At 40.4% G+C, this 72,089-nt stretch overlaps 1 pseudogene; it reads right to left on the minus strand.

The window, feature by feature from the left end:
* Positions 1-9,584: 9,584 nt before the first annotated feature.
* Positions 9,585-44,309, minus strand: LOC140599241 (uncharacterized; annotated as a pseudogene).
* Between the last annotated feature and the right edge of the window lie 27,780 nt (positions 44,310-72,089).

Consider the following 72,089-nt stretch of genomic DNA (forward strand, 5'->3'; position numbering starts at 1 on the left):
GAGCCTGCTTCTCCCTCTGCCTGTGTCTCTGCCTCTTTTTCTCTCTGTGTCTCTCATGAATAAATAAAATCTTTAAAGAACAACAACAAAAAAAAAAGAGTGGGGACGCCTGGGTGGCTTAGTGGCTAAGCATCTGCCTTCAGCCCAGGGTGTAAGGCTGGAGTCCCAGGATCAAGTCCCATGTCGGGCTCCCTGCATGGAATCTGCTTCTCTCTCTGCCTCTCTCTCCCTGTGTCTCTCATGAATAAATAAATAAAATACTAAAAACAAAACAAAACAAAAGAGTGAATTCATACCTGCTTCTCACAGAATACACAAAAGTTAACTCAAAAGAGATCATGGGGAAAGATGTAAGAAGTAAAACCATAAAGCAGAATAAAACACAGGAATAAATCCTAAGCAAGTCTTCTTTAAAATTACACCAACCTCACAAGTAACAAAAGAAAATGGAGATGAATTAATCTCATCAAAATTAAAACCTTTTTGGTTCAAAGAATACTATCCTGAAAGTGAAAAGACAACCTACAGAATGAGAGATACTACTTGCAAATTGTATATCTGATAAGAAACTTGTATCTTGATATACAGCTTTTCACTAATAACAAGACAACTCATTTTAAAAAGTGGGCAACAAACCCTGAATAGACATTTCTCTATAAAAGATAATACAAATGATTTTTTTTAAAAGGTGTTATTTGTTTATTCCTGAGAGACATATAGAGAGGCAGAGACATAAACAGGGAGAAGCAGGCTCCTCACAGGGAGCCTGATACAGGACTCAATCCCTGGGCTGGGATCACAGCCTGAGCCGAAGGCAGACGTTCAACCACTGAGCCACCCAGGTGTCCTGATAATGCAAATGACTGATAAATACATGAAAATATGGTCAATATTAGTAATTAGGGAAAAGCAAATCAAAACCACTCTAGGATACCATTTCCTATCCTCAACTGTTGGTCTGCAAACAAATGTATTCCTTTACAGAGAGGACAAGAAGAGACCAGAGGGAGAATCGGACCACTCTAGATTGGCAGGTGGCAGATTTAACAAGCAAGGGAACTTACACGGCTTATTTTGAGCAGCTGCAAAATAAGTAGGTCTCTGTACCTGCCCACCAGAATCAGCAAAGTGTATATAGACGCCTTGCTGGGGTCCAGTCGCATATTCAATATAAACAGTCTCAACGGCACCTTACTCTCTCAAAGCTGCATCTTCGAAACAGCTCCCACTATGCAACAGAAGGAAATGGGGGAGAGTTGCTTATGGGACTAGGAATAAAAACATTCTAAAATTGGTTGTGGTAATGGTGGCACACTATTGGTAAATATACAGAAAAGACATTGAACTGTACACTTACAATGGATGAATTGTATGGAATGTGGATCATATCTCTATAAGGGTATTTTACACACACACACACACACACACACACACACACACACACCAAGAGCAAAATCACTCTTCCAAACTCTGTTAAGCAGTTTCTTAATTTCTATTTCTAGGTGTGAGTTCTTTTGATGATCTCACCTGTAATATAAGGATGTCTGGACCTGAAATCCTCTGAGGGTCTCTAGCTCTAAAATTCTATGCATTTTCCAGCGAACCACTGGATATCCACTTTCATTGACAGAATGCCACCTTCCTATTCAGCATGTCTCCTAGTTTTCCCTATTTAATACTAAACTATTGGAAGCCTTTTTCCTAAACAGATATAGGTGTGATCTTGCTTCTAAATCAGGACAAACAGCGATCTGTTACTGGAATGCCCACTGCAGTTGTTTGCTACCTGCCGATTTTCTTGGAACGGAAGTCTAGTTAGAAGAAAAACACAGAGGTGATGAATAGTCCAGAGGGCTTCATTTGACAGCCACAGAGGTGTTAATTTTGGATTTAGCGATGTTTTTGAGAAATCAGTCCCCATGCTCACGATATTTGCTCAGATGTTAGAGCATCTGAATACCAGTTGGCCAGCAATACAGATATTTATTATTCACACTCTTCTTGACACATAATACATTTCCAAACATAAAATAGCAACTTCCAACCATGCAGAATAAAGCGGTTTCTATGCATTACCAAGAAATTGAATACTGTGTCGGCAGAGTAGAGAATGGACTTCAGATGGAGGATATGTTAAATTGTGCGTAGTTGTCCATAATACTGAGTCTGAGGAAGGGACAGGGGCAAACTGTTTAAATTCTTCTCAGTCTGGCAAAGGTCAGTGCCTCCATAAAGTGGGAGAAGATGTACTTCAAACAGTTTATTACTAATAGTTGAGTCCATTATTATGTAAGTTATTGATGCTTATGGTGGAAAGGCTGGAAATTGAATTCCTGAATTGAGTTTCATGTGAAACCACAGAAACTTACAGCAGACATTCTTGCATATTGGTTTAAAGGTTCTTTTAGAATCATGCCTATCCTCTTTACATTTCTTTTATTTTCCAATTACTGAATAACAACAGAAAGAGCTTGTATTTTGCTTAAGCATATCTCTTTGCCCAGATATGAGTTTCACAGTGACTACGTTTGTTTTATCTGCAAAGCACGTATTACTTCTGAAGCTCGGTTCATATCTTCAGCGTCTGGTTCTGTGACCTGCAAGAGGGAGGTCAGGCTGCCATAAACCCTTAGGGGGAGAAGTACTCTGAAGTTCTAGAGGAGGTGACGATATAGAAATCCTTAGTTGGGAATGGAGTCTCCTTAGGGAGCATGGGGAACTTGAAGGCATAACTCCGCCAGTTCTTCCTCCCTTGTTCCCCACTCTGAATAATTATACATAAATAAAACCAAGCCACAACATGCACTCACAGAGGGCTTGAGTGAGAGAAATGTTATAAAAGGAAGCCTATCAAAGTAAGAAAGAAGTCGGGCCCACACTTTTCTTTAGATGACGTTTATGAGCTGATTGTCTATGTAGAGACTATAAATTAATCTATTCTCATTAAATGACAACCAAGCCCATTCTAGTAATTTTTGGACTCTAGTAAATTTTGGACTTTGTTGGGGAGAAGGATGTTGCTAAATGTATAGCTCCCACCAGTCATTTCGGCTGAAATATCCATGACTGATATGAAGCACTGCAAGGCAACTAACTGGGTGGCTTAGTGGTTGAACATCTGCCTTTGGTTCAGGTTGTGATCCTGGTATCTTGGAATCAAGTCCTGCACCAGGCTCCCTGCATGGAGCCTGCTTCTCCCTCTGCCTGTGTCCTGTGTCTCTGCCTGTGTCTCTGTCCCTCTCTTTCTTTCTCTCATAAAATCTTAAAAAAAAAAAAGAATATTTTGAAATGCAGATAGACAACATTATTAAGACCTCTCCAGAATTTTCACACTATTTTTGGCATGTGTCCTCAACATGTTACTAGGCCTTTATGCAATCGGGGTGGTTGCACACACAGCCAGCTAAGAAGACATTGTAGAGGCCGTGTGGTAGTAGGACAGGTCCCTGACCCTGCATGACTGGTGTCCTTACAGAAAGAGCCCCAGTTACTGAAGGATACTGATGTGAAAACAGAGAAAGCAAAATCTCTCTAGAGAAGTCCAACCTCTGGCACCAGACCAGGAGTGGCTGCTTGGGGAGGTGCATGGAATGGCGTCCCCTCAGAGCTCTCAGAAGGCACCAACCCTACCCACACCTTAATCTCAGCCCTTTGGCCTCTGGACTGGGAGACAATAAAGGTCTGCTGGGTAAGCCACCCCATCTGTGGAAATTAATACAATACCCATTGTAAATCTGTCTACTAAGAATGGAGATTAGTGGGAATACACCTGATATTTGACTGCCTCTTGATCTTGGCAGCATTTCAAAATCACTTTCTAAGTCAGATGAAATTGAACTCTCAAAGGTCACCAATGATAACTAATTTCCAAATATAGGCCCTTTCTTCATCCTGCATTCTTTTACAGCACTCCTGACCTTCCCTTGACTCTTGAAACTTCAATAAAGATCCATTCACTCTTTCACTCTGTGCTTCCTTTTCTTATTCAGCAAAATGATTTTACAGTCATTTTTAAAAGTATTGTTATTTTAATTTTATGAATCTAACATCTCCATGTGATGAAATGACTCAAAATGCTTCACTCTCAAACCTTAAATCTACCATTAGATATTGCAGGATCTTTGTCTTGCAGCTGCCATAATTATTACCAACCTCGATTAAAGACCTCTTCTGAGTATCTGCTAGATGTAGCCTATACAGCACAGTTCACTGAGCTTTTTTAGATTACTTGGCCTCTGTGATTAATTACTATGTGTGTAATTTTAGGTGTCAACTTGACTGTCCTATGGGATGCCCAGATATGTGTCTAATATTATTCTAGGTATGTCTGTGTATTTCTAGACATGTTTCTAGATGGGATTTACATTTGAATCACTAGTCTGAGTGAGGCAGTTTGCTCTCCCCGGAGTGAGTGGGCCTCATCCAATCAGTTGAAGACTGAATTGAACAAAAAGCCTCATCTTCCCCAGCTAAAAATGAATTTCCCCCTGCCTGACTGTTTTAGGCTGGAACATTGTGGGGGTTTTTGTTTTTTCCCTGCCTAGATTTGAGCTGAGAAGTTGATTCTTGGATCTTCAGCTTGAAGACTTATGGATCAGAACTTACATCATATGCCCTCTTGATTCTTGAGCCTTTGAACTCAGATATAACTATATATCGACTCTGTTGGGTCCCCAGCTTAATACTGCAGATTTGGGGCTTGTCAGCCTCAATAATCACATGAACCAATTCACTATAATAAATCTCCCTCATTCTCTATCCCACAGTGTTATGTAATAGATGATAGATAGATAGATAGATAGATAGATAGATAGATAGATAGACTCTATTGATTATGTTTTTCTGGAGAACTCTAATACAACCTCACAGCTCTATAGGAGACATATTCCTGTACTTCCATTCTACAGATGAAAAAACTACATTGATCTAGTCACATGTCAAAGAGGACTGTTAGAACAAGGCTGAACCAAGATTCAAATCAAATTCTAACATTATGTCTCAACTCTTCTTTCTTTTACCTGAACATATCTAAAACCCAACTGCTCTTTCCCCTAGGGGCATCATGGGTTTTCCATGCAAGTCAACTCCAATCCTCAGAAAGAATTTTGTCTCCTTATCTAACACTAATGCATCTTCCAAATCTATTCACATATCTCCCTTCATTTATATTCCAGCTGCTATAATTCTAATTGAGTCTCGGAACACATTATGGTTGCAAAAATCAGGCAAACTGGAGTGCATGCCTTTTTCATTTCCATCTTTTCACTGTGGTTTATCAGTTTTTTCTAAGAAGCATACTGATTGCCTCATTCTGTAGTTCAAAAGACCTAAGTGCACTCCCACTGCCTTATCAAAGGCTGAGACAGAACTAACATTCCTCTTATTTGCCCCTGCTCTGATGGGTCAAGCCTATGCTGTACCAACGGGAAGATATTTTCAATATCACTAGAGCATCCATCCTGGGGAGCTTTCTCCATTCCTACATCTCAACATACATGCCCCCTGAAACTTTTAGGTCATAATAAGCATCTATCTTCTGATATATTTTCTCTATTGTAATTTACTGAGGGAGGGATAGATTTCAAGCTTGCTCCACTGTCACCATCTCAGCTCTGATCTACTTTTCCAACTTTTTGACCCACTGTTTTGCTACATAACCTCTCTACACCAAATTCTGAGCACATTCTTTGATTTCCATTCTCTATATATTTCTATATGCCAAACACATCACTGGAGGGGCCTCTGACTCCTTACCGAAATCCAACCCATTCTCAATGTCTATCTCAAATCCTGCTTCCTAGGTGTATCTCTCTAGACCATCAACACTGAAAGCTAGCCTTTCAAACTACCTGACTCTAATTGCTTTGCTGCTTACAGGGTGGTCCTGTGGTGCCAAGAGAGAATGTAACATGATGCTGCCAGGGTTAAAAGGCAGGTAAAAGCCGCACAGACAAGAGACCAGGATTTGAGGTCGCTGAGAACAGACATCTGTACCAAGTTCATTCAGGTGAGCCAGCATTTACTTAGAGCAGAAGAGAGAGAGCACACAGAGCCAGCACCTTGCATTGTGTTACTCCCCTGGGGCCAGTGGATCCACTCCCTCGCTGAGGACACTTCCCACAGCCTGCTGCTGTAGAAAGACCCCTCCCCTCTCCCTGTGGGGTCTGAAACACTCCAAGGTGGGGACATGCTTGAGGGCCACTGATGCAGAGGCTTACGCAGAACAAAAGAGCATAGAACAGAGAAACGTACTCCCTTACAAGGCCATAAGCTCACCCAGACAGTGAGGGCTTTTTATCTCATGGTAGAGAAGTGTTCCAGGCACATTGCTACATAAGCTGGAGTTTCTTCCCCAACATTAATGGTACTTCCTGTTCTAATGAATTGAACAAGTGCATGCCATATTGTTTTAGAGTTATTATTCACGTAAATAGGTCTTTTCCCCTCAACTAACTGTACCCACCTGAGTAATCTAATATGGCCTAGTTCCCTTTATGTTTCCCAAAGGACTTTGTGCGTGGAGATATCCAATACATCTTTATCAATCAGAATGCTGAGGACAATTGTCCAAGTTAAGAAAGTCAGTACTTGCCATAAGTGCTCTATCAGGCCTCCGGGTGAGAGGGAGACCAGCTGCTGACATTTGAACAACTTGGTGCAACTGTTGTGCCCAAGATTGGGAATCCGAGAAACCACCAAGGAGCCGACACTGATGCAAGCACATGAGGGTTTATTAGCAAGCTCGAGCTTGGGTCCAAGTATACCTGACACAGTGGAGCAGGGACTTGGCCCCCGAGGTGGGTTACAGCTGGATTTTTATGGGCTGGTCTAGGGGATTTTCAGAAGGGGTGGAGGAATTTCTTCATTCTGATATGGAGGAAAGGGTGGGGGAGTTTCTGAAGCTTTTAGTCCCTCATCCCAATAAGGGCATGCTCTGCAGTTTTTCTTATTGCTTATCTGGCCAGGGGTGGGGGACATTTTCTGAATTTCTTGGGTCCCACATTCCCCCTTTCTCAGAGGAACCTAATGCAGGACCCAATCATGGGTCCTGAAAGTTCAGTGGTTGGTATTGTTGCCTTAGCACCATGAGTTGAATGGTGGTAACCTGGTCCCTGACAAAACCCATTAGTCTATTAATGAGGCAGGGTCCAAAGGTCAGAAGGAGGAGGAGGAGGAGGGAGCTGGCTAGGGAAGACAAGGTAGTTAGCCAGGCAGAATGATTGAACCAGGATTCGAACCACCCCTGTTGCTGCTCTCGCTCTCTTTTTCACCTGGCCAGTCCTTCCCTGACCTTTGCCACTATCCCTGAGTGGTCAGTGTAGGAACAGCACTCTTTGTTCAGGGCAGCACAGAGTCCCCCTTGCTGTAGAAAAATTAGGTCTAACCCCCTCCTGTTTTGGAGCACCACTTCAGATAAGGATGTTAGGGATTCTTGGAGGTGGGAAATGGAGGTTCCTATGTGCTCTATGTCTACATCAATGGCAGCCCTAAGGCTACTGTAGTGGGAAGCCTGGGTGGCCACTGAGGCAATACCTGTTCCTACGCCAGCCAAACCAATTCCTAGTAGGGTGGCGATGGTGACAGCAGAGATGGGATCTCGTTTATTTCACCCGTGGGTACCCGGGTCCATCCATTGAAGTACCTGCTCATCTGAATGGTAGATGATTCTAGGGAGTAGTTAAGCCAGCACACAGAAGCCCCCAGTTCTGTTTATAACCTGTCCATGAGCAGGGAGTTAATCCCTGGGAACAGGCCCACCAACTGTCTTGGGGCGGTAGATGATATCCAGTACTGTTTATAGGCTGTGTAACATTGCACAGAATCTGATAGTGGAGGAGTGCCTATGCAGAGCCCCTGGCCTGACACAGATTGTAAGGTGAGGCCTTTACTACCAGGCTCTTGGTTCCATCTGCAAGCATGAGGGTCCATGGCTGTGTTATATTGACCCATTATTGCAATTCCTTCATAGAAGGGGGGCCAGATGTCATAGCACAGCCAGCACGATCGGGTATGATTGGGTTTAGTTGTGTTGAAGAATTTGTAAGCCTGGGACATCAAGGCCCAAAGAGGGTGTTGAGAAGGGTCAAGGGGGAGGCGAGTCGGGACTGGTGTGCCCCAACTGGAGGAGTTGTGGGAAAAATTCAAAGGGGGTGTTGTAGATGTTGCCTGAGATTGAGGAGGCACTAGCACAGGGGTGGGGCCTATTCCTTGGATTTGTCCTTGCGGCCTCTCAAGTTGTCTGATCATGAATAGGACTTCCCAATCATACCCACTTTGGTAAAGTCGGAGCCCCCACAGAAGTCCTACCCCCTAGTTTGTATCCTGTTTTCCGGCCTCTGTAAAGGAAATGGTGACTGGGTTACAGAGATAGGGGTCCGAATTCCCAGTGCCTGAGCATGTGGGGCCGGTGGTGTTTTGTTGGATTTTCATAAGGCCAGCTGGATTCTGTAACAGCCAATGGCATGTTCCAGTTTGTTCGCAACCCCATGTTTTACAGAAGCAATCCGTCCAGCCACAACATTCAGAGACCTTATTATGGTCAGACAGAGAGTGGGTTGGGCACGTGTAAAAGCAGGTAGCATGGAGGGAGCTTAAGCTCCACTTACCGACACACTCAGGTACCTGGCCATGGAGAGCCAAGGGGCCTTGAGGGCCCCAAAGAGTTTGGGGTCACATATGTCAAAGGTCAGATTAGACCACCAGGTCCCCCTAGGGTGTATCCCTCACAGCTGGGTTATTATCTCCATAGAACTTGGGGTGAGGATTTGCCAAGTTAGATTAAGTGGTTGGTAGGGGTTGATTTCAGCTGTGAGGGAATACAGCACAAGTAATATTAGCGAGGCAAATGGGAATGACACAGTCTTAGCTTTAGGGGATTGTCCTTGTCGTGTTGACTCTTCCATTCTGGAACAAAGTCCTTGAGAACGGCGTGTAGATCAGCTGGCCGGACGTGGGTGTAGTGGACTCAGGAAGTTATTCTGTCGACCTTGAGAGTGGTGGGAGTAGTCAGGATCACAATGTAGGGTCCTTTCCAGGGAGATTGGAGTGTCTGCTGTTGATGTCTCCGCATGTACACCCAATCGCCTGGTCGATATCAATGGGGTTCAGGGGGTGGCCCAGTCTTGTAGAAGGCCCTCAGCTTAGGCCATACCTGCTCAAGGGCTCTTAGAGACGAATCCTGGTACCATTGTCTGATCCAATCTTAACAGGAAAGCCATACCTCGGTAAATGTCTTCCAGCAGTTTCTTGGTCATGGTCTGTGCCGTTTCATGTTTGGTGGGAAATGCCTCTGCCCATCTTGAAAAAGTATCTACAAACACTAGTAAATACCTATATCCTTATTTTCCAGGTTTTACCTCAGTGAAGTCCACTTCCCAGTAAGCTCCTGGGTGGTCCCCTTAGAGCCGGGTGCCCGGGTTAGATCCATGGGTGGTGGTATTAGTTAACTGGCATGTGTGGCAGCTTGCCACAATCTGCTCGATCTTTGCTCGAGAGTCTTTAATAGTGATCTTTGCATGTCATATGAGGTTTTCCATCTTCCTTGTTCCCTTATGAGTACTCCGATGCATTTTGGATAGGACTCATCATCCTAGTTCCTCTGGCAGGATGATGCTAGAGTCTGTGTCCCTCCACCAGCCATGCAAGAATTGGGTCATAGTCAAGCGTTTGATCCAGTGTAAGTCAGCATCAGTATAGTTGGGGGTGTCCGGCAGGGTCGGTGCCCCCAGATCAGGTAGCGTGGTTGTTAAGACTTGGGTCACTGAAAGGGCCACCTCCTTTGCTTTTGAATCGGCTAGCCATTTTCCCCTAACTACTGGTGTATCTGCCTTTTGGTGTCCCGGACAATGGATGATGGCTAGGGCCTTGGGCAGCCAGAGGGCCCTCAGGAGTTCAAGGATCTCTGTTCTGTTTTTAATGGTCTTTCCTTCTGCTGTCAGAAGCCCTCTCTCTCTGTAAAGGGCTCTGTGGATATGAGCGGTGGCAAAGGCTTACCTGCTGTCGGTGTAAATGTTTATTCGTTTACCTTCTCCCATGGTTAGCGCCTGGCCAGTGCAATCAGTTCTGCCCATTGAGCCAATGTTCCGGCTGCCAATGGCTCTGCTCAGATGGTCTCCATTTCTGTGGTTATGGCTGCCCCCGCATATCTGATTCCTTCTCGGACAAAACTGCTGCCTTCCATCTACCAGGTGGCATCTGCTTTCAGCAATAGCTGGTCCTGGAGATCAGCTCTGATCCCATGCACCTGTGCCAAAATTTCTTGACAGTCATGCAGAGGGGGGTCCCAGACTGGGTTAGGGAGTAGCGTTGCCAGATTCAGGGTTGTCGGTGGCTTGAATAAAATTCTGGTGGGGTTTAGCAGTAGGCTCTGATAATGGGTCAGACAGGTATTGCTGACCCAGTGGTCTGGGGGCTGTTTGAGTACCCCTTCAATAGCATGTGGGGTGGTAACATGCAGTTCTTGCCCCATGGCCAGCTTGTCCATGTCCTTGACCATAGGGGCCACCACAGCAATCATTTTTAAGCATGGAGGTCATCCGGCGGCCACCGTGTCCAGCTTTTTGGAGAGATAGGCTATAGGTCTCTTCCAGGGACCTATATACTGGACAAGGACCCCTGCCACCCTGTCTTTCTCGTCCACATACAGGTAGAAGGGCTTGGCTAGGTCAGGCAGCCCAAGAGCCAGGGAAGACAGCAAGGCCTGTTTAAGATCATAAAAGGCTCTGTTCGTGGCCTCTGTCCATTCAAAATTTTGCTGGTACCTGGTGGCCTCATAGAGGGGTCTGGCCATCTCGGCAAAACCCGGAATCCATAATCGACAGAACCCTACTGACCCCAGGAATTCACGTACCTGGCGGACTATTTGCAGCTGTGGGATGCTTAGGATGGTTTCCTTCCGTGCATCCATCAACCACCTTTGTCCATCCTTTAATTTGTGCCCAAGGTAGCTCACCTCTGCTCTGCATATCTGGGCTTTTTTAGCTGAGGCCCAGTATCCTAGAGCCACTATTGTCTGGAGCAAGTCCCTAGTGCCTCACAGGTATGTGTCCTGGTCCTCTGCTGCCAACAGGATATCATCTACATGTTGCAATAAGGTCAAATGAGGGTGCTCAGAACAGAACTCACCCAAGTCTTCGTGTAAGGCCTCATCGAAGATGGTTGGTGAATTTTTGAATCCTTGTGGTAGTCGAGTCCAGGTGAGCTGGCCATTGATGCCTTTCTTGGAGGTCCGTCCATTCAAAGGTGAAAAGGTCTTGGCTCTTGGGTGCTAAAGGCAGGCTGAAAAAAGGTGTCTTTTAAATCTAATACCATATACCAAGTTTTGTCTGGAGGCAGGGTGGAGAGGAGGGTGTATGGGTTTGGGACTGTAGGGTGCATATCCTCTACTCGCCGGTTGACTTTCCTTAAGTCCTGGACTGGCCTGTAATCGTTTAGAGTATGGTTTCTGCACTGGCAGCAAGGGAATGTTCCATGCCAATTGGCAAGACCTCAATATGCCCGAGTCCCGTAGTTGCCGTATGTGTGGTGTGATTCCTCTATGCGCTACGAGAGGCATGGGGTATTGGCGGACCCTGACTGGGTCTGCCCCAGCTTTAGTTCTATGTATATGGCTGGTCGGTGCCGGGCCAGCCCAATTCCCCCAGTTTCTGCCCATGCTTGGGGAAATTCCTGCAGCCAACGGTCAATGTCAGTCATTGGGGCTGAGGGCGTTTGGTGGAGACGATATTCGTCTTCTAAACTCAGGACAAGCACCTGAATCAGGTGCCCCTCCTTATTTAGGATTTTTGCCCCTTCGGGGTGGAAGTGAATTTATGCCCCTATCTTGGTGAGCAAGTCCCGACCTAGCAACAGGTAGGGACACTCAGAGATGACCATGAAGGAGTGGGATACCCAGCCCATGCCGAGATCCACAGTTCTTTGGGTAGTCCATGAGTACTGTTTGGTGCCCGTGGCCCCTTGCACCCATGAAGTCTTGCTTGCCAATTTCCCTTAGGGTTGTAATAAAACCGAGTGTTGTGTTCCAGTATCCTCAGGAATTCACTGGGTTGCCCCTCCAGACTGAGAGTTACCCTGGGCTCAGGGAGGGGTGCTGAACTGACTCCGCTAGTCGTCCAGGTCCTCCATTTCCAAGATCTTGGCAGGGGCCTTAGGTCTTTTGTTATGGCAGTCTTTCACCCAGTGGCCCTCTTCCTTGCAATGGGCACATGGGTTTTTGTTCAGTTTAGGGCGCTCCCGACAGGGACCAGGGCCATCCTCCTTACCTGTCCCTGAAGCCAGCTTCTTGAGGTGCCTCCGTTTTTCCTATGGGTCGTCCATGGTTGCGGCCAGCAGGATCTTGGCCAGGTTTCGGGTCTGCCAGTCGCTTAGTTTAGTTTGTTGCTCTTCCAGACTTTCTCTATTATTATAAACTCTTTCTGCTACTATTACTAAGTCCTGCAGGCTCTTCTCTCCTAGTCTCTACTCTTTGCAATTTTCTTTTGATGTCTGGAGCAGCCTGGTTAACAAAAGCCATGATAATTGCGGCCTTCGTTTCTGGGGCTTCTGGGTTCATAGGGGTGTACTGCCTAAAAGCCTCTATGACTCCCTCTAAGAAGGCTGCCGGACTCTCATCCTTACCCTGTCTTACATCATACACCTTGGCTAGATTGGTCGGCTTGCGTGCAGCAGCCTGGAGACCTGCCATTAGAGTTTGGCGGTGGACCCGGAGTCTCTCCTTACCTTCAGCGGAGTTGTGGTCCCAGGTGGGGCGGGATAAGGGAAAGGCAGCATTTGAGGTCTGGATTTTGAGTCTGCTGTCTCTCCTCTCCCGGGACAGACTTCTGGGCTTCCACCTGAATTCGTTCTCTCTCTTTGGTGGTGAAGAGAACCTGCAAGAGCTGTTGGCAGTCATCCCAAGTAGGCTGTTGGGTAAAGAGAACAATATCTAAAAGTCCAGTTAGATACCTCGGATTATCAGAGAACTTCGCATTTTGGGTTTTCCAATTATATGTCACTGGTAGAGGAAGGCTGATATAACATTAGCTGTCCTCCAGTCTTGTCGGGGGTCCCATGGTGCAGAGGGGAAGGGCCGTGGAGTCTGCCGGCCCCGCATGAGGAGATGGGGCCACCCGGTGGGTTGGTCCCTGTGTCCCCACTGCTGGCCCGCCCACAGGGACTCCCTCACCAGGGAGGGGTGACGCCCCTTCTGCAGCCCCTGGTACCTGGGAGGGGGTGGGGGGGTGGAAGGGTGAGGAGGCATTGGGTAGGGTGGTGGGAGAATCAGATCCTCTGGGGAGGAATCCTGCAAGACTGCATAAAGGGGAGCTTTGGTCTTAGAGTCTGTCTCCTTCTCGGCTTTTCGCAGGGCTAGAATCTTGGTAGGTCCTGCTTTGGGGGGTAAAAATGGTTTTAGCCAAGGAGGGGGGATTCTCAATCACGTCCTGCCAGACCAGGATGTAGGGCACCTGGTCAGAGTGGCCGTCGGTTTGTCCCTGAAGATCACAGCCTTAACCTGTAAGATAATAGGTAGGTGGAAAATTCCTTCTTGGGGCCATCCCGCATCAAAGGTTGGCCATTCTGACATGCAGCAAGTTTGAAATTTTCCTCTCCGTTTGTCTGTGCTCAGATTATGAGCTCTTTCCCTAATGTCGGAGAAGTGGGAGAACATAAGGGACAGGGGGGTGGTTTGTGTCTCCCCCATTATGTCCCCAATCCACACCAAGGCACAGACAGTTATGACAGTTAACAAAGGCACAGTAACACAGACAAACATTCCAGTGCGGCCGTGGACACAAAGCAGAAAGTAAACCGAAGGGCTGGTTGTCGGTAAGGACAGACGAGGACCCCGTCCTCCCCGCAGGGGCAAGGGATGTCTCCCAAGACCCCCGGTCCATGCCCGCCAGAGCGTCCGCCTAAGCCAATGTCGACCCAATACAGTTTGGAATTCCTACAGGTAGAAACACAGCATGGAGCTCTCAGAAAATATGCACGCAACAGGTAGAAAAAGTTGAGTACTCACCAGGCTTGGAACCCTCCGGGTGGGGTCCTGGGGGTCTCTCGGATCCCGAATGAGCCCCCAAATGTTGTGCCCAAGATTGCACATCCGAGAAACCACCGAGGAGCTGGCACCGATGCAAACACACGAGGGTTTATTAACAAGCTCGAGCTTGGGTCCAAGTATACCCGACACAGTGGAGCAGGGACTTGGCCCCCGAGGTGGGTTACAGCTGGATTTTTATGGGCTGGTCTAGGGGATTTTCAGAAGGGGTGGAGGAATTTCTTCATTCTGATATGGAGGAAAGGGTGGGGGAGTTTCTGAAGCTTTTAGTTCCTCATTCCAATAAGGGTGTGCTCTGCCGTTTTTTCTTGTTGCTTATCTAGGGGCCAGGGGTGGGGGACATTTTCTGAATTTCTTGGGTCCCACACAACTTCAGTATTTTCACAATCTCGAGCCTCCCTCAGTCATCATGCACGTCTAATGCTGCCTCCTCTGCCAGTTGCACAGGGTTTAGAATCCCTTCTGCACCTAGAAAATAATTTTCACTTTCTTTTCCAATTAAAAAAAATGATGTAGATTTTCCTTTAGGTTGCATAATAGACTAACCAAAAATCACACAGATCACTTGATTACCTTAGCTCTTCTTGTTTCTCATGAGAAACATCTCAGGAAATGATGTGATCATATGACTGGGTGAGAATATCAACTATTACTTTATGCCAGATTATTTATGCCAATTTGAGAGTTCAAAGTTAATGATAGACTTGAATTAGGACAATTCAAGGTTCATGTAGTTTAAGTTAAAGTGAAGAAGAATTTCAAAGGCTAAATTATTGTTGTTGGGGCACCTGGGTGGCTCAGTGTTTGAGCATCTGCCTTCAGCTCAGGGTGTGATCCCAGGGTCCTGGGATCAAGTCTCACATTGGGCTCCCTACATGGAGCCTGCTTCTGTCTCTGCCTCTCTCTGTGTCTCAAATAAATAAATAAATAAATAAATAAATCTTTAAAAACAATTATGTTGCCATTTCAAGTAGAAAATACTCCCTCCAAATTATTTTCTAATGCCCACATTTATGTTACTTGTCTTTACAAAATCTTTAAAGATTTTTTTTTCATAGCCTGTTTTCCAAGCTACAAATCACCACTATCAACGGTTTGAAAGGAGATTAGGGTCTGGAAACAGGGAATTTTATGCTAAGGAACTGTTACCTCTCTGATTCAGGCCTCCAGGGGTTGAAGCAATATTTACTTGCTCTAATTCATTTCAACTCATATCTCTTCAGATTTGCTCTTGCCAACCCCCAAACTATCAAACTTTAGCAAGTCTTGGACTCAAGTCTAAACTTTGTTCCCTTGTACATTAAAACCACTTCCCTTCCGATATATTGATTGCATGGATTAAAAGAATTTGGGTTCATCTTTCAAACCCAGATTTAAAGTTCCAGTGACTGGCACTCAGAAGTTACAAGATACTATACTCAGCACTCCTTTGAAAGGCCCTATTGAGGGAAGAATGGCTGATTATTTCCCCATTTTATTCATGCAAAAGAACTATTTAGTGGAACACCATGTGGCTGTGTACCATTCCTAAAGCTAGCAGTTGACAAAACAAACAAACTACTAACTTAAGCTTGGATCTTAAAAGCTCTTTTTACAAAGAAGTTTCCCAGCAACAGCCTTTTCATTTCATGATGGTGCACAACTCAGACAGAAAACAACTAGATTTTCTTCCTAATCTTCTCCTCACTCTTGGTTGCCCTTTGCGGGCCTGTTCCACCAACTTGTGAGTTATCTCTACAGAGTTTTGGGTCTTTTTTTTCTCCCACTTAACTGCTCCGCTGTGCTGCCTAAAGCTTAACACCCAGGAAATTTTGGCAGAACCTTCAGCAATGACTTTATCAAATAAAAAAGCCTTCATTGGAACAGACTATCCATGGCAAGCATAATTTTGCTGGTGTAAAGAGACAATACTACTTTCCAATCTTATGATTCCATATTTGGGGAACTGTTTTTATTTTTCACTTGCATTAAAAAAATAAACAATATCCAGGGACGCCTGGGTGGCTCAGTGGTTGATGCTGCCTTTGGCTCAGAGCTTGATCCAGAGTCCTGGGTCAAGTTCTGCATGGGGCTCCCTGCAGGGAGCCTGCCTCTTCTGCCTATGTCTCTGCGTCTCTCATGAATAAATAAATAAAATCTTTTTAAACAGTGTAACCAATCTCCAGAAGCTCTTTCTTCCACATATCCAGCAACAAGCAAATTCACAAAAATCTCCCATCCAAAACAGAGCCATGAACTAAGTCTTCATAAGCAAACTGGTAGAAGTAACAGTCACCGAGTGCATCATCTTCAGAGTGGAAAAATGGAGTTCCCTTCATGTCCCCAGGAAGGGGGTGTTGACTTGGAATTGTGAATAAAACTGACAGTATTTATTTTAAAACTTGACCAGCTAGTGTCATGTGAGTGCTTCTTCAATTCTCTAGTATATACTGAGGAAAGACTTTGGAAATACAATGCAACATTAGACAGTATTAGTCCTATTTAGAGAAGAAAAAGAGAGGGAGAAGAAGAAGGGGAGCCTGGGAGAAGGGAGGAGGAAGAGAGAGCGATTCTAAAATCATAGCATCATTGGCCATTTTGTGTAGGAGCAAAGAGCACCTCCAAATCATACCAGCTTTGGAATACTCCAGTAAAATACTTGCTGTTTATAAAATAACCTTTTTCCATCAAAATACGTATCACAATATTAATTTAGTGAAGATGGCCACCAACTTGTTTACATAAGTTTTGACACTTCAAGGGTGATTAGTTTGCCATTGCATCTTAGACTTTAAAAAATTAAATTTTTGATGACTAAGTTGAGGTCTCATTTAATAGTATATTATTCAGTAAAATTCTGCTATTACTCTTTCACAGTCTGGATCACTCTCTAGAACTATTATCCATGCTGCTCTGGTATAGACAATGGGAACAGAAAACATTTGAGATCTCCATATTTTAAGAAATCTTAACATTGATATTAGAAACATGTATATAGTGACCATTGTTCAAGGAATTTCATGTACATTAACTCACTTAATCCTCATTATAACTTTATGCATTAGGTCTCTCTTGCCCCATTTTGAGATGAGGTAATAACTCCCAGAGAGATCAAGTAATTTGCCCAAAGTCTCACAGTGGACCATCTAATGTGTGTTTTCAAGTATCTGAAAATTCTCTAGTCTTAAAAAAAAAAAAAAATTAGTACCAGTTTCTTTGCTTTAAACCATAAGTGAATTTAAATCTAAATGTTTATAATGTGCAGCTTCATTATCTACTGTCTATTGAATTGTGTTAAATAAGTGTTTCTGTTTCTTCTGAAGACAAAAAGCATTCTACTCATATATTTATCTTAGTTGTATCTTTCTAGGGACAGTGGTAAAAAAAAAAATAAGATCTGTCAGAAAAGAACAATAAATTAGGACCTTTGAAACAATTTTTGGGATTAGTTGTTGAGCACCTACTGCATACTACACAGGAATTCTTTCTGCCATTTCCCCACCAGATGGTCAACTAGCCACTGCAAAGTTACATTGCATCTACAATCCAATAAAATGCCTGCATATATTTTAATTTCTAGAAGACACCTAATTTACCCAGATTACAAATGCAAATGACTGGGGCTCCTGGGTGGCTCAGTGGCTGAGCATCTGCCTTTGGTTCAAGTTGTGATCCTGGGGTACCGGGATCAAGTCCTGCATCTGGGTCCCTGCATGGAGCCTGCTTCTTCCTCTGCCTGTGCTCTGCCTCTGTCTCTGTGTCTCTCATGAACAAATAAATAAAATCTTAAGAAAATGCAAATAACTCTTTCCTGGGGGATGTTGGTTCTACAGGTTTCAAAGAAGAAGCACCAGTATGCATTTCCAAGCTCCATAAATCAAACGTGCTTAAAAATGATCAGTATCTTGTTAAATTTCCCTTTATGAGCACATCATCCAAGTCCAGCAAGTTCACTTGTTATTGAACAAATGAGAAATTATTTCAGAAGTAAGCATGTTTATTAGTTTGCCAAAGCCTGTATCCAAACTTGTTATTCCAGCAAATGGTGAGATGAGTCTTCATTCATAAGCAACAAAGACATATTTTAGAGCCCAGTTTCATACAAGAAATACCTAAATATCCTGTTGTCAAATGAATGGAGATTCTCTGGTGGAATTGTACAGAAAGTGTTGGGCCACGGGATCAAGGGGGATCAGGAGGCACCAACAAAATGGCAGCAGACCCTCCACCTTGTTGCCCCCACCTCAGAACTTTCCCACCACCAGCAGATCACCCAAGGGCATGTCATCAGGGGCAGACAGGATCTATGCAAGAAACCTGAACTGCACATTACCCAAAAACCATATAAAGGCTTAGGCAGTTATCACCCCAGACAAACACAATCCCTTACCCCTCCCCCCTTAAAAAGCTCACATGTACTCCCTTTGGGTGCGACTTCCTTGGCCCGTGACTTACCCGCTCTCTCCCTCCCCTGCGGGCCGCAGAACCTCGCCCCAGAGTGCGGCCCATTAAAAGCTTGCCTTGACCAACTTTTGTCTGGCCTATTTCATTTCACAACCAGTAGGATTAAACCTGACAGAAAGCAGCCTGTAACATCTAATAATAATACTACACACATATTTACCAGAGTTGTAAAGTTTGGAGTATTGGAAATTGTTTTTAAAACATGTGACTTTTAAAATAGGGCTGTCTAGGGCAGCCTGGGTGGCTCAGCAGTTTGGCGCCTGCCTTAGGCCCGGGGTGTGATCCTAGAGACCCAGGATCAAGTCCCACATCAGGCTCCCTGCATGGAGCCTGCTTCTCCCTCTGCCTCTATCTCTCTCTCTCTCTCTCTCTCTCTCTCTCTATATATATATATATATATATATATATATATATATATATCTCATGAATAAATAAACAAAATCTTAAAAAAATAATAATAAAATAAATAAAATAAAATAGGGCTGTCCATACAGAAATGAAATTGCATCATTTCTTCAAAACAATGTCTACCTAAATTTTTTTTTAAAAACCCAATTCACCTTAAATAATGGAAATCTTAGGCACAATATGACTGCTTGGTGGAAATAATTGAGAAATAGTTTAAACTATATAAATTATTTCATTAAAACTACCTATCACAGGAGTTCTATCTCTAGAAGGAGAAAACCTGATATATAGATTAAATGATTTATACATTATAATTATACATCCTTTTTAACTGATAGATTAAAGTTTCATTTTTTAACAGATGTGTGCCTAAGACTTTTAAACCACTTTGATAAACAGGCTTTTTGAGGCTCTATCTTTAAATAACCATGAGAAAGAGGAGGCTATGGCTCTTCCACCATGTTCAGCTCGGCACGGAGTGAAACAAAATGACCATCCGTAATTATCCTGTGGTTTTAAGCAGAGGAACTGGGCAGTCAAGGTATTTCAAACCCTAGTCATTGACAATCTCATCCAACTGACTAATTGAAAGAGGATTTAAGATGGACAAAGAGAGATAAAATAGTGACTGTCAAGTTCATGAGGTGATGGGACAGATGAGAAACCACAGGCAGTGTTGCCTCTTGTGGATGTTGATTGACACACTGTAAATAGACAGTCTGTGTCTTCCAGCAACATTCTGTCTTCAGGAGAAAGAGGAGTAAGTAATGGGTGTGGAAAACAAGATAGCTTGGGAAAACTTTGTTCAAACCAGTCTGTTCACTAGCTGCAAGGGGAGGTTGCTGATTATCTCCTAAATGTGCTCCATAACCCTTATGCAAATAATCCTTTGACACAGAAAGAAAAAACTATTTTACTACTGATTCAAGAACTGCCTTCACAAAGTTATTAGGCTTTCTTCATTCCAGAGGCCAATATTCAATCTTGCAACTGTATTTATAAAGGAAGGCAGTGAGACAGACCATGGCAGGTGGGAGATTGAATATGAACATCTCAGGGAAGGAGGGAGGTGGTTGCTGGCGAGATGTGATGCAGGCTTGCACAAAATCTGTCCATTCCCTCACTAAGGCTCTCCTGGCTCTTAGTGTACCTATTGATTCATTCAACAGGTACACTTTAGGTGCCCTCTCTAGCTAGAGAACAGATGTGAATGAGATACAGTTGCTGCCTCATACAATACAGACTTGCAGGGTTGGAAGATACATTCTTGCCCAATTATCCAACTGAGGCATGAATCCCTTCCATAAAGTCCCTGCCAAAGCTTTATACTACTACACTAGAGTTAGCATTAATAGCAAAGATGTATTGGTACTTAGACAAATGCTACTGTGAAATCACACTTCCTTCTTGTCATATTTATGCAGAGTTTATTTATTTAAATTTAAGTGCACTGTCTTATATCTACCCTCTGTACTGTATCTGCCTTTAAAAAATTGTCCTGTTGTTCTAGCTTATTAAGAGCTTTTTGTAGCTAGAGTATTCGTGAGCCCTTCCAATACTGGCTTATGTACACATGTGTCAAGCAGGCTTATCATAGCCTCATCGAGGTCTTCATAAAGATGTGGACTGACGATCCTCCAACCTGAAACACAGCTATGTGCCAGGCTGAACCTCTGCTCTCAGCATCTATGGTTGGGTCAGCAGGTTTTGACACCAGGCTCTTAACTGCATGCTACTTTAGTAACTCCTTGATGGCCAAATTGTAAAATAAAGTCTTTTTAAGAATCCCTACCAATTAAATGATAATAAATTATATATAAATAAAGTGTTGACTTAATCCCAAAAATAGATTTCAGGTATATGTAGAGATTAATTACATGTACTGACCTACCAAGAAACTCCAGTTCACACCTGGGACCCTGATTCATTCTCAAAATATCCTAAAAAGGATAATAAATTATTATTGATGCCCCTCTGAGTTCTGGAGCTGATGAACCAAGTTTTATAACTGTTTTCCCCTGTAAATCCCTTGGTCCCCTCTCAAGCAGGTTTAGGGAAGCGATTTTCTCTTTCTTGTCACAATATCTGTGAGTTTTTAGGTACTTTTGCCACCACAATATAATAAATACTTTAAATACTTGAAGGCTGTGATGAGCTTTATTCTCTGCAGCTAACGTGGTTACTGGAACATACAGGCTTATATAAATACATATTTATTGGGTGAAAACTAAATTAATGAATATTTCTGTTACTTGATGTCTGGAGCTGTCCAGTATGTTTCTGTGACTTCATGACTATATTCCTAGGCTGGTGAGGACTTGTGGGTGCTATGTAAAACTTGCCTATGTGGACTTTCTTTGCCTTTTGGCACATCCATTTTGAGGGGTTTATTTGCTGTGTTCCTTCATGCTTTCAGCCTGTCAGCTTGGCCATCCAGGTAACAAATGCCTCAATGCCTCTTGGCATGAGGCCTCTTTAGACTTTAGTGAAATGATAGATCCCCTTGAAAAGGTCCTGGGGAACAGAGTTAGCAGGATGTGTGGCCTTACCCCTTTGCTCCTTGTCTCCTCCCACACATAACTAAAAGCATTTGGTTTCAGTGACAGGATCTGTAACACAGAGATGATGATCCTTTGTTTTAATTCGCTTATATTTGTCTGCCAAAATTTTCATGATCACTTCGCATCCTATTTCATTTGTTTCCCAAGATAGACATAAAAATTGTCCATAGAAAGAAAAAAGATAGTTTAAATACAACCCATTCTAACTTAGAAGAAAAATCCTGTATTTGATCTCTATAATTATGCTCTGTGTTCAGGGGCCCTACTCAAATTATTATGTGATGCCTTTCAAAAGACATTTAGTTTAATGAAAAACTCATTATTGAGTCCCTACTGTGTGTAACACATATATTTCCCTATATCTTCCAAACAATAGGAAAAATGAAATATTCAAATGGCATGGCATTTTTTCCCTGAAAGGGGAAAAACCTTATGAGATGAGATCTTTGTGCATTGGCTACCAGATGCCAGGAATACAACTTATTTTTAGAATAATTTTAGGCTCAGTACAGAAAACAGTTGAGTGCATTTTCATAAAGTCCTCCGGTTTCCATGGCAAATGGGGCCATTATTTCTTCTGAAATGGAAGGCTTTTACTTATACTTTCCAAATGCTTTTCATATTGTGCCAAAAACCCAAGTCAGTCCAGAAACAAGTATACTAGCGGCTTATTGTAAAAAGCAGTTCTTAAGTAAAAATGTGCAGCAGGTCAAAGTGACTTTCCATTGAGGCCTGTGGAGAACACCGAATAATACACTCCAGTCAAATGGCATGCATTCATCTCAGATGTAGACAGTGGGGCCAATGAAAAGTTTAATGATCCAAAGTGCTTCATCATGATGAGATCTACACACAATATGTTTAGATGCATTCCATGAAAACTGTAATGTTTATTTCTTAAGTTACAAGATGTGGGCTCAAAAAAATCACTTCAATTCAAATCTGTTTAATACCTAATATTCGTTATGCATGTTAAAACATAAACTACCAATACTAGATAATTTTGTAAGCTCTGCTTAATTTCACGGTAGGTGACAATATTTCCTTCTTAGAGGATCACAGATGTTTTAATATTGAATATTAAATGGATTTTGGAAATGCAACTAATTAGAACAATAAATATCAACATGATATTTATATTGTTTACTGGTTCTCTGTTTGTAAAAAAATTATACTATTACTATGGGAAATCAGTTACAAATTAAAACTTCTAGACAAAATTGGAGTTGAATCACCTTTTCCTTTCAGCATCGAATATAGCACACTGTTAATTTTTAAATTAATGGAATTAAATCTGAAATAATTTTAATACTAAATCATATTCTTTCACTTAACATCAGCTTATTAGCCACTCTTTAAACTGCCTGTTTAACTATACTGACTGCAGTATCTCCAAGTGGGAGACCATAGCCACGGATATATGACTAATATTTACCTGTAACAAATACATAACTAACCAAGGATGAGCTATCCCATTAGTAAATCCTTCTTCAAAATGGAACTTGACAAATGAGTTGGGTAAAGAAAGGTTAGCAAACTCTTCTGTCTACAGGCCACTGACCAACAAACCATAGAATTTAGTACAGGTTGCTAGTGTTAGCTCAACTAGCCTCTTGTCCTTATTCTATGTGCTACACTTACAAGCCAGTGCTGCCTCTCTTCTCTGGCTCCTACTTCTATACCAGCATGGGAAGCTCCACTTTTCATTCTCTCAAGATCTCAGATCACGTCTGATAATAAACCGGCTATGCTAGCCTCTGTCGTTTTCATTTATGTATAAATTAAATCATTCTGGATAGATTTTAAAACCATGGCCAATTCAATATGGATGTGCTAGGACTGCTAGTGCTATATATTACAGAATAAACATAAATTATGAAGAGTTGACGATTCATTTCAAAAATGTGATTCACAGACCTATTTTGTCCACTGCAGCCCTCAAGATGAGCCAGGTCAGTGCTCAATAACACCAAAGGTAATCCAACATCAATATGTAAGAGGTCTACATTTGACACAATGAAATGATTTCACTTTTCTAATAAACATCTCCTTCTGCGCCATACTTAACATTACTTTCCCAGAGTAAGTATCTCCCTTAATGCTTATTGGGCCAAAATATATACTTTTAGCCACTTTGAGTTATTTGAATAGCACCATTTCAGTTTTTTAACACTTGGTGCTTTTTCTTTTATTGTATGGTATGGTCTTGCATTTTATTTAAAACACTTTTCTTCCCTTTCCCCAAACAAGTAAGAATAAAATCTATAGGACTTACAGGGTTCGATGGCAGAAGTTGGGTCTTCTCTCCTACCTCTAACTGTTCTTGCTCTTCCAGCATGGAGCGGAGAGGAAGGAGAGAGAAACAGACAAAGTTCTTCATTTCTTGGGCAAGGGTAAGATTCTGTCTCTTTCTCCAACATCCATTGCTGCCAGTAATGTCTTCTTGACACACATTTGGACACTAGCATTTGGACACTAGCTCTTTCCTCTTGGAGTCCACATGTGTCTTCTGCAGGAAGTCCTATGGGGGTCTCATAATGCACATTTTCTTAAAATAAAAGCTCAGTCTATTGTTACCACTTTCAACTCTTCCTTAGTTCCTACTGCAGGAGAGTCAACCTGAAATCTTTTTAGAATATCTACAATGTGGATCAATCCTGGTTTTCTCCTGTGATGTCCACTGACAATGAGAAATACATGTATCTTTGGAGTGTTGTCTTCTTCAATGATAGCACTCTCAGGAAGTTTACACTAAGATGTGTGTGACTGATAACATCTTAAGAATTGTTTTTTATCTTCACAAGACAATGTAGGCCAAAGGAAGACATCTTTTAAAGTGACACTTCAGGTCATTAGCTAGAAAAGCTTTATGATGCAGGGAACTGGCTTCCTGATATCCATAACACTGTTTCCAGCCTTGCATGAGTCCACTTTCCCCTCCATTACTATATATTGTTGTCTCTATGAAGACTTCATCAAGACCTTACCAAAGAGCATAGCAAAAACAATAGTGTGATCTGATTTGTTCCAGTTTTCCTCCAGATAAAAGGCACCTGGTTTCCTTTAACAACCTTCTCACCTGAGTTAAAACAAAAGAAAACAACAACAAAAACAATTCCAAACAGCCAGCCAAGGCATGCTGATTGGATGTGTCTCATTAGAGGCACAACATCACTCAGATAAGAGTCTGGCTGGAGCAAATAGATGGGAAATATGATACCTTATGAAGTACTTTGATGAGGAAAGATCTGATGCTGGCAAGCATGGCAACATGTTACCATGTGTAGGACAGAGATGGTCCAGTTTTGTGTTGCCTGCCAAATTTCTACTTCAAAGGAACTTCAGGGCAAAAGTCCACATGGGTTGGAAAGAAGAGAGTGGCAGCTTAAGTGGCTTCCCTTGAAACGCATTACCTTAGTAGACTCTCAGTGTTGTTCACATGCGTGTTTAGGTTGCTTGTAAAAACCAAGGAAAATTCTGAAGGGGCCAGAAGTTCTGACCAAGCATTCCTTATAAACACAACAAAACTAAATTTTAAAAAAATCTAAGTCACTACTGATGGGTTAAGCTATATGAGAGTTGCAGATGGCAGAAAGACCAGATAGATGTCACTCCAACAGAAAGCCTTAGAATAGCTGAAACAGGGCAAGTGCATCTAGTGAGCATGATGCGCTAGAGAATGAAGGTGAGTCAGGTACAACGACATTCAAGAGGTTTGTAAATGATGGCATGAATTTCTTAGAGGGTTAACTAGTGGAGGAAGACCTAGCAGATTGAAGATTGCCTGGAATTCTGATACTAGAAAAGAAAAAAAATACTGGATCATTTGTTTCAACTCCCTTTTGGTTGAATCAGTATCTGCTACAATGGCTGTTTTCCCAATTGAAGAAAGAATACTGATTTTTAAAACCCTGGTGGCTTCAAGAAATAGACTATATAGGTTTAGAGAGATGATAGAAGACACACATTGTTATTAACCTTACAGATGAAATATTAGGTATATAGAGTGTATACTACATCTTGAGTTAAGAATTAAATGGTCAAATGGAGATGTTCAAATTTCATCAGTGACAATGCTCTTATTTGGATAAAGGAAAATTTGTAGCACGTGTTTGGAAGACAACTTTTCATGAATCCTTGTAAATGTTTATTTCTTGCAGTCCTCATCTGACTAGCTTACTAACATTGCCAACTTCTCTGCATTGAGGCAAAGAGGATCTCAAGGCAACACGAGGTATGTTCAGCACTTCAAAGAGGTGTCCTTAGATGCACGCATCTTGGTAAAAGTAACTGGCGATTTCCTACTATACAGCCCAAGTACCACCAAGTCCATCAGATTGGGGAAAAATATAAATAAAAACCCAAAGTTTTTATTTAAGGATTCTACTTCAGTTGAAGAAAAAGCATTAAAATCAATAAAGCAATTTGCAGGAGTTTCAAGATGCCACTGTAAAAGATGACAAATGAATTACTAAGGAACTCCGGCTGCCCTAATCTTATCTCTGCTCGCTAATTTGGTCTCCGAGAGAGTTTTACTTCATAATCAAAGAAGGCAATTAATACAGCTGCCATAGAAAAACAGAAGTACGTTCACAGCTCGTGTGGTGATAACTTGCCAATAAATGATAACAAGTCAGTATTTGCCTTCAACATTTTTAGGAAATGCTTTACTTGAAGAGCTTTCAGTTTAGCTGGAAGCAGTCAGAAAAGTCCTAGCCTACGTTCCTGTCACCCAGCTTTCTTGAAAGTAGAAGACCATTTTCTTCAAAGCCTTACCTGCTTTAACAACTGTCATATGGATATCTTGTTCATCAACAAATCACGGTCCTTTGTTTACTACCCAGAGAAGATATAAGAAGCACATTTTGTTTCCTTACCCTCAAGACTGTCAAAAATGATCTTACATATTTGACTTTTTCCATGTCCAAAATATAAGGAAACAATGTATTCCGAGAGGAAATTTTGAGTCATTCTCAGGGGCCATTTGATTCCATGTACCTGATGGACAGGACAGGCATCCTAACCAAAACTACCAATTTATAGTTTACTCTTTCCAAAGAGAAAAAAAAAATGATTCTCAAGTCTTAAAAGTACTGAAGTAACATTAAAGAGAGTGTATTATAAAATTAAAAATGACAATCTTAAAAAAGAATGAAAAATAGATTCTATGTCATGCTAAAATATTTATTTATTAGCAATTACATATTGAAGTCAATCTATATGAAAGGGGAACACATACCTTTGTTAATTCTCCTTAATATTTATACCATCCTTCTCTTGAAAAATAGTTTAAATAAAAAAATCTATATTTCTGAGGTGCCTCGGTGTCTCAGTGCTTAAGTGGCTGACTCGGTTTCAGCTCTGGTGATGATTTCAGGGTCCTGGGACTGAGCCCAGCATCGAGCTCTGCGCTCAGCACAGAGTCTGCTTGAGATCCTCTTTTCCTCTGCCTCTGCCCCCCTACTCATGTTCTCTCTCTCTCTCTAAAATAAGTAAGTAAAAACCTTTAAAAATATGCATTTCCAAAAGAAATAATATAAGATAGAATTTTAGAATTTCTTCTCTGTAACATACTGGCTCTGCCTTCTCCTGCAAATTAATTAATCCCTATGCTTCAGTAAGTTATCAATAAAAATAAAGATAATAACACCTATATTCGAGGATTTTGTAAAGTTTAAGAAAAAAAGATGTTCGAAAAATGCTCAACGGAGTTCCTGGTGCTTGGTAAATGATGGCTATTATTTTTGTAAAATGAAAATTGGATTTTTGCATGTATGTATACATTTGGCTTTGTTCAAGTTCCTTAGAGCTCAAGTGATAAAATTGTATTTGGAACACTCTAGAAGAAAGAACAGTTTGAATGTTCATTGAGGGAAAAATAAATAAAAAATTAGTACAGAGCCTGAATGAAGAAATCTGTAAATAGTAAAAAGTGCTGGTACTCTTTTTTCAGTGCTTCAGATAAATGATGTACATAAACTAGGATTGCTAGCTGTCAGTGTCCTATAAATAGAGTCATTAAGAAAATCAAAGAAATGTTTTTAGGAAGTATTGGAACAAAACAATAAGGGTATATGCTCTTACTATTTACATATACGTACATAGATACACACTCAGAAATGATTTGATTAATCGAATATATCTGATGATGGAACACATTTTGAGAGGACTTCTACTTCATATTTATTTGTTCAGTGTCATAAGTGAAAACAAGATCATCTTATCTCATTATTCCCACTATGAGATTAGTTCCATTTTATGTTGCCAGACACAAGATTTATCACTGCTTTTGAAAACTAGATTGTTCAATACAATTCCAAATTGCACAGACTCTTTTGGCAAAAAAAAGTTTTCCACCATGTTTTCATTATTTTATTAATACATTATGATTTGTTGAATATTCTCAGGAGCATCAAATTTCATAGAGAAAACAATTCTGCATGTCTGCAATCATTAGATATGCATACTTATTTTCTTTTCATTACTTACAATTTCACTGTTAATTTTATTAAAAATCTCAGAAGCTGTTTGGCTTCTATAAGCAATCAAATTGGCAGATAATGACTCCACTGCTTTCTGTCTGCTCATTTTCCTCTCCTCCTCTCTCCCTCTCTTTTACTCGTGCACATATGCACACGCACACACACACACATGCTTAGACCTATAAACACATATGCACAGCTGTGTGACACTCACTGGCCAAAAAATCAAAGGATGCTGTAACCCATTACAAATCCCTTCCTGGGGTTCTTTAATGCGACTAAAATTAGAGAAATCCAAACTAAATTCAGAGCAGCCTCCTCACAACTGTACTCAATGACCACAGCTGGCAACTTCAGGGGAAAACAAATCCTACAGCAGTGCTAGGATGGACCAGAGAAGCCAGTCTGCATGGAGACAGTCAGTGGCCACCCAGAGTGTGCTGGGGAGGGTCATGATGGGCTGGTATGCCAGTCAGCGTTAGTACTGATACAGGTCCATCTCTTTAAGCATTACCCAAAAGGTGACAGAAAATACCTGTGTGTACCTACACATCCTTGTTTTATTTTGCATCTTCTCTGAGGTACAAGACCACAAACTCATTTTCCAGGAGTAGTTTCATCATTATCTCAGGCTGGGGAGGGGATTAGGAACAAGTATTGTTTAGCTCACTTGCCTTCTGGGATGTTGATGGCAAGTTCATCACATCCTGTATCCTTGGGGGTCATACAGAGTGAATCTGGCTCTGAGACGAGCCCAGTGCTTCTATTATCCAAAATATCTAAGCCGTGGAGGATTCTGGAAGACTTAAATATGGCTGGCACCCATTTGGCAATATCGTTCTCAGTCTCAGATTTCCGGAGACCCTTCTAAGTATCAAGTTGAAAAAAGTGAGACTGTGTCTCTAGATACCTTTCAGTTGATCAACTTGTTTTTTTTTTTATACCTTTACCAGTAAATACACATAAATCACTCTTAAGAGATAAAGTTCAGTATTGCATATGCTCCAGCAAATGTTTACAGACAAGTGATAACAGATACAACAAGCAGATATACTTTTAAATTAGTCAAATAACATGTAATGCAAGGAGCAGGCTGTTTATGTTTACCAGAGTCCTATAACTGTGCTAAACTTTCACAGCTAATTGGTCACGGTTTACACCCTGGAAGTCACGAGATCCTACCGGTCCAGTTGAGGATGACATAGCTTCTGCTAGATAGCTGGGGCTGTAGAGATAAAGAGGAAGACTCATGGCCCAAAGAACATGAGGAAGCAGAAAATCTGAGTTCTAGAATCTATTACATCTGGGGTTGGCTGTGTATAACTTTAAACCACTTACATTTCAGGACTTCAGTTCTCCATCTCTCAGGCAGACTTCGTAAATCCTGTTCTTCCTGCCTCCCAGCATTATAGTGAAAACTAAAAGGGGCACTTTATGTGAAGCCACACTGCAGATTATCAATTGCCATAAGAACATCACTTAGGATAATTCGCTCAGGCTTGCAAAGTTTACACACGCATTAATTTGGCAAACGTTACCAGCGAGCCTGTCATGTTCTGGGGTGTATGTAGACTGTTGGATTGGTCCCTAGTTAAAAAACTCTGGTTTCAGGACCTCTTTGACCTGCAAATCTGCTCAGAGGCCATTTGTCATAACCATGCATTTTAAATATTTCCTCAAGCTTGCCACGCAGTAGGAAAGCTCCACATACCCATTGTTCATATTGTTTGATAAGTTTCTTTGTATTACAAGAACAGAAGAATCAGGGATGGGTGATCCCCATAAACGATGCATGAATGGAATAATGGCATTAAACCTGGAGATAAATGGGATGGAGGATGGATATCCTGAGCTGCTTGAGGCACTAAATAAACAGAAGCCATCAGAGCACTAAGTAGTCAAGACAGTCTACCTATGGATGAGACTTGATATACCAACATACAAGAAACGTACGTATTCAGGTATTCAGGATACACTAAATACACAGGAGCTCAATATTCACAAGACTGTCTCTCAGCCACCTTGTGGTGACAACCTATTCTGTCCCCAGAGAACCTTACCCCAGAAATACTGATAAATCCCATGGCTGCTTAGCAGGCTCTTTGGCAATCTACAGACTTCGTCTAGGCGTATTTGTCTCGGTGTCTCTCCAGGGGAACGATGTCTGTCGCTGACTCCAGGGCACCTTGCTCAGACCCCAATTACCCCATCTGCAGGAAAGAGTGCAGAGATAGACAGAACATGTGAACATTGCATGCCCCGCATTCTAAGTAGATTACTTGATTGAGTTATCCTGCTAGCCCACCTCCTCTCACCTTCCCCTCACATTTAGCTGTATGTTTTAAACTGATTAATAAAACCAGAGTGTTTGAGCATTTTAAGTTGGTGTATGAGTTTTGGGGGTTTGGGGGTTTGTTGTTGTTGTTGTTTTCTGCTCTGTGCCACCTAGGATCAATTTCCTAAGGCTACCAATGCATGGACATCACTACCCACATGACACCAGTCTTTTTTTAACTAGCTGCAACCTGCAATTGGACACTTCAAATTAATTCTGCTGATCAGATACCCTTTCATATACCCGCTGCCTGGCTACTGCTACAACGTCTCCTGGTCCTGTTCTTTAGCTGACAAGAACTTCCCAAATCATACTAGTGTCAGAGCTAATTCTAACACCATACATGAATTGAGCTCTGCTCCAAGCCCTTTATATCTATGATTACACTGATTCTTGTGAAAAACCTAGGAGGTTGATAACATAATTATGCTCCTCATTTTTAAGATGAAGGAGTCGAGACACAGGAAGATTAAGCTGTTTGCACAATCTGTTTGCACAAGGTCATGCAGCGAGCAGGTGGGAGAGCTGAGATCCAACCTGAGCAGTCCTGCCTGAGCATCCTTGCCTTAACCATCCTGTCGAGAGCTGTCTGTAACCTGCATGCATGGCCTTTGGACTTCCCAGTCTTTTAAGGCACTCTGTCCCCTTGATCTGTCAACAGAACTAATGTCTTTTCATTCCCCACTTCTCAGCCAAAACTGGGTGACATTGTAAAAAACGTGGAGGCTATTTCAAAGGAGAAGGTTGAAGAAAGATGAGAGGCCCACGTCAAGGATTGGGACACAGCTTTACGTTAAGAGTGCATGCACAGACAGGAGTAATTTTAGAGCAGCTATGCCCCTGAGGAGGGTAAGATGGATGCAGTGCTCCCTTGGTAGACAATTCTTTCCTCTCCAGCCCTCACCACCCAGGGAGGCTGACACATGCAGTTCAAAAGGAAGGAAGCTGCGCTGCAACATGAAAATGACTCAAGAAGCTTCAGAAGAAATTGCAACCCTGTTCTGTTCTAATCCAGCTCCATAAGGTTCTTCCTGGCACTTGGTGCGCGTGATCGCATTCAACCCACACCCTAGCCTATAAGAGGCAAAGGCTCTATTTTCAAGATGAGGAAGTGGAGGTCCAGAAACACTCTGTAATAGCCCCAGAAGGCAAAGCTAATAAATTGTAAAAGTGGATTACAAACTCAGGTCTTGATGACAGCAGAACACATGTTCTTTCTATTACAATTCACCACTGGTGAGCCTCTACCGATAAGAAATGCCAAGAGTCACATTGTCACACTGCCCTCTCACCCCATTTGCTGAGACACTCCCTGATGATGATTCATTTCTTTCCTTTTTTTATTTTTTGAGAAAGAGAGAGAGAGGCAGAGGGAGAGGGAGAATCTTTAGCAAACTCTGTGTGGAGCCCGAAGTGGAGCTCCATCTCATGACCCTAGGATCATGACCTGAGCTGAAATCAAAAGTCGGATGCTTAAACAATTGAGCTACCCGGGAACCCTGACAATGATGATTCTTTTCTGTGGCAGCCCTGCTTCTGGAGGGTTGGGTCCAACTGACCTCCTGGGATGGAGAAGGCATGGGAACCATCGCACAGTTAAAGCTCAGATGTAACTTTTCTTGGAGTGGTTGATTTCTGTAAGTTGTAAAATGTTTCTCTGCCCACCTCCAACCCCACCCAGAGCCCTTGAGTTTTTGGCTAGATCAGCTTATACTTTCAAAAATATCTCCTTGGCCACATGTGGCCCACATTTTCAGACATTCCGGAAATGTACTGTTTGATTTGTACATCCCCACACCTAACAGATCATTCAGGCAGTGCTGACCTGCAGAGCAATTCCCCTCAGGTGTCATCTACCATCTGTGCTGACCTTGTTGTAAAAGACAGGAAAATTCAGAAGAAGGGTAGGGATGAATTTGTTCATGATTTTTGGAAACATGACCATTAATGAGGACAAGTAGCACTGGCATGCTCTTAAAAAGAGGGAAAATTATGCCTGTAATTCTAATTTATCATATTTGTTATCATTCTAATTATAGTTATCAATTAGTTGGTCATAGGTTTTCTGTGGACTGTAAAACAAATAACCTGTCTATAAAATTAGTAAGTATTTCATAATACCAAAATTGTTCAATTCTTAGAGATTGTAAATTTCTCAAATAAACCCCTTGATAGAAACTTTTAGTTAAAATCTAGATCAATGGACCCTGAAGGTTAGGAAAGGGACCCTAGGGGACTTTTGAAGTTATTGCAAGGTTTCCAAGAACCCATATAAGTTGAAAAATAATAATAATAGGTTTGCACATATATGTATTATTATGCTTATCAAAATGCAAATTTTCACTGAAGAAAAGTGCAAATTCACATATAATTGATATTGAATTCATGGCAATTGTTGTTCTTAACCATTTAATTGATTGATTCTAAAAGTGTATTTCCTGTTACATGGAAAATTCTAGGAAAAAAGGTATTAAAAGGACATCCTTGCATTCTAAGAGCCTGGGAACCATGGATCTAGAGGATTATCTTTTGTTGGTATCGCACCCATTTGAGTCATCAACAGTGAACCTTTGACCCAAGTTGTCAAGATTTCTTCAGAGGCACAAGTGATCTACATCTGGCCTGAGTCAGATGATTCAGGCTGACTGGGAGTTCTCTGCTTTTTTCTTTTCCTTTAGTTTTATCAACACCAATCAGCACTGTAAATCCTTTTCCAGTAGATTCTAATGGAGGCCCAGGGCAAAGGTCACTTCCTCTCTGGAGTCTCCCTGACCCTGCATGCAGAGCGCTGTCTGTCCTCTGCCCCAGTCCATGCCTTATAATCCTCCTATTATACCACTGAACACACGGCACTTCCAGCCTCTGCCCCCATACCTTCAGTTGAGCAACGGCACAGAGACACCCTCCCACACATAACACCTTGGAAAAGTAGGCTCCTGTTCCAGAAGTCTCCCAGTAGAAGTACTATAGTGACTATCACAATGGTTTCATCTAGTAACTACTGGATGAGTTACAGGTAAGAATTTAGAAAATTCCCTTCATAACATGTCTTCATTATAGCATGATTTAGAGAAATAAACAAACCCAAGCCAGTAAATTGAGAAAGCCATGACACTAAACATTGAAAACAGAGACCCAGAAGAAGGCCATGGGGTAGGGCTGCTGCCGTGTGGAGAAGGAAGGGAGTATATAGTGTTTAAAAAATAAGAATAAATAATGAAAATAGCGAGGCAAATCAGGTGAGAAGCCTGGAGGCAATTGGATGGGTAGTAATATCCACTCTTAGCAAATGCCTATTATGACCCGGTCCTCTTATTCATATTAATGCAGGCATCAATTTATTTCTCTGAAAAACACCCCATGAGATATATGCTATTATTTTCCTCCTCTCGAAGGAAAGGAAACTTAAACTCAGAGATATGGAGTAACTTGTCCCAACTCCCATTCAAAGTTAATGAGTAGCAGAGGGGGATTCAGATACAGATAAGTGTAGTTTCTGAGATGGGAGGACATGGATTTCTTTAACCCCCCCACACCGTTCCCAGTCCCTTAGCATATCCTGAAGGTCTGGAATGAAAGATTGATACGGAGAGGAAAAGACAGTTATCTGAGGGCACTTGTTCTGAGACGCGTCCATAAGCAATTGTATGTATGCTCAATCTTTATGACAACCCGAGTGAGAAGGTATCATTAGTATCTCCTGTTTAGAAAAAAAGGGAACTAAGACAAGGGAATTTATTAATTTACACAGATCATGCTGGAAGGAAGTGGTGGAACCACTTCTGAGCAGAGACGACCTTATTATCTTCATCACACAGCATGATGCCTGGCTTAAGATTACTGTTCAATAAAGCACTTTATAGACTAATTAGGTAATCAGTTTCAAGGGCAGATGTGCCCTCTAGCTACAGGCAAGACAGTGAGACTGGGAAAGAAGAGAGAAAGAAGGACGTTCTCTCTCCATTCTTCTTTCCTTTTCTTTCCTGCTTCTTAAAAAAAAAAAAAACTCCAACAGAAAGTCTAACAGAATGTGGCTCCTTAAGCCCCAATAAGCTTATAGTAATATGGGAACAGAAACCTGCAATCAAACAATAAAAATACAAAGGTGCCATGGATAGTGACATAGAAGTGTCCATGGATGGTGACACGTTAGATGATGCTGAATGATGGGTAAAAATCAGAAGGACAAAAAGTAGGAGAAGGGAACATTCTATGTTGAGAATATAGGCATGAGGGAAGAAATTGCATGACACAGAAACACAGAAGTTCTTCACATAGTTAGAGTGAGTGGGGGGCAGGTAAGTGTGGAAGGATGGAAACACTGGGCTGGAAGCCCCCCATGCACTGAGTGCATCTCCAGAAGCAGCGAGAGTGCCCCAAGGCTTGTGATCAGGAGAATGCAATAATGATCAGATATGTAGTTTACAAATCTCCCTGCAGGATTGTGAAGAAAATGGTGATAGTGGAGATTAGAGACAAGAAGAGCAGTTGGTCTACGTTCCTGATCAAGGCTGGGTGGTCACATGGGCTGAGAGTCACAAAACCACTCATCACAGGAAGTGCCTCTACGGATTATTCAGGCTTTCTCAGTGGTGTGGAGTTTCAACACTGTCTCCAATGTGTCCAGAATGTAAGGCATAGACAAGAATGCATAATTCACATAAACTTAAGATTGAATATAAAGTTTAAAATATTTTGACTTTTACTAGAGATCACTTCATATTATGTCTCTAGTTATATCTTAAGGTATATCTCTGGAACTTCTATTTAATGAGGGAGGGAGGAGTAGGAAGAAAAATCTTAGAAGTCTTAAGAGGGATATACTGTAGTCATCAATGCAACAAGTAGGAATAAAAAGGAAAGGATGAATCCCAGCGACACTAGAAGTCAGGCCCGCAGAATGTGGAGAGGGTGGTAAGGAGCAGCAAGGAGAGAAAGGCTGGTGTGGCTGAGGTTCCTGCAAAGGGATATGAGTGTTAGACACATAGCAGGTGTGGAAATGCAGAGCATGAGCCAGGTTGTGGATCGGCCAGGCTGGAGGTGTCCACAGGACCTTCATATGGAGAGAGGCACAGACACAGACCAGAGAGTCATCTGCACACAGTGACAGTAGAAGTCACGTGTGCAAATGAGCCTCATCCAGGAACATGCATAAAGTAATGAGAGAAGAAAAGCAAGGTGCACCCTCATGCAACATGGATCTTTAAGGTACTCACGGAGGAGAATGAGACAGTGAATGAGAGGAGAGTAAGATTTCAGAGTGACAGGAGAAAATCAAGGAGAAGGGGACCACAAAAAGTAAGAAAAAGAAAATACTGCAGAAAAAGGGGATATCAATTCTGGGAAATTCTGCCAAGAGGTCAAGAATGGCCTCTTGCTTTCGCCCCTGGAGAGCAATCATGACCCTATGCTGACAGTTCTCCCGGGTGTGCAGTGGCAGAAATGTGCCTCGAGGGCAGTGAGTGCTGTGGAGGGAGTCAGGGGCCAGAACTCTGTGGAGCAACTGAGAGAAAGGACAGCTGGGGGGTGTTCATAGGTGTCACGGGCAATTTCTTCTAAGGACCATGTTAAAGGAGACATGCAAAACGCATGAAGGCATGTCCTGGTATTGTTTTCCCAATGTACATATATTTCCTTTTTCTTTTGAAGCCAAGGAGAATCCTCTAAACACTGCCTTTTTAGTGTTCCTTGGGCAATGCCAGCCCAGTCATGTGACCTGTGTTGAGTGTTAGAGAAGTCATCAAACAGAGGACTTCTTGTTCATCTCTCCAGATGTGAATTTTTGAAAGGATAAACCATAACCCATCTCTAGAACAATGACACAAGAAAATCATGTCCTTGAATTTGATATTACTTAAAAATGAACAGTGTTGTGGCCACTTTCCCTAACATTTTTCCTTCACTGTCACTAAACAGAACCCCATTTAAAAGTCGTCAGGAGGGTTGCCACTTGTGATGAGTGGTGTCCTCCGTCTTCCACAGCCCAACAGCGTTGAGCCTATTGGTCCCTGGCAATGTGTGGATGGGGACCTTGTTTATACCTCGAAGCCCTGTATTTGGTCCCAAAGTTCAGTTGCCCTAAAAACAGTCAGGTTCAAGTTTATAAAGCTAAAGAATACCAACCAGGCAATCCAAAGTGGTATTTATTCATCTCTGGCAGAAATCCGCCAACACTTTGTAAGCACTTTTATTGCTGTAATATAATGGTCCTTTTGCAAATGGAAGTAGCACAGGGGGCAACCAAGGTCATGTTCTCGCTGTCTGCATTTGGACTTGGAAAGAGCTGGCACAGCTCCGTACACTTCGTGGTAATGGGGACTGCCATTCCTGCTTCATTGGCATCGGGCCCTGCGGGGTGGGGGTGGGGGGGAGAGCTCGTCCCAGTTGTTTATAACATCTTCTGATACTGCTTTTCAGTAAAGTATTAGAATTGCTTGAAGTTGATAATTATTTCTCCTAGCTAATAACAGCTCTCTTTTTATTTCCTTCTTGTTTAGAAGGAAAACTGCAAAGTGCTACTGTCAGAGAAATTGTGAGTTCAATGTATCAGTATGACTCTTTTCTGTTTTCTTAGCAACTCCCTGGAAGCCTTCAGTCTAATCTGGGCTTGTGGCAGCGTCTACACGTGTACAAGTTTGCTTCACCACCAGCATCCCTCAGCCCCCAGACAGGCACGCACACCCGTGTGCACGCAGGTGTGCTTGCACAGTCCTGGTGAATCAGCCGGAAGGTGCAAATGCTCCATTTATACAACCACTTAAGCACGACTCAAGAGCCATTACTGGACATCGTTTTGTCTTTCCTGGGTTATAGAGGGTGTGGGGATACTTGGGCAATTTGGCTCTGTTCTTGGCATTGTAAAATAAGCATAATCTCGTTTTCTAGAGGCTTTTGCGGGAGGCTCTGGAGGCTTTTGCTGTGCAGTTATATAGTTAAGAGGATTGATACGACATGTACAGTAGTTGAGTGATTAGGTCTTGGAAAGGGGATTTTGAGTGTGTGTCTTGTTTCCCTGTTCTATCACGTACTGTAGACTTCTGTGATACCTCGTCAAGTAACTCTGACACATCTTTGGGGATCTTCTGCAGCTTTTCCTCCTGCTCTTTGAGACCCTCTATTAATCTCCTTAACATAGCTAGCCTTGTTCTATGCAGATCATTTTTCATCAGGGAAATGTTCTTTATTTCCTATTTTCCATGGTCTTCTTATGTAGCAAACACTCAGGTGCTTCTACTTTTCTCTTCCTTTTAATTTAAAAAGGCACTTGAATTTCTCTGTTGGGCACAAGGTCAAATTCTTAAAAAAATAAAATTTGTCAGGCACTATTCTCAAATTCCTCCATGGAGTGAGGAATAGCTCACTTTCTTGTATTTTGTTCATTTTCTCATAAGAGATGATTGTATTATTTCACTATTTTGAATGAGATATCCCTTGACCGATATTGTTTTTCTTGCCTGACCTGTTTTTTTTTCTTTCCTTTTTTTTTTTCCTTTTCTTCTCTCTCCCTTGAATGCACCTTTTTTTTTCTGAACTAGTTTTGAATAACTCAGTGCACTGTTTCTCATCAGCATATAAAGCTACCTAGACTAAAGGTGTCTAAGACTGACACACCAGCATTTGCTTTAACTCTACCTTCACACTCCCAACTTGGCGTGAAACCCTCACATGCCAACACTTTTTGTGCGGCTACCATTACTAATGCATTTCTCAACTCCACTTCATGCTAGTTTCACTCAAAAAACAGAGATTTAACACAAAGACCCCTGAGGCCTTGAAGATGCCAACTCTCATATTATGATAATCTTGTCTACGTTTTGATATTGGTTTGCTAGGAAAATCCCTTTTGGGTGATGCTTTTGGCAGAACAATGACACAATAATTTGTAGCAAACAACATCCCAGGTAAGAGGAGAAAAATGCCTGTGAAACCAATAACAAGATTAAGTAGGAACATGGGAGTTCCTTACAACCAAATATCTAAATGTCACCCTGTAGTGTCAGAGGAAATTGAGGGAGTGCAGCCTGACAGGATTTTTACGTCGGAAAGCAGTTTTTAAATGCACACAGCTCAGGGATTAATAAGATCCAGAACAAGTTGTGACTCTATCCTTACAGCTTTGTACTGTCAGTTCATTTTCTCAGGGAGACAGAGAGAGTTCTGGGCTTAAAAGAAGGGCCCACCTGAATCTTAAGGCAAATGAGCCTATACACTGTAGTTCTTTTGGCCAGTTCAAATGAAAGTTTTGTTTATGCTATGACTTAAGAGTTTTTAAGGCATAGGAAGAATGGGGGAGGGCCATAATGATTTAAATGTAATTTTTTTTTTTCCATTCAGAGCAGTGGCTCTCAATCCAGGGTGATTCTACAGCCTCTTCTCAGGACATTTGGCAAATGTCTGCAAAGGTCATAACTGGGAGGAGGTCCTCCTGGGTATCCAGTGCCTAGAGACCAGAGATGCTGCTTAATATTCGACAGGGCACAGCATGGCTGCCCACAGCAAAAAATTATCCAGGTCAAAATGTCAGCAGCGCCAAAGTCAGAAACTCATGTTTATACCAGCAAAAAATATAGTTATGTTACTTTTTAACCTCAGGATAGACAAGGATCAAAGCATAAGTTAATAACCACAAAGTGACTCTGCAGTTTCAGGTGCAGGTCTATGGAAGTCATGAACAGTTTTCCATTTCTCTAGCTCCTCAGCTGATGCTTCCTTCAATCAGTGTGAGAAAGAAAAATAGCATTTTGGTGATACAGACAAGTTTACTAAGCAGGGTTTCGTCAGTCAAGCTCAATGCAAAACTAATTTGGGTTTAAGTTTTATTTCTTTCTGATTTTTAATAACTTGTGTTTATTATAATTAAAACTTAATGATGTAAATAACTTTGTTTTTCATAAAATATAACAACACATCAATTGTTCATTCTCAGTGCCGAATGACAAAAATAATGAAACTAAGCACTCACTTTTCTCAATCTGTAGCTCAGTAATTTTTAGAGACTACAAAAGGAACAGGTATATGTTCCTAATGGGAACCTCGAAAATAAGACCTGAGGTATTGAAAAGAATGAATTCCAAATCACTCTGTTCTCATATTTGAGAGCACTTTCTTATCTCAGGCATCAGTAATTACTATAAATCTTCTCATGGTGATGAAAATGTCTATTCTCTCTCTTTAGTTGTTAAAATCTCTAAATTGGTTACTTGCTAACTATGGTTTTCATGTCTTTAGCTTTTAAATGGACGAGACAATATGGGTATTGAAATTTCTAAATTATACTGGATCCGGTTTCAGAAAGGGTAATATTACATGTTAGAAAAGCATATTGTGTCTAGGTCAAATCAGTTATAACTTGTTACCTCGGTATCATTTCTCTCCTCAGAAGGCTTGGGACCATATAGGCTTGGTCCTGGCCTCAGCCATTCCACAGCGGGGTATTGGTTGCCCAGGAAATCTCTGTTGAGGATGGGCAGATCCCACAGGAATAGTTGGTATGTGTTTGCACCAATGTGCAAAAAGCGTGCTTACGCCTGGTTTCGTTTTGAACATCACGCTTCCTCAAGGCAGCTTCTTTAGGTTTCTCTGTGGGGGTTATATGTATAGACATCTCAAAGATATTCTTTCATACAAATTCCTGTCTAAAATACTCACAAATGGACATCTGCTGAATCTAAGGTACCAAAGAAAGTCTCGTCACAGTGTTCTCTAGAGTGAATCCCGAGCACATTACAGCAGGAAAATAGAAGCAGGTGCTCCTTACTCTGGTTCCTCTCTGGAAAGGCAATTGTGTCAAATGATGTTCTGCAATACACAAAGGAAAAGAAGGTGCCACTAACCACCTGTTCAGTGGTAATGTGTATAGATCCCAGGATGCTTTTCCCTTTTCCTGAATGTGATAACTTCCTCTGCCTCATTCTCTACATCAAATTCCTTGTTCTTAGTCAAAACCATTTACAAAAGGCCAAGGTTTCCAAAGGGTCCTCCCTGAAGATTATTTCAGTAAACACATTCATTGAATATGCTCAGTGTTGACCATCTCAAAATGGTTTGGAAGAAGCACAGTGATTGTGGCACCACTATCCCTCCAGATAACGTGCAAGTGTGCATAAGAACATGCTTACTCTGGCTTAGTTTTGAGCATCATGAATTCCCAAGGATCTCCTTCAATTTTCTCTATGGAGATTATACATGGAGACATCTTAAAAGACATGGTCTTATTTCCTCACAGGGTCATCTATCTCCATTGCTCTGTGGTTCCTCCCAGAGGAACTGACACTGGCTAGTGCAGTTCCGGGGTCACACCACACTGTGCTCACATTGGGAGGAGGATCATTCTCCTTCCAATTGGTTTGGGCTCTCTCAGATTTCACTGATACTCCAGGCTGCTCAGGTGGCCTAGGTGAGCTTCTCTCCGTCTTGCAGGCTTCCTGTGCTAAGAAGGTTCTTTATATTTCTGTTTTCTTGGATCTAGTACATTTTCCAGCACACAGGAGGCAGTGTACCAAACCTGAATGAATACAGAAATGACTGAATGAAGCTTTAACCTCTAAAGGAAGTTACAAAATCAAACAGGGTAAGATAACTATTGAGCAGAAAAATGGGAAGGATAATGTTATGGACTGGATTAGGTCTTCCTCAGATCCCTACAATGAAATCTTAATCCTAAATGTGAATGCATTTGGAGATAGTGCCTCCAAGGAGATAATTAAGGTTAAATGATATCTTACTGATGGGGCTCTAATCTCAATCTGACTGATGTCCTTACAAAAATAATAATAATAATAATAAATTCAGACATCTATGAAGACACTATGGGTGTGTGAGCACAGAGAAAATGTGCTCATGTGAAGACACAGAGAGAAGGTAGTCATCTGCAAGCCTAGGAGAGAGAGCTTGGGAGAAACCACCCAGTGGATATCTTCCTCTCTCAGACTTCCATCTTCCAGAATTGTGAGAAAATCAATGTCCATTGTTTAAATCCCACAGTCTATGGTCTCCCTATGGCAGCCCCAGCAGACTGATACTGTGGGAGAGCACAAGTACTGGTTGAGTGCCTACTATGTGCCAAGCACAGTGTTGGGCTCTATAATATCCTAGCTCATTTTAATAGTCAAGTGTATCTAGATGATGCTAACAAAATAAACAATTTCTTGGAGGATTGTTACATTCATTTTCTTATGATTGTATCTATTTTTTTTGAAAAATGAGGTTCTTGTTTCTGCTACCTAAAGTCATTGACACCCTAGATTAATGCTGTGTTTTGTTGGACAACACTTTTTCATTGAATTAAAACACAAATCCCTTCCAATGTGATACAATGAAGTACTTCAAATTGATCATTAGATCCTTTCTCATCTTTTGATGTGCCAAAAATAGATGTTTAAGTTACAAACTAACTTAGTTTTTTAAGTTGTCCTTCTTTTGTTCACATATGGTAATTTGACAGCATCTTTATATAGACCATCTGAGATGCTCCTGGGAGTGCTCATCATACTCTGCACTTCACAACATCATTAATTATTATTCATTTTCTGGCTTGTCCACTAGACTACATTTTATGGAAATGGGGACCATATTGGTCAGTGTCCTCATCTCTAAAGTGGGAATTCTACAAACACTTGCCTCATGGTGTTAAAAGAAAAGACCATAGCTGGCATGCAATGAAGACAAGTGTCAGGTGCCATTGCAGTTCTGTTATTATTTACATTATGTTGCCTTTCATTATCCTAACTGTGTCAAGCACAGTGCCTGAGCCATTATAGGGCCCCAGTGTTTGTAGAATGAATGAATGAAAATCATTCTGCCTTCAATTATGGAAAAGGGACATGAATCCATATTAAAAGAGAGGCTGAGGACAGAGAATGTTTTCATTTGCTTTTGGCCTGTTACTATCCATCTACTAGTCTGGTGTTTGACATTTAGTAAAAACTCAATCAGCATTGGTTAGAATTCATTGAAAGCCTGAGTGGTGTAGGCAGTCAGAGGAAAGATTTCTGTAGATTATTCAGCAGTAGGGAAACTTTCCTGATCCAGCCTCCTTCCAAATTAAGAAGAACAAAACACACAGACTTATCCTCTCTGTAATTTTATAAGTTAGTTACTTCTGGTTTCCTGGGAGGTCTCTGTAGTAGTAACCTCAGTTCTGTGTAGCTTCTTACTCCATTAACCAAAGACTAGGTACATGACAAATATTATTATTAATTAGAATCTCTATCTTCTTATACTTACTTATTTCAGTATGTCTCAAGAGTTCTATTGATCTGAATTCAACAGATTCATGTTGATCTATTATAGGTTTACCCTTGAACCTTTAACAGAGTGATCTTTGGTATAATATGTGACAAAATATATAACATTAACTTAAAAATAGGTCAGTAAGTTATTCAATGTTATTTATAGCATGCATTCACATGCCATGCAATAATATTCATACCATTTAAAGACAAATCTCATCTTTTATCTAACATTGGTACATGCTTCCATTTACTGTTAAATGACTATATTAAAATAATGTGGTTTTTTCAACAAGTAAATACAAAATTGCATATTGTATCATTTTTGGTTGGGTACTGAATGCACGTACACGCATGTATTTTAAACAGTACACTGAAATTTGACTATAATTATAACATCAAATATGTTTTCATAAACTGATCCTTATAATCCTTTTTATGAAAAAAAAAGGGGGGTATATATTTGAAGTTTTTGTATGTTGTTTCTAAATTAAGGGATGAGAGTTTTCAGGCTGCTCTTAACAAGTTCCTTTCTAAAAATAATACATTGGGGATATGGAAAGTCTTTATTCTCAACAAATGAAAAGACAATTTGGATATAATCGTTACTATATTTTCCCTTTTCAACATTTGTTTTTGAAGAGCTGGAGCCATCCTGAGAAGGCACATAAGAATTTGGATTAGATGAATGCAAATTATTGACCTGCTCATCAATTTGTCTTGAGGCAAATTTGGAGAATTAGTATCGTTTTGTACACTTCAGTACTTATTGTATTCGACCATCAATGTTTTAAAACAATAACATAGGCAGAATGAATATTATCATCTAGTACATATTAGCTGCATTTGGCTGTGAGCTTGATTCACTATGATACTCATCTGGTCACCACCACATATTATCCAGCAACAGAGGTTCTCAAATAGCCCGTTTTAAAAAAATAAAACTCCAAATCATTATTGTATTCACTTCTTTACAAAGCAGACATTGAGACTGATGGTATTACAATCTTTGATGAAAGGAATCCCTGGAAGTTGGTGGCTCACCAGTGGGGAAGAACTTCTAGATATTCTTTTTTCTTTGAATCAGTGCTGTATTTCAAGGACTAAAAGAAGCTGGCTACCATTTAAAATAATCAGCAGTCCAGATTCTCTTTTCAAAAGGAAGAGGAGAGACATATGGAGTGGAGGATTACAGTGAATAAATACAGTAATGATGCTATTCTTAGAAGTTACCTTCATGTTGGATCCATTTCATTTTCCAAGCGCTATCACCTCTTCACACACAAGATGAAGATGGAATTGCTAATGCGATTTGGAAATACTACTTCCATTCTTTGCATGTGTGTAATGGGGCGAGGGTGTTGGCATCACAATAGCACCTACTTTATGTTTAGAGCTACATGTTCTTAGGACTAGGTACTAGGCTGTCCAGTAGAATCCACGTGGAGTAAGTACCTGAATTAAGTCTAATTCAACTCCACCTTCCCTGGGCCTGCTGTTTCCCTTTGCCTTGAAACCCATATTCTTTAAGATATACTTGACCATCTCCTCTGGGTATCCTCCACCTCTAAAATTCTAGTCGCATGATTTCCCTCTTTCTGTAACCTAGCTCTCTAAGATCACGCACTAGCTCCTTCCACTGACCTATACTTTTGACTTTTCCCTTTAACATCATTTCAGTGGTTCTTGCCATGCACCTCCCCCTCACCTTAGCCTGGTCTGTTTGGTTGTGGGACTTGCCTTGTTGTTAATTCCACCAGGCCAAATCTGGGTTTTTGTAAAAGTAGAAATCCACACAAACTCCTGAAGCACCATATTTCCAATCTTTATAACTGACTTTAAAGTTCATCTCCTAAAATAGCTTTTGCTTTATGCAATATGTGATGATTCATATGTAGCCATTCATCAGAGTATATTCTTACCAGATTAATCTTCCAGTTAAAATGCTTTTATTTCATCATTACAATGCTTGCAACAGAAGTCTGTCTGGATTTCAAAGCCCACCATCAGTTTTACAAAGTCAGTTCGATTCATTCCCCAACAATAAGGTACAGGGGTAGTCCTAAAAATCACAGAAATTTAGGAATTATGTAATTTAACAGAAAGGGACACAGAGGTAGTATAACCTCGTTCATTTATTTAATTATAAATTAAGACCCAAACATTGGCATTTCTTATGTAAAGTTGACCTGAAAAGTCAATGAAAAGTTAGAGGACTCAGAACCCAACAAACATGCCATATTTACTCCTGTTTTTCTGGACTTCATTTTTTTTATGTTCAAAACAAGAATTCTTATTGAAATTCTTTCATTATATGAATGCATAGAGATGACATATACATACCCCACCTATTCAAATGCCTCATCTCCTGATGGATGAGGTCATTGTCTGGACCACCTCCATGAGGAGTGGGAAGTACCTAGACGGAGAGTCAAAGAAGGAATTTTGTTTCTGTTCTCAGTCTTTGCTCAACTGCCTTCTGGTCATGTGAAACTAAGTAAATGACATAATCATTTTTGAACTTCAGCTCCTACATCTATTGTCAAAAACCTCATCACAAGGCTCAGGTTGCACCATCATATGTAGCAAGCATGACCTTCTTCAGTAGTTTGATGAATATTCATGGTTACAGCTCTCTCTCTCTCTCTCTTTTCCTCTCAGTCTTACTATCTCAATGCCCTTATTAGCATGAAGTTTTATAGCTCCTCTTGCTATATCCCTTCAAACCCAAGTACTCCAGAGACAAACTAAGCTCAAAAATGGTCAGTGCTACTTCCAAACACTAAACAAAAAGAGAGAATGAGAAAATCCAGTCAGTCCACTTACACTGCTGTTTTCATTGCTTCCACCAGACGTTGCTGTTGAACTGACACTACGTAGCCCTATATCTCTCAGTGCCTTTTTTTTTTTTAAGGTTTTATTTATTTATTCATGAGAGAGGCAGAGAGTCGGAGAGACATAGGCAGAAGGAGAACCAGGCTCCCTGTGGGGAACCCATTGCAGGATTCAAACTCAGGACCCCGGGTTCAAGCCCTGAGCCAAAGACAGATGCTCAACCACTGAGCCACTCAGGTGCCCATCTCAGTGTCTTGATTCAAGATGCCTCTACTAGTCTAGAATTCATCAAGAGCCAGAGAGGAGCTTCATACTTGAAGTGTTGGAGATGACACAAAAAGCAAGTATTATATAGAATTAAAGATGAAATTAAGTCTTAAAAGATTTCCAAATCATCATGACCATGGAGCTCTGAGTATCTCAAATTACACTAAAAATCAAGCAGTGTGCTCTGTGGTCATGATAGGAGCTGTGGTGTTCTGGTTCCTCAGTGACAGAACTTTGGTTGATAGAATCCTAGAGTCTGCTGTGAAGCATGTTTTTGGAAAGTTGGTGTTTATTTGAATTGAGGCTCATGTTATTAGAAATACATTGTGTAGACAGATGTGTGTATAAATGCTTAATTCTTCAGAGGGTTATTCTGAAGGTAAATGATTAACAAGAGTCAAGGAACATTAACCAACATTCCTCAGGGAACCACACTAGCCGCAGAAAATACAGATAAGGCTTTTTTTTTTTTTTTTTTTTTTTTTTTTTTACCACCCTCGACAAGCCTTCAATACAGGAAAGCAAATATGACTTTCAAGTTCATTGTTTTCTTAGTCCACACTTAACACACCCAGACTCTGTCCCCCAAAGCACGGCACAACAAAAATAACTGAGTCCTCAAATGGCTTCCAGCCCCAACATCATGCTCTGCAAAAGTGAGTTCTTAACAATCTCAAACTTGATTATAAAGTCCCTGGGGATGGAGGCAATGCCTGTACCTTGTATGATAGTTCTATAGTATCATAATTGGAAGGACATGCAAAGGTTTATAGGAACACTTGTCAATCAATACACTAGTCTATAGACACAATGATTTGTTGCTACTTTCAAATATATCTCCTCCGCTAAACTTTTTCGCATAGTTGTTGGTTGTTAGGTTCTTCAGTCTTTTCTCTATTGACAGCTTTGCAAGGATGATTTAAAAAGGAAGGAAATATGTTTATCTGTATTTCAGTTACAAAGATGATTCTTAGATGTCTCTGCAGTAAATTGCATGGACTGCACTATTCACAGTCCTCCACCGCAGCAGCATGAAGAAGCAGGGCTTTACACACATTTTGGTGAGCAGGCGGGCATTTCAAACGACAGGAGTTCTGACTGAAATAATGTCCCAAAGTAGAAAAAGACACTTCACAGCCTAATTCACAGCCTCCTCCTCCAGTTACATACCCGGATAGAAGAACCTGAGTGCCACGTGGCCATGGTTAAGATGGAACCTGCTGCCCATGTGCAGAGCAGAATGCAAATCCAGAGCCCAGGCTGGAGAAACTGGAGTCTTTCAAGCTCCAGCTGCACTTTTTATCCCTTTGTAATCCTTACTTTGTGTGTCATCCCCACGTCCAACAGTATTTCTTTCCGTGCCGTTGCAAATGAGAACATAAGCTTACAGCTCCAACAAAACCATATCAGAAACACATTTCAAGCTTCCCTTGCACACAGTAGCTTATTATATTGCATTACGTTTGCCAGGTAAGAGCTGCATTTTCCACCCGGCCTTCTAGTTGACTCAGCATGAAAGTGTCCACAGATGCTGCCTCTGCCTTGAAATGGAGGTGCTCACATGCGCCTGAGTCATGTTTATAGGGAATTACATGAAGGTGAAGCTGTGAGGGTGGGATGTTATCCTGTTTTTCATTTCAATTCAAAAGCCACATTTTCTCTTACTTACCAGGAAGCATAGCTAGTGAACATGAAGTTTACCCCTGGCAGTGAACCAACTCCAGCAGCCACAAAGCTCGTGGGATTCCTGCAGATAACATCAAACAGGACAAGTAGAGCAAAACACTAGGGTGAAATTGAATGTATCTTGAGGAGGAAAACCCTAACCAAGATCAGAAGTTTTATGAAAATTTTAAATAATGTAAACATTGCTGGTTTCAGACAGTTTAATAAAATGCTTACAAACTTAAGATAGATTAAAAAAAAATTCAAGCTAAGCATTGCTTAACTCAGTTTTCGTCTCCCAAACAGGCAGTTATTGTTTTGTTAGATCAAAGATGGGAAGGCAGTAAGAAATGTCTGATAAAGTGAAAACAGGGTTAGTGAGAGACAATAGCACATAGGGAGAGAAGAGGTGGACCAAGTTCATGGGAATGTCCAGGGGTGAGGGAGGGGGAGCCAGCAGAAAGGAGGGCTGGACCAGGCCTCAGAAGAATAGCAATGAAGGTGATATGGGGATTGAAGCTTGCACTCACTGAAGGCCACACCTGGTTGGGGCACCTGCCTCCCCTGAATATATCATCCCCAGAACCCAAACAATCAGCTACAATGAAACAGCTTCAAACCCCTCACCTATTATACCTTCAAGTCCCACCCCCGGATGCTTAAAATTCCTCTGCCAGAACTTAGCCTGAGATTACCCAGTAGTACTAAGATCCCTCAAGGGTAACGTTGTGTAAAGTTCATATTCATATAAAATTAAATATATCAGATGAAAGGGTTTTGTATGCTGCAGAAAGAAACATGGGAACCTGAAAGTAAGCAAAAGATGGGAAGAAGGGGTAAAGGGACCTCATATGCAGAAAGCTGGGGTTTATGGGAGTCTGGCTTATTTTTGGAAATTTACCTAGCTTGGTCTGCCAAGAAATATGAGGTAGTGTTTTGGCTTTTTTTTTTTTTTTATAAAGGGCTAAGTAGGGAGCACCTAGTATGTGCCAGGTCTCCTGCTAAAGCCCTGAGCACACCTGGAAAGGCAGGTAGCACACAATTCCCAATCCAGTGAGAAACACACATTAACAACAAAACCGTTCAATGCCTGGAGGCAATGGTGAAGCCCCTTAAGTACACACACCAGGGGGTGACTGTTTCAGGGACCATAGTTTCCATCTTCCCTTTCTCCTCAAACTCTTCCTATCTGGTTCCCACCACCACCACTTCACAGTCTAACAAAGGGTCATCAAGTCACCATATAATGCACACATTGATCAAAAGTACTCTTTAACACTCATCTTTCTCTGGACCATTCTTCAAGGTCCAGATCAAACCCCATTTTCCATGAGAAGCCTTCCTCAGTTTCCCTTTGGAGGCTGAGAGTGTCACCTCTGGACTGAGTTTCAGGCTCTTCAGGTACTGGATGTGTTTCCAGGGGAGGATGTCCTCACCAAGCTGGTGCTCAGCTGGGCACAAAGACCTCATTAAGGAGAGAAGGAACAGCTCAGTCAACAACTAGCTTGGTCCCTATTTATTTCTCCACTTTCTCCTCACATTTATCATACCATTGTCGTTCTTTCATTATTTACTTATCTTCTGAGAATATGGACAGGGGGAAACACCCAGGAACATTTTCCCTTTCTGCACAGTACTATCAGTAATATTATTGCCGATCATTCCAACAACTATCGTGTGAACATTCACGCTGTTATTGGCAGCAAGGGTGTCCCACTGCTCCTCAGAAAGTATTGCCAAATTTGTCCCTCCATGAAGACCCCCAAAGTTCCTGCCATCACACCCCTTTCTGCTATCACTCTTCTGCTACTTCCCTCTTGTCTAGCTTTGAGGTGAACAGAGTTGGAAATAATGAGCATCTTAGGGAATCATTTTCACAGACACCAGACTACTTAATTATTCCAAATCTCATCATTTCAGCCTACATGGATGCTTTATGAACTAAGGTTTATAGGTCTTACTAGCTCATCAACTTAGGACTAGCAGCATCATTCCCAGACATAATCTGTCCTGCTTTAAACATAAGAGTAGGAAGTAATGTGTGGGAGTAAGAGTGTTCTGGGCATCTTGAAACTTGTTAATGGGGAGACAGAAAATCCAGGGCTTCTGCCCCACCTCCACCCTGTCCTGCTTCTCCATATGAAGCAACACTTCATTTCATGCATTCTTGGGCTAAGCATTCTTCAAAGAGTAAGAAGCACCAAATACAGACCAACACAGGGTAGAAAGGGATTATCTTAGCATATTTTGAATGATTTTTTTAGTCCACATACATGTGATTTCAAAAGGGAATAAATATGGTCATGATTCTGTGCTCCTCAAGACCTATCCAAATGCCCAGGACCTGGACTTATTCATGCTATGGTTGTTGAATGCACCAACACCAAACACTACTGATTGTATCTTAGAGCAAGGGGAAAATACCCCCGGGTGTTTCCTCATATCCATACTCTCAGAAAATAATAAAATAATAATAATAAGAGGCAACAAAGCTATGGTGAGTGGCAGAGAAAGTCACTGAGAAATGACTGAAGAGCAAATGCTAAAATAAAGACTAAGCCAGTTTTCAACTCAACTGTTTGGACTCTTATTAACTTAATTTCAAAAGTCTATCTGGCCTCAGTTTCCTTATCTGTCTTAAGGGTATCCCACTTATTGAATTTCTGTAGATTCTAAGTTCCATTAAGCCCAGAAATGCTGTGCTTTTTACTTTTTGCTGTCAGCATGATCCAGCCAGAAATTTTTTTAAAGAATGATTTCTTCAAATTAATTTTTACAAGAAACTATCATTTAAAAAATAAAAGCCAATATTGTTGAAATTTCAGAGTACCCCATTAAAAAAAGAGCCCTCTTATACATACCCTAAGAAGGTGTAGGATAAATTGAGAATAAAAATCAAATATCAGATTAAAAAATAGAGTCATAGCCACTCCCTCCAACTCTAAGAACCAAATGGGTTTGGTAATACTTAACCTCCAAATTACATAGCACTGAACTGAAACAGACCTCAAGTCATGGAGAGGTGGGCATAAACAGGTGCTCTATGTTTCCTTTGAAATTCTGATCTGATCTTTGATAAAAAAAAAGAAAGAAAGAAAAGAAAAAGAAAAATAGAATCTTGGCATGCCTTAGATCCTAAATAGACTTACAACAATCAACCAGCAATGCAGGTGCCCCAAGGACAAAACATCACTTCTTCTCTCCAAAGGAAACTCATTCTGTGACTATAGTGAGAAAACTGCTGTTTCGCTATGTGTGGGAATGCTTTTCTATTATTCTTAGATATTTTCTACATTTTGGGGCTGGAAATAAAGATTACATTTTGCTTTAAAGATGACACAGCAATATCCACAGTGTCCAAAAATTAAAAAAAAAATTCTGCCTTAATTTCTTCTAAAATTATTGCAAAATCAAATTCTGCATAGTGATTTTTATGATACCTGAAAAATCTTCCTTGAAATGTATGTATATTTATAATTTTGAAAGACACATACAAAAATACTTTTGTAGGAATCAGACACTTGTAATTTTCTATTGAATTTTAAACCGGACTCAGATGATTTCAATTTTGTATCTGAGAAAACCAAGATAAATGTAAAAGGTATGTTAAAGCCTTTCTTCTTGGACATGAAATACATATTCAGGATGATCATAATATTCTAAGAGTTGGACTTCATTAACCAACACAGGTATATTGGTCTGAATGACATACCCTTAACATGCCAGATCAGATTATTTCGAATTTCTTGCATTAACATGCTTGAGGAAGAATAGAGATTTTTCATTTTAAATAGCACATTGTAGCAAATCAGGAATATTTTCAAAACTGGCTGCTCGACTGCAAATTTGTATAACATGGATGTGAAGCTCTACCATATTGAGTTTTTGAGTTCCTCCACTAAATCAAGAATTTATGCCAACAGGATATGATTAACCATTTACTAATTTTATAATCACAAAATGACTCATGTGAGGCTGAGAGTCAGAATTTTGATAAAATAAAGCACAATCTAGTGGATGAAAGTAATGACAGGAAATTTACTGATATAATTAATAAATGACTGAGCATCTGCAATCATAATGCTGAGTCATTGTTTATTTGATATCTAACTTGAAAGTTTTTTTCAGGAGTCTAAGCTTATGATTTATATTATTTAAACAATCATAAACTGGGTAAATTCTTCCCTGTGACTGATATAAAAACCCAAGAATGTAAATTAAACTTAAAAACAGGATCAAGCATTCACTGCTACAATTGATCACAATTAATGTCATGCCACCTTCAAATCAATCATGGCCTTAAAATTACAAGAAATATATTGAGAAATAAAGAGCAGCATCTCTTAAAATGGGAATAAATAATAAGTAGAAAAATACAGGTAGACTAAAATAAAAGAAAGAAGTTGATAGGGGGCCCAGAAGGGAAATTCCTAACTTGGCTCTTATTATACTAATTGAATTGTTGATTTCCAAGGATACATCCTTCATCTCTGTATGACCAGTGTCTATCCTAGTGGCTGACCCTGAGAAGGTTTTCAGTAAGGCATTTGAACAAGTGAATATGTGAATGACTCACTCAAGATATTAATCATGCACACCTCGAGGTATGAATGTGGCAGGCATGCCAATGGGCCATGGTGGGAGATGAGGAGGAGTGGGGGAGTGGGGGGTGGTAGAACAGCAGAAATGGGGGACAGAATCATAGAAAGCAGTCACATTCATTTTGAGAAAGGAAGAGGGAACAGGAAATAATGAAGGGGAGGTACAAAGCTCAAGGAGGAGTGTCAAGCATGAGGAGTTAAAAGACAACGAGAACAAGGAAACGTGGACTTTGGAGCAGTTTTAGGGGAGGACTGGGGACAGATATTATGTTGTCAAAGTTTAAACAGTGCAGATGGAGAGTTCTAGAAGCAGTGAGTGGAGAGAAAGAATCATGGAGGAGGCCTAGATGGTGCATCAGAAGGAAGTCCAATGGAAGTGGTGATCCTGGGAGCAGGTAGGCTTCCCAGGCTGCTTTGTAAATCTGCCTTCTCCTGAAGCACTTTGCATGCAAATAGCTATTCTCCAGCTAAGGGGAAAGAGTTGACTGAGAGATTCACAGATGAAAGAAGGAACAATTCTCCTTTTTAAAACTTGAGTAATAGATGACCCACAAGAAATGGATAAATTCCTAGAAACATATAACCTACCAAAACTGAAACAAGAAATAGAAAATTTGAACAAACCAATTACCAGCAAAGAAATTGAATCGGTAATCAAAAAAACTCCCCAAAAACAAAAGCCCAGGACCAGATGGCTTCACAGGCAAAATCTACCATACATTTAAAGAAGACTTTAATATCTATTCTTCTCAAACTCATCTCAAAAAATAGAAGGGAAGGAAAGCTTCCAAATTTATTCAACGAAGCCGCATTATACTGATACCAAAACCAAATAAAGACACCACCAAAAAAAAAAAAAAAAGAAAGAAAAGAAAGGGGAATTACAGACCAATAGCTCTTATGAATGTACATGCAAAAATCCCTACCAAAGTCCCAGCAAACCTAGCCCAACATTAAATACATTTTTAAAAATCATTCACCATGATCATGATTTATTCCTGGGTTGCAAGTGTGGTTCAATATTTGCAAATCAATCAGTGTAATATATCACATCAATAAGAGGAAGGATAAGAACCATATGATGATTTCAATAGATACAGAAAAGGCATTTGACAAAGTACAACATTTATTCATGATAAAAACCCTCAACAAAGTAGGTTTTGAGAGAACATAACTAACAAAATCAAGGCCATACATGAAAAACCCACAACTGATATCATCCTCAATGGAAAAAAGCTGAGAGCCTTCCTTTAAGGTCAGGAACAAGACAAGGATGTCCACTCTTACTACTTTTATTCAACATAGTTCTGGAAGGCTTATCCATAGCAATCAGAGAGCAAAAAGAAATGAGACATCCAAATCAGTAAGGTAAAAGTATCATTTTCATTATTTTCCAATGACATGTTACTATATATATATAAAACCCAAAAGACTCCACCAAAAAACACTAGAAATAATAAATGAATTCAGTAGAGTCACAGGATACAAAATCACACTGCAGAAATTTGTTGCATTTCTATACACCAATGATGAATCAGTAGAAGCATAAATTAAGACAACAATCCCATTACAATTACACCACAAATAATAAGATACCTGGGAATAAACCTAATCAAAGAGGTGAAAGACCTGTACTCTAAAAACTATAAAACACTGATGAAAGAAGTTGAAGATGGTACAAAGAAATGGAAAGACAATCCACGCTCATTTGGAAGAACAAATATTGTTGAAATGCCTATACTACCCCAAACAATCTACACATTTAACACAATCTCTATCAAAATACCACCAGCATTTTTCACAGAGCTAGAACAAACAACACTAAAATTTGTATGTAATCACAAAAGACCCTGAAGAGCCAAGGCAATCGTGAAAAAGAAAGCAGGGCTGGAGGCATCATAATTCCAGACTTAAGTTGTATTACAAAGCTATAGTAATCAAATCAGGGTGGGAGTGACACAAAAATAGATGCATAGAGTAAAAGAATAAAATAGAAAATCCAGAAATAAACCCACAGTTGCATGGTCAATCTTCAACAAAGCGGGAAAAATGCATCCAATGAGAAAAAGCAGTCTTCAACAAATGGTGTTGAAAAAACTGGTCAGCAACATACAAGGGAATGAAACAGGACCATTTGATTATGCAATCCACACAAGTAAACTCCAAATGGATTAAAGACCTGAATATGACACCTAAAACTATAAAACTCTCAGAAAAGAGCACAGGTAGTAGTCTCTCTGACATTGGCTGTAGCAACTTTTTTCAAGCCAGGTCAAGAGAAACCAAAGCAAAAATGAACTTTTGGGACAGCATCGAAATGAAATCTTCTGTGCAGCCAAAGAAACAGTCAACAAAACTAAAAAGCAACCTTCTGAATGGAAGAAGATGTTTGTAAATGACATATCTGATAAAACATTATTATCTAAAATATATAAAGAACTTCTACAACTCAACATTCCAAAAACAAATCATCCAATTTAAAAAAGGGCAGAAGACACAGACATTTCTCCAAAGAAGACATACAAAATGGCCAGCAGACACAGGAAAAGATGCTCAACATAACTTTTCATCAGGAAAATGCAAATCAAAACTACAAGGAGATATCACCTCACACCTGTCAGAATGGCTAAATGAACAACACAAGAAACAAGAGGGGTTGGTGAGGATGTGGGGAAAAAGGAACCCTCTTGCACTGTTGGTGGGAATGCAAACTGGAGAGGCCACTGTGCAAATCAGAATAGAGGTTACTCAAAAAGATAAAAATAGAACTGCCCTATGATCCACCAATTACAATACTGGGTGTTTACCCAAAAAAATTCAAACACACTACTTCAAAGGGATACATCCACTCCTGTGTTTAAAGCAACATTATTTACAATAGCCAAGATATGGAAGCAGCCCACATGTCCAACAATAGACGAATGGATAAAGAAGACGTGGTACACACACAGGAATATTATTCAGCCATAAAAAGAATGAAATCTTGCCATTTGCAATGACATGGGTGGAGCTAGAGAGTATCATACAAAGTGAAATTCAGTCACAGAAAGACAAATATGATTTCACTCGTATGTAGACTTTAAGAAACAAATGAACAGAGGAGACAGAGAGATTGAGAAACCAAAAAAAAAAAACAGAATTTTAGCTACAGAGAACAAACTGATGATTGCCGGAGGGGAGGGGTTGAGGGAAATAAGTGATGGGTATTAAGGAGTGCACTTGTTGTGATGAACACCCGGTGATCATAATAAAAACTTTAAAATAACACTGGAGCAATAGAAAAGACGATGTAAATACTTTTAATAAGCCTTAAAATATAATATCTTTAAAGTTGTAAAATGACCTCCATTTTTTTCTTCTACCATATAAAGAATCAAAATCACAAGAATAAAAGCAAAAACTACACATAAAAGTGAAATATCCAAATATAAGCCAGGGCCTTTTTCACACAGTTTCAAAGAGAGTCCATCAATTAAAAATGATTTTTAAAATAGAAACTTAATATTTGTGTTTTTTGGAAGAACACTGAAAAAGATCCAGTTCATAGGCTATTGCAATGCTTCAAAATACTTTTCTCTTGCCTCCAATTTCTAGATCTCCTAAAGCTGTGTCAGAGGGTTTTCTTACAGACCCCCCAACTCTTCAACCTATCCTCCATCTGCCCCAGAACCCACCCTTAAAGCCCTCTTCTGGGGGCACTCCCTTACTTTTTTCTCCCCTCCACCTGCTCTTTCAAGAGAGCGCCCAGGAATACTCTGGAGAACACAGTTAAAGTACCTTTTTCTCTTTTTCAACATATGACAGAGTGAATAACATCTTACTATTTGTAGTACTTTGCTCTAATAATAGCTATACTTCCATTTTTCCATTGGAAAAACAATGCCGAGGTAAGGAGGATTTTGAGCTATCCACAACTACTTCACCTAGCTTAAATGGCCCTAAAAACAATGCATCCACTTAATTTCTCCTGCCTGGGCACATTCTTTAGCTATTGTCCATTTTAGCTACAACTATGTACACACTATCACACACACACACACACACACACACACACACACGTTTAAGGAGGGAAAAGGAGCAAATAAACGCTGTGAATGGAAAAGGAACGCCTGACTAATGAGAATAAAAAAAGAATTAGACAACTCCATTTTCCTAGCTAAGTTGTGCCTGTCTGTGTGTACAAGTGTGTGTGTATGTTCCAGGTGTGTATGTGTGCATTTGTGGGGCTAGTGACTGGTCTTTTCACTTAAATTAGGGAAATGTAAACCCTCCTTTATTTCACTGAATTAGTTCTAAATGACCATATATCCTTTTTCCCTGCAAGTTTGGTCTTAATGAAAAACAGGAATTTCACATGGATAAATCCATTATGCAATTTTAATTAAACTCATTAAAGATATAAAAATGGTCCAACCAAAAGACATATATTTAATGACAGCCAAATTAATATTTTAAACTAAATTGAGGAATTTAGCAAATTTCGAACCCTACATAGTGCCCATTTTGTAGGACTAAAACCAATGAAGTCTCTACCTCACCATAATAGCAAATGACGCGTATTAACAAAAGTGTATCCGCCTTCCTCGAACAGCATCGATTTAACTCTTAGATAAAGCCATTTAGACTCACCACAATAAAACAGGTAAAACATATTTCGCACAATAAAGTTGAATTTTCCAATATAAAATAGTGTTTTTTTTAAAGTTACATGACTCAAATTTTCAAGACATTGCTTTCTTTTCTATATCTGCTTAGATACTGTTAAATGGTACTCAGTAAGGTTCAAAATAAATATAAAAATATATGAGGATCAACTGGCCTAAAATGGGAATGTGTTCTGGGCAAATAAAGAAAGCAAAGTTAATCTTTGGGGACCCTTTATTTGCTGATCCCTTGGGTTTGGGGGGACACCTGTACTCCCTCAACGAATTTCTTCTACCCTGACAGGTGTCATTAATTTCATTCTATATAGAGTGTCTCTAGAGAAAAAGATGGCACTCTCTGAGAAAAGATGCTCTTCTTAATATATCCTATATTCCAAATGCTTCCATACATTTTTTTGTCTACCCACATTTGCTAGTCCCCTGGGCTTTATTTTACCCATTCAAAATGTACTTCTGAAAATAACTAGAAGCATGCTACTCTGGATGGTGCTGGTCTAGCAGGGAGACATAGTCCACTGTCAGTATAAAACCTGATGGTTTCGTGCACGATGCAAGATGATAGAAGCAGGTGGGGATATATTTGGTGAGAAGGTGCTGACTGAGCCTGCAGCACAGACCATAAAGAGCCCTTGGAGCTTTGACAAAGGCTCTTGAAAATCAGGTACTCTGGTGTCTGTCTCAAGTGCCCTTGGCTCATCAGTTAGAATAGTTTACCAATAACCAGGATGCAGCTCAGATAACTAACATAGCCAGTGGCTCCTCTACCCCAGAGGAGGAGGTGTCCCAGGCACGGCGCCTCAGTAACACTGCCCTGCCTCCAGCAAAGCTGTCTGCTCACCCTTCATACCGGGGTTCCTCACTCTTGGAGCTCGTTGTCTCCCATTTTGCTCAGAGCAACCTCAGTGAGAAAATCCAATTAGCTAGTTTGGGTCACATAATTCATCCTCAACCTAATAAGAGCAACATGCAGCCCTGTAAGAGGCCCAGGCGAAGCAGCATGCCCCTTCCCACAGTCAGGGTTAATTATCAAGAGAAATGAGAGGAGGAATCTTGTGTAACAGACAAGCAGCAAAAACAGCTAACGTGTTCCACTACCGAAGGCACAGAACATATCCGTTGCTGGTTGCCCTGGGTTTGGGGTTTAATCTTGCCCTTGAGAATGAAAGCAAAGAAGGCAGGAGGGATGCAGGAAGAGAGAGAGGAACTAGGGTTCCCAAGGTGGCCAGACCACGCCACCTGCCTCACTTACTTACATGGAAAATGGGTCAATGGGCAGGGGGTGATCTCCAAGCCACTGGCCTTATGTTCTTTTCTCTGCTATCTGTTCCTCTTTTTTCCAACATTAAAAAAAAAAATCGGGTGCTTTGACAATCTGGGGATTTCCACCTGCCGCCATGGTTGGCACTTCCTGTTATAAATGCTTTGCCCACAATATTAACTGGCATTCAGCTCACTTTCCTTCCTGCATTTATTTTTTCCCTCCTGTTTTAAAAAAGGAAATAGAAAGAGATTGAGGCCACATAAATTTGCTTCACATAAACATAGTCACAGAGAATTTCCCACTGCAATCTAGTCTGCCGTGAACTTTGAGCATCGCATCTGTGAGACATTTCCAGTTTTCTCTAGCTATGGGACCACCCCATAGCACCCTGGAGCACGCTGGCCCTGGAGGAGGGAGGTCTATGAGCATCCAGCTCCACTGTGTACTAGAGGTTTCCAAGCCACTTGAAATCTCATTGTCCTTATGAAAATCAAAACACTGCCTCTTCTCTCACAGGAGAAGTGTAAGGATGAGGCAAGACCAAAAATGCAAATGCGTAATAAATAATGAAGAGGGAGACATGATGCGTGAAAGTGGGTCAGCAGTACTCATTCCATAAAGGCAATGTTGGAAGGAGCACCACGGGACCAGTCTTATCTGTCCCAGGGTAACCTCAAATGTGACCTCCACCCTGGAATGCGCCTGCCCAGAAACAGCCATCCAAGACACAGGTGTCTCCGGATGCCGGGCCTTCTTACCACTATTTTCAGGACTAGACACTCTTTGTTCATGCCATCTTTCCTAATGACCCCACTAGCCTTGCTTACCTCCCTGCAGAGGAGGAGCATGACAGTCCCACTGCTTAGACTTCAACTGCCCCAGAATTCTCTGGTTAGCAGATCGCTGTCCAGTGACATTCCTCTGTTATAGGAATGCCTCAATCCAGGCTCTGGATGTTGTTTCCTGTCTCTGCTTTTCTGAGTAAATGGATAAAAAAAAGGGGGCACCTGGGTGGCTCAGAGGTTGAGCATCCACCTTCAGCTCAGGTCGTGATCCCAGGGTCCTGGGATTGAGTCCTGTATCGGGCTCCCCACAGGGAGCTTGCTTCTCCCTCTGCCTATGTCTCTGCTTCTCTCTGTGTGTCTCTCATGAAGAAATAAGTAAAATCTTTAAAAAAAAGTAAATAAATAAAAATAAATGGATAAAAATGTGGTCCATACAGGAGTTAGGTGAAGGGAAGATTAAAAAATAGCGTTAAAACTCTCCATTATGTAGTGTTTCCTGTAGGCAAAGCATGCTGCCAACGGCTCTACCTATATTTTTCCTTGTTATCCTGCCTGCAAAATTTTTAGATACTTAATACTACATGTGAGTAAACGAACATGGAGACAATAGCCTACCTAGGGTCACTGGGCTGGTGAATGGCAGCACCAGACTGGCCTGGGTCTCTACGCAGTGTCCTTCACACACGAACTAAGCTGTGTTTCTCAAAGTGTAGCCCTGAACTGCCCGGGCCTCCCCCGGGAGATGGTTAGGAATGCAGACACTCAGCCCTCCCCCAGAGAATTACTAAATCAGAATCTGAATCGTGACATCATCCCAGAGGGAGTCACATGCAAGCTAAGGTTTGAGAGGCACTGTTAGATTTTGATAGGCTTTAAGTAGATAAGGGAAGGGGTAAGAAAGAGGAATTCTAGTTAAACTGTTGGAGGACTTCGGGAAACAGAACTGTCATGATTGAGCACAGCCGATTCTAGTCAGCTACCTTCTGTTCAGCTGTTGGACCGTAGCATCGATAATTGCACAGCGTCTTATTGTGCTTATGAGAAAAAAGTGTACCCACTTCTTGTAGGAGACTATTGATCTATGGCAGAGAAGGAAACATTTTGAAAGGTTTGATTAAAAATACAAATTTTTAGCGGAGAAGTAAATGGACACCCACAGGCCTCACATTAAAGGTTTTCCATTCACCCTGTCTTTTTTTAGAACCACGTTGCTGAGAAAGAATAAAATGCAGAGGTTAATGACTCTTGCAAAAGGCTCTTGTTAATCGATTGCCACCAGGACTGGATTTTTGCATGTGTGTCCCGGTAGACATTCAAACTGCCAACACTGAAACTATGCATAGTACACCGAGCAAAAAAAAAATGCTATAAAATTAAAAAGACAATAAATTTAGAATCACTGAAACTAAAGTGCTTCTTTGGAGAGTTCAGTCTGTGTATTACCCAGAGAACGGGAGTTCGAGGACCCTTGAGGCAGGATGAAAAATAAGAGTGTTTTTCCCCCATAGTGATTCACTGCTATATGCAGGCCAATCAAAAAATTCCTCAGACAACCCTCTATGAATGAAAATTTGAATCCGCTGTGGGGGACATGAAAACAAGTTGCCAAATTCAGCAAAATGTTTTCACAAATGTAATCCACTTTACAACTGGAGTTTTGGGGTCTTGGCCAGCAGGAGACGAAGTCACATTAATTCTGATTGAAATGGACTGCCAGCTACCCTGTCTCTTGGTCCTAATCTCTCCTAAGCGAGGTGGGTTGTGAGGGAGGCAGGTGAGGGTGAAGGAGGCAGGATGCAGGGACAGCTGGGGACCAGCTGAAATCAAAGGGTGGCCTGTGACCAGTAGGGGGTAGACAGGGGACCTGGTCAATTTCGAGCAACGCTGTTTATTTCTGATCTGGAAACGGGAAGGAAACAGCTGTGCTTTGAGCCCGGGTCCCTGTGTAAACCTCAGGACTGGCCATAGCTCATTTGTTTCCTAATGAAATCCAGAGTGGACACTTTTATATGGAGAGTCTCTATAATCTCCAGTCCAACAAAAGTCCACATCAACATCTGGCCCTGCAGAGAAGCCCAATACATCATTTCCAAAAATGCAGGGATCCTGCAAAGATTGATTCAGCCAGTGAAAGGCCGCTTGCAAATCTCTGCGGAGTGAAGGGGCAACTTTATTTAAAATAGCCCTAAAACTCAAAAAGGAAGACTTTCATTCCTCTGGGCTGATCCCAGATTTTTTGCGTAGGCCACATGGACTCTACTCTTCAGAGGTTTTAGTTTTATTAAATGTGTGTTCCACAAACATTCTCTACTCAGGTTATTGGTTTGCAGACTGTCGGTGGTGAGCGAGGCAGTGCGTTGTATTGCCTTGGACAGCTCCCGGCCCATCCTGGGGCAGGAAGTGCCTCCTGGCTCATCCTGGGGTGGTCTGGCTCTGCAACTTAGGTGTTGGCCCACTGGCTCCTCTCTGAAGCCTCTGTGGAAAATCTCCTTCTATGTTCAGTGAGGATGCCTGTAGAGTCCAGCTCCTGTCCTGGAGGAACTGAGGTCCCTGCTTCCTTGCTAGTCATCTACTGGGCCGGATCTTAGTTCTCAGAGGTCTTCCCCTGGTCGGTATGTTTAGCACCTAACCTCAGAACTGCAAAGGCACTTGGAATCGTACTCACACTTGGAATCTTTGTGACTTCTTCAGCTGCATCTCTCTTGCTGCCAGCTAGAGAGCTCTCTTCTTTCAATGGCTCATGTGATTAGATCCAACCCATCTGAGAAATCCAGGATACTTTGCCTATTTTAACATCCATCATCATAATTACATCTTCAAGTCTCTTTGCCGTGTAATGTAACGTACTCAAAGGTTCCAGGGATCAGGGCATGGACATTTTAGGGGGAAGGTAGGGGTATTAATCTGCCTACCACCATCTCAGAGTAAGGACAGGTGAAAAATTGCAATGCACAACTGTCGCACCATGAAAAATCACCTCTGGAGGTATCTTGATAGGATGATCATGTAGCAAATATTCATTTTTATAGGCCTATTGAATTTTTAGAATTATAAATATTTTATCTTTAAAGTAGCATAACATGGAGCACCTGGGTAGCTCAGTTGATTAAGCATCTGACTCTTGTTTTTGGCTCAGGTCATGATCTGAGTCCTGGTTTTGAGCCCCATGTCTGGGTCCACAGAGTCTGCTTACGATTCTCTCTCCTTCTCCACCCCACTTTCTGCTAAAAAAAACAAAAAACATAAAAAAACCAACCACCATAACATCTTGTCCTGTGTTTAATACTGTGCATCATAGGATTACTATGAATTTGTGTGAGTCTGAATTTTTCTCTTTAATCCAAGATTTATATCATACTAGCTTTTCAGATTAAAAAGCTGAAATTTGGAAAGGATAAGTAATTTGTCTAAGTTTTCATGGTAAATGCATCTAGAAATATCCCCTGAACAGAGGCATTCTGAACCCCAATCCAGAGTTTACTATATCATATCCACTCGCACAAAAAATGTTGTCTGTAGAAACCACAATGAGGTAAATGCATAACAAATGGGGGAAAAATACATCCTGATGTAGCTCTCTAAATATTATCAATATACAAAAATTACAAGTCCCCCCAATATTTGGTAAAAATAGAAATGAAATGAAATGCCTGAAATCTTTTTGCAGATTATAAAATTCAAACATTTACCACCACCACCCAAAAGAGGAGGAATTATAGACATTCTCTAACCTTTATTTATTGAAACCACCCAAGTCCATCAGGTAAAAATTTAATAGCAACTACTGGCTTTTTTTTTTTTCCTGGCTTCTTTTCCCATTTAAAAGTTGCTTAATTGACAGAGGAGGGACGTGAAATCTAGGTCATGGGTATTTCTTTGTGAATGCTTAACCTCCAAATGTCAGGTTCAAATATTGATAAATGAAGAAAACTCTCATGGCTGCTTCAGAGACCCCGGGGAAAGAGTAGTTTCTTATTATAATCTGACCAAATATATCCAAGCACTGGTACACAGAATTTATCTCGAATGAGATTTGGTATTTCAACATATTTTTATGATCTATCTTAATATGAAAAGGTAGATATGATGCAAATACTTTTAGAAATTAATAAAACCTTTTACTTAAAGTATCCTATGAGTGGCTGATAGAGGATGAGAAATTTGCTGTTGATCACGTAATTAGTTGTGTTTAAAACATTTCAAATAAAGTGCATTGAAAAAAAATTGAAAAAAAAAATAAAGTGCGTTGAGAGTCAGAAATCATACTGGGGTGGGGGAGAAGCACATAATAGTACAACAATAGGAGAATGCAATTTCCAAATCATTTTCAGGTTAAATAAAAACCCTTTTCTGGATGTATTAATTTCCTATGACTAATATCACAAGATGGTAAGAGCCAGAATAATATAAGCTGTAGTTAACTGACAGTAAAAAATAATTTTGCCATGTCACTGGCAGGGTTTTAGACTATGGAGAAAAGAAGAAAGATTTGAAAAAGAATAGGAATGTAGCTGTCTCACTCAGCACCAAACCGTCAATGTCAGTGTCCACACTTGGAAAGAGAGCAGATGAAAAACGATGAAAAATTGTCTCTGACCACAATTTTAAGCAAAAATAAATACAGAAGAAAAAGAAGTTTCCCTTCAAACAATCCAGACATGACTCAGGCGGAGAACAAATGTTGATTTGAATTCAACTGTGTATTTTCTCACTAAAGGAGGTTGTCTGCATAATCTGGTTCAACTATTTTCTGGGGAAAAATTGCAACACTCGCAGGTGAAAGACTGGCCTCCCCTCAGCTCCAGGTCTTCGGATTTCCACATTAGTGCTTATTTCACGGAGTCAGGCAAGTAGTGGAAAACAAATTTGATAAATAACACAGCAGGCAGTAAATAACAAACACTTCTATTAAAAATTTAAAAATCCAGAAATTGTCCTAAAATTCTTTTCTTTTACTTTCTACTTCATTGAAGACTCTCCTTCTCCAGTCAATGATACTAGTTTTTCAATAAAGAGCAATCAATATACATTCATTAAATATCTCCCGTGACTAGAATATGCTCCATATAGCAAAAGAAATACTATTTCAATCTTTAACCAAACAGCATCATTCCAGTGATGATTTGAGATTCCAGAAGATCGACAGTGCTATGTAATCTGATCCTGCGTGGCATTTTCGAGGACTCTTCTGTGTTAAAAATATTTTAAAGATTTTTTATTCTATAGAAGTATTTTGGGGTAAATAAAAATTTTCTAAAAAGCCAAAGATATTTTTTTATTTCCCCCTGATTCCCCAATACCATTGTGGAAAATAACTATTAGACAGTCTTATGTGTGTGTATGCACACATATACACACACAATCTAATGCCACATGTGTGTACATATTAATATACACATATATAGTACATATACACAGAATACATCTATATCTTAAAAATGGCTACAGAGTATTATATTGAGTGAATATTTATAACAGAAACTATCTTAACCAACTTTCATTTAACTAATTCATCAACTTCCCTTCCCTTTGCAAACATGCTAGCAGCCACTCACTACCTGCTGATAATTTGCCAGTAGGTTTATCATGGTGTGGCCCCACCCCTCCACTCCACCATCTGTCTACCAATAGTTCTGTGTGTTACTAATGCACATTATATTTGTTAGTGTAATTATGTAATTTAATTAGGCATAATATAATATAATTGAACATGAGTATGAAAAGAAGGGGATATGTTTCTCCAATAGCTATATTTTTTCATAAATTTATTTTTTATTGGCGTTCAATTTGCCAACATACAGAATAACACCCAGTGCTCATCCCATCAAGTGCCCCCCTCAGTGCCCATCACCCAGTCACCCCCACCCCCCGCCCACCTCCCCTTCCACCACCCCTAGTTTGTTTCCCAGAGTTAGGAGTCTTTCATGTTCTGTCTCCCTTTCTGATATTTCACACTCATTTTTTCTCCTTCCCCCTTTATTCCCTTTCACTATTTTTATATTCCCCAAATGAATGAGACAATATAATGTTTGTCCTTCTCCAATTGACTTGTTTCACTCAGCATAATACCCTCCAGTTCCATCCATGTTGAAGCAAATGGTGGGTATTTGTCGTTTCTAATGGCTGAATAATATTCCATTGTATACATAGACCACATCGTCTTTATCCATTCATCTTTCGATGGACACCGAGGCTCCTTCCACAGTTTGGCTATTGTGGACATTGCTGCTAGAAACATTAGGGTGCAGGTGTCCTGGCGTTTCACTGCATCTGTATCTTTGGGGTAAATCCCCAGCAGTGCAATTGCTGGGTCATAGGGCAGATCTATTTTTAACAATTTGAGGAACCTCCACACAGTTTTCCACAGTGCCTGCACCAGTTCACATTCCCACCAACAGTGCAGGAGGGTTCCCCTTTCTCCACATCCTCTCCAACATTTGTGGTTTCCTGCTTTGCTAATTTTCCCCATTCTCACTGGTGTGAGGTGGTATCTCATTGTGGTTTTGATTTGTATTTCCCTGACGGCAAGTGATGCAGAGCATTTTCTCATGTGCATGTTGGGCATGTCTATGTCTTCCCCTGTGAGATTTCTCTTCATGTCGTTTGCCCATTTCATGATTGGATTGTTTGTTTCTTTGCTGTTGAGTTTAATAAGTTCTTTATAGATCTTGGATACTAGCCCTTTATCTGATACATCATTTGCAAATATCTTCTCCCATTCTGTAGGTTGTCTTTTAGTTTTGTTGACTTTTGCACAGCTTTGCTGTGCAAAAGCTTCTTATCTTGATGAAGTCCCAATAGTTCATTTTTGCTTTTGTTTCTTTTGCCTTTGTGGATGTATCTTGCCAGAAGTTACTGTGGCCAAGTTCAAGAAAGGTGTTGCTTGTGTTCTCCTCTAGGATTTTGATGGAATCTTGTCTCACATTAAGATCTTTCATCCATTTTGAGTTTATCTTTGTGTATGGTGCAAGAGAATGGTCTTGTTTCATTCTTCTCCAACAGCTATATTTAATGCATTGCGAAGATTCTATTAGGAGGTTTACAAAAGTGAAAGGAAAGAAGTGTGAAGGGAGATTACAAAATTATAAATGTGTAATCCTATGTATTCATTTTGTTCACGTGCATTGTAGTTTTTGGTCCTGCTTAGTTATATACATTCTGACTAAAACAATTCCCAGCCAACAACCCTGAAACTTAACTTAAAACCGCAGGACTGTATGCCTTGCCCACATTTCCCATCTACCTTGAGCTGTGGAAGACCCTGTTCCATGTTCCTCTCACACCGTGTCTTGGGTCCTTGAAGCATACACCACCGGGAACATGTGTTTTCACCCTGTAACAGGAAATAGGAGAAAAATTGTCAGCTCTGGCTGTTAAGTATTTCCCCTTAGAAATGAGGCATTTCACTTCTATTTGCAATACCAAAGCAAGTCACATCGACTAACCTAACTGCATCATGGATGTGTAATCCTTCCTCCTGACCCAAAGGAGAAGGCAGGGGATTCTGGTGAACCATAATAATGCTTTTTAGACAAGTGTTATCTGGGGATTGTGGATCAAGCTTTAGATATCAATTCATACAAAAGTTGGTGTTGTGGCGTCCAGTCCATACAGAGAAGAAGGGCTTGGCTGACATCTTTTATCAATTTCTCTATATTTTTCTTAACTAGTTAAGATTTATCCTTTAGTATCCGCTCATGGAAATATGCTACTTATGGGATGTATATTTTCTTCATTTCTGTCTACATCTAAAAATACTCTCTGTTGCCTTTTACTGAAAAGACAGTTTGGCTTAGTACAAAACCCTTGGATCTCCATTTTCTTGAGGATATTATAGGCAAAGTTCTGGTAGCTTTCATTACTAAGTATTATAAAGAAGAACTGATTAGCTTGCCGGAGATTTCTTCTGTGTAGAGGACTTGATTTTCCGTCAAATGCCTCAAGGACTTTTAATGTTTATAAATTTATGGGCATATATCTCATATTTGAGCATTATTCCAATTATTTTCTCTCATGTGGGGCATGCTTTCAAGATAAATAGCCAAGTTACCTTTTATTTTGGGAAAATTTTCTTGAACAATATCTATAAATGTTTTATTCATATTTTTTTCTGAAATGCCAATCATGCATGTATTGTATTTCTCCTGACTTCATACCTATCATTTTTTCTCAAGTTATCATTCATAAATCTTTGTTGGATACATGTTTTTCCCCTCCCTGAAAGACAGCATAATGATTAAAAGTGTCAACTCTCAATTCAGGCTTCTTGAATTGGAATTCTAGTTTCTAACTTTGGTGAGTTATTTAAATACTTTTGCTTTATTCTTGTACAGGTGATTAATAATAGTACCTACCTACTTCACAGGGTTACAGCAAACATTAAGCAAGACAATGCATATAAAATACTTAAAATAGTTCCAGGCGCATTTAAGCATTATGTATTTGCTGACAATGTTATTTTTTGGATCCTGTCCTCCTAGCTCTTTACTGTGCTTCCAACAATATCAATTTCCCGGTTCGCTGCTTCCAATGTGGTCTTCACTCCTGTTTATTTTACTATTCAACATATTTTGTGAACAGTGCCAGCTTATACTTTACCTCCTCCTGTTTTCTGACCATTACTTCTTTCTGCTCTGCTTTGAGATCAGCTTTAGAGATGTAGGAGATTCATTTTCTTGTAGTATCTTTGCATACATTTTCTTTCTGATTTCCTTTATTTTTGAATGAAGGGAATTCTTTCAGAAGAAGCTGTCATCTGGAGCTTTATTTGGTGAGAAGGCATGACATCTCTGGCCCAGAGGGATGTGCTGATTTGAAGGTAGATTATAGTGAACACTGTGGTTGTTCAGTAGAACATAATTTCTTATTGTAATGAACGTGTGACTTTTCCAGGCATTTGGAATTCCATTGTTTCCTGGAAGAACAGGTAGGTCTTTGAAAGTAGATATGACTGGTATGGAGACATGGCTGTTAGGGAGGTAATTAGAACAAGAGACCTTGTAAGCAATGGTAGAAGAATAGTAAAATGTGTTGTGTGTTGAAGCAATGTGGAAGGAGAACCATAACTCATTGAAAAGCATCTGTATCTCCCATATTTTTCCCCACAAGATGCTCAAGATATATGACTTCCAGTAATTATTTACTTATATAATCATAGTAATCTTCTGACAGTTATGAGAGAGGGGACCCAGGCATTTTCTTCACAGCTCTGTTACTCTTTACTCAGGAGAGATGTACGTGCAGGTGATTCTTGTTTTAGCCAATGTTATAGTTCTGACAGGTGATTTTTTAGAATCTTTTGATTCTCTATAAAATAGTGGCATGTTCTAGTTAATAGTCTTTTAGAATTATTTGGTGTATTACATGCTACACATTTTATGGTGCTGTATCTTGGGGATAAATATCTTTCACAGAATACATTATTTTTTAAAAGTTACAAAAGCATTTGTAACATGACCACTCCATATATTAGCATTTAGTTCTTTGTGGCTATATGCATATCAGATACAGGATTTATCATAATATATACTCAGCAAAGGCAAAGAATTTTGTTTTGTTCAGCCAGTGTGCCTGACATATAGTATGGATGATTTCTTCATTTGGAAACCAAACACAAAGAAAATGACAATATGTGTAAAATTTCTATATGTGAAATAAGCATCTTGACAATTTTTTTTCATTTTGACAAATTTTAATGAACTACAAATAGAATTCAATAATAGTCATGGTAAATTATAAAGATCTATAAGACCATCAAGCCAACCATTGTGACTTGAAACATTTACTGCTCACTTAGAGAGACTGCATGTGGCCAGAATCAAATAGTTTCTAAAAAAAAAAAAAAAATGCATACAATCACAGGGTGGGTGTTCTTCACTATTCCTCCCTTTCTGTTTCATTATACAAATATTTACTGACCTCTTCTCCAAATACATATAGAAAAGAATCCAGACCCTGATGATTATATGGAAAAGGATACCTTGAAATTTATACAATCCCTGCCGACAAGTACTCAATTTCTGGAGGGTAAATAAGCACATAAATACTTATAATAAAAAGGGATGAAGGTAAAAATTAGCATATACATCAAGAGTTATGGAAACATGGAGAAAATCTGGACAAAACCCGAGGTAAAGGTTGCATGGAGAAAGCCTGGGTTGAGAATGTGTTCAAGGATAGGTGGGAGGATAAATGGCAGGAAAGGGCATTCAGGCTAAAAGATATAAATATGAATCTGAAGCAAAACTGAACAACACTGTTGCCCCTGGCACAGGGAAAACTTTGGTGAGATGATCACAGGAAGTGAGGGAGATAATGACACGTAGACATCTCAGTGAAGACGGTATGTCACTGAGAAGGGCATTTATCTGACTGAGGGCCATCTAAAAACTAGGGGGTATTTCTCCCCAAATGAAGCTGTGTTGGACTTGATTGGAGATGGCATGGTGCTGGTGTTGGTGAACCACATCATAGTTCTCCACTGGCATTTGTGCTGTTCCCTTGGCCTTTGCCTTTCTCCTGTGGCTGCAATATAGTTGCCAGACTTCAAACTTCATGTTCTCAAGCCATGGCATTCAAAAGCTAAAATCAAAGATGTGTCTCCATTTAGAGAGGAAATCTCTGCCACAAGCTCCCAGGAAATTTTCTCAAATGTGTAACACCATAGAAAAGGAATACATGTCCAATCCTGACCAAGCGAGATAAAGGGGGTCTTTCCCAGACACCTCATAAAATTGGTTTCTGTAGACAAAGAAGGGGGGAGAGATTAGGGTGGGCCATAAACCATGTTTATCACATGTGGTTTGGGGGATTATGAAATCATTATTTCACACGCTAATCAGATAGTGGGGCTTTATCAGATAGTGAATGGATAACCATTGAAAGATGTGGGTAGGAAGTCCACCATCACAAGAGTTGTAATTTAGACAGAAGATAACCATTGGTAATGTGGACAGGAGCCTTGGGAGGAAAAGAAGAATGAGAAAGAAATGTGAAGCACTCACAGTAGGTTGGGTGAGGGAAGGTGAGGGCTGGAAGTGGGCAGAATCAAGGATGGAAGACAGTAAAGGTTTCGTGATGATATTTTCTTGATAGTATGAAAAGAAATAGGTTGGCTGGGTGTTAGAAAGTGCACTGAAGAGGAAGAAGAGTCAAAGTTCTCAAAGGTGGTTTTTCTGGTTTTGGTCTTTGTTTTTATGTTGTCATTAATTGCTGAGGTCAATGGAAAGGAAAGGATATGCACAGATGTTAGAGACTCTCTAGCTAGTGGATAAGGCAAGGAGTTTGGGTTTTGATTTGGGGGGATTGCAGTACCTGAGGCATAAAAATCACCAGTTAAGCTAGAGATGTACTAGTTAATGACACCAAATACCTTTATTTACCCTATGGTTTTGTTTAAAACAGGCAGAGAGGAGGAACCAGGGCAGCATCTGGAGGAGACCAAACATCACCATCTCAATGTTAAAATATCCAGAGCAAAGGTATGTAAGATGGAAAAGAAAGTAGGAAACATAGTATCACAAAATCTAAGATGAGAATTTAAAAAAGAAAAGGACAGTGAAGACTACCAAATAGCATGAGGGTCAAATAGAAAAGAATTAGGAAAAGTATATAAATGTAGAAATTAGGAGATTCTTAATAATACTATTGACGGCAGACCTAATGGAATGTTAGGTTTAAAACCCAGAAGGCAGGTGGTAATAGCACAACTAGAAGGTTGGAAGTAGGGAAACTGATATTATTTCTAAAAGTTTGCAGAAATGTGAATACGAAAAGTATTCTGTGAAGATGGGGAGGGCCAAATAAGAATTCTAAAAGAAGAGGTTTATGGATATCTATAGACAGGGGAAAAGGAAAATCCTAAGGATGATATAGAGGGGCTATATTGAAGTAGCATGGGTCTTTGGACCAATGAAAACGGCCCAGAAAAATAAATCAAACTTGGGGAAAAAAGTAGGGGCACATTATTTAAAAAAAAAAAAAAAATTGATAAAGTATATACTGGTTGGTGAAAAAGTGATGGCACAGATGGTTAAGAGTCTGACTCTTCCTTTTGTCTCAGGTCGTAATCTCAGGGTCGTGAGTTCAAGCCCCGCATCAGACTCCCTCTCCCCTGTTTGCTTGTTCTCTCTCTTTCTAAAATATTTTGGGGGGGACAACTTCAGTGGTCCAGGGGTTTAGCATCACCTTCCGCCCAGGGCATGATCCTGGAGACCCGGGATCAAGTCCCACATCGGGGCTCCCTGCACGGAGCCTGCTTGTCCCTCTTCCTGTCTCTGCCTCTCTCTCGCTTTGTGTCTTTCATGAATAAATAAACAAAATCTTAAATATAAATTATATATATATATATATATATATATATAATATATATTTAAGAATATCAGGAACCATAAAGACCTTAGACATAGAGTTTGCAGAGTTCTGACAAGTGAGTTCCCCATGTGACAATGCCCCGATCAGGTTATAGAAAAACCACAAATTCTTCTCCTGCACTTTCTTCTGCCCTCCTGCAGAGGAAACCACCATTCTAGCATGTATTTTTACCATCACGTGGTTTAACTTGTACTATAACTTCATATGGATGAAATCACACAGTGTGTACCATGTCATGTCTAGCTTCTTTAGTTCAAAGAACTAAAGATTTGTCCATGGCTCTGTATTCCATTTTCCTTCCTACTGAAGGCTTGTCTTCTGTTGTATCATCATACCATCATTTATTTATCCATTTGTGGGACTGTCTTTAGTATTTGATTACTAATAAAGTTGCAACAAACATTTGAGGGGAAGTCTTTTTCTCATATTTTCATTTTTCTTAAGTTAGCTGGAAGTGCAATTGGGGGATTATAAACTAGGTGAATGTTCAACCATTTAAAAACCTGCCAAACAGTTAGTGAAAGTAACTATACCTGTTTACACTCCAAGCAGGGATGCATGGTCTGACCCTCAGCAACATTTGATGGTGTCCCTCTTTTTCAAATTTTAGACCATTCAGTAGGTGGGTGGAGGTGTCCGTTGCAGCTATAATTTGCTTTCCAAGTAAGTATACTTGTAATCAGATCAGATGTCTCCACAAAATGAATTTTGCAACCAAAGATAAGAGTAGAGAGAGAATATTTGGGTTGATTTTAATATAAACTTTGAAAAATTAGATAATATAAATGAGATGAACAAATTGAACGCTCTAAAGAGTGTACAAAAGACAATATTTTCTAAGGCATCAAGGAGGGGATTGGAATTATAATGGAGGTGGACAGATGGTGGTGGATTAGGAAGAAGATGGGTCAATAGACTAGAAATCTTGACACTGAAGTTCAGAAAAGCGAGATGAGCAAATAGAGCAGAACCAATAAGTAGAAAGTTCAAGATTTCTGACAGTTTCAGGTGATGCAAAATCTAGTTTTCATATGGATGTAGTTTGCTAAAGGACAGAAGAAACAACTGTCATTTCAAGTGAAGGAAACCATGTGTGGTTCAAGCATTGAACACCATTGGCTCTATTGTATCACAAGAATTTATAA

This window comes from Vulpes vulpes, chromosome 6 (assembly GCF_048418805.1).
Source record: "Vulpes vulpes isolate BD-2025 chromosome 6, VulVul3, whole genome shotgun sequence".
NCBI lineage: Eukaryota > Metazoa > Chordata > Mammalia > Carnivora > Canidae > Vulpes > Vulpes vulpes.